The 72,089-nt window shown below is 31.2% G+C and overlaps 2 protein-coding genes and 1 long non-coding RNA gene across 5 annotated transcripts in view; 2 read left to right on the forward strand and 1 right to left on the reverse strand.

Moving 5' to 3' along the window:
* The first annotated feature begins 2,220 nt into the window (after positions 1-2,220).
* LOC128185034 (uncharacterized) lies at positions 2,221-16,627 on the forward strand. 2 transcript variants are annotated; one of them, XR_008243808.1, is made up of 4 exons: positions 2,221-2,619; positions 5,570-5,687; positions 7,046-7,101; positions 15,040-16,627. It is a non-coding gene; the product is annotated as an uncharacterized LOC128185034 (long non-coding RNA). The 2 variants fall into 2 exon arrangements; XR_008243809.1 differs by lacking the exons at positions 2,221-2,619; positions 5,570-5,687; positions 7,046-7,101 and adding exons at positions 11,373-11,486; positions 14,241-14,302 and having other exon boundaries at positions 15,040-16,626.
* Positions 16,628-30,799: 14,172 nt separating this feature from the next.
* On the reverse strand, positions 30,800-51,283 carry LOC128185013 (uncharacterized). Its single transcript, XM_052854683.1, has 6 exons — positions 51,212-51,283; positions 47,591-47,819; positions 44,434-44,553; positions 37,943-38,057; positions 37,258-37,408; positions 30,800-31,792 (listed from the first exon to the last, which is right to left on the reverse strand). The coding sequence occupies exons 1-6, from the start codon at positions 51,272-51,274 to the stop codon at positions 31,691-31,693; spliced, it is 780 nt and encodes a 259-aa protein (XP_052710643.1). The 5' UTR covers positions 51,275-51,283; the 3' UTR covers positions 30,800-31,690.
* A 13,464-nt stretch (positions 51,284-64,747) lies between these two features.
* Positions 64,748-72,089, forward strand: part of LOC128185023 (uncharacterized) — an 8,204-nt gene continuing 862 nt past the window's right edge. Inside the window, exons 1-4 of one of the 2 annotated variants that reach the window (XM_052854693.1) lie at positions 64,748-64,804; positions 65,505-65,611; positions 66,033-66,128; positions 71,451-72,089. The exon at positions 71,451-72,089 is cut by the window's right edge and continues 862 nt beyond it. In XM_052854693.1, the coding sequence (XP_052710653.1) occupies positions 65,534-65,611; positions 66,033-66,128; positions 71,451-71,648 (372 nt within the window). In that variant the 5' untranslated portion in view covers positions 64,748-64,804; positions 65,505-65,533 and the 3' untranslated portion in view covers positions 71,649-72,089. Of the gene's footprint in view, positions 64,805-65,336; positions 65,403-65,504; positions 65,612-66,032; positions 66,129-71,450 lie in introns of those variants that run through there. The other variant, XM_052854691.1, reaches the window with a different exon arrangement.

The raw sequence follows: 72,089 nt of genomic DNA on the forward strand, positions 1-72,089 counted from the left end.
TACCAGAGCATTGATTGTAATATTTTTTTGAAAAGTGTTTCGACAAATCTTGCCATCCAATGTACTCTACTTATAACTTTTTTGTATGCAATAAATATCTGCATGCAGTTAAGCATAAATAGTGCTTTCGTCCATATATAGGAGGTGTTTAGCGATAAGCGTAACAATAAAACTCGACCACTAATATGACTGTAATTGGAAATTGAAGGTAAAATACGCAGATTTATAAATTCATACAAGCTTCAATAAACAATGTTTACCCTAGTAACACGTTCAGTTTTTTCTCCCATCATCACCGGTCTGAGGTTTGACCAGTGTGAGACAGTCATGTGAGAATATTGTGTGTTACTATGCCGCTGTTAATCGTAATAAACGTATCTGCTGTAAGGAAGTTTTGAATAATAGGAAGAGCTTTTCCATTAAGAAAATCATTTTGATTAATTTATTACAATCTATCTCATTTTGTCATGAAAAAAAAATGTCGTACATGTATGCTCTCTTCTGGACTTGCAGGCAGAGGCATAAACTGATGAAAATAATTTAAATATAGTAAAAGAAAGTTGTCCGCGTTTGTTTTTAAATGCAAAACAATGCGATAAAAATAATCATTCATTTAATACTTATGTGGGATGGTTGGATTACACCGAGGGGCCAAAAATTTATGGTCTAGACAGTGAATCTTTAGCCCTCGGTGGAATTTCACCTTCCCACACTCGTAATGATGATTCTATTCTAAATGCAAGTAAAATGAATGAGCACCCCCACCCAATATTTTGACATACAGTTCTAATTCCAAACGTTGCTACCGGGGCCATATTGCATAAACGAGCAACAATGAACCTTAAATAACAAGAACAAAATAAGATTTTTACATTCTTTACCTGGGTATCATGACTTTTTTAGATTTGAATTTTGAAAAGATTCAAGTTTCAGTTGCGGATATTTTTTTTTAAAATATAGCTCTTTGGTTTCTAGCAGAACTTTTACATTGTCAATCGATGCCTAATATGGTATTTTAAGTAAATCAGTAAAAGGGTATAACAACATCATTATAAATTATCCGTTCTAAATGCTCATTTAGGTTCAAATGCCTTACTTTTTTCACGAATTTACTAGTGTAATCTATAATCTTAAATGAACTTTCGCATAGCGATCGTTTTTCTGCCCTTTATATCATCGGGTTTTTGTTTCTTTTATAATTATTTAAGTTCAATTGAACAAAATTTACAAATCAATAATTATTACACAGCAAACAAAGAATACATCAACCACATCATGATTAAATAATGAAAAGAAAGTATAATCACTGCACGTTAACTAAATTTAACATGGTAATTAGAATTGTTTCCCTTTGTTTATAAATTTGTAAGACCTACAATAATGTTTTCATGTAATTTATATCATATTACTTAATTTCAGAAGCAACTGACTACTGTCAGATAGATTGATCCATAAGAAACAAGATCACAAATTAAGGAAATAATTGTTTAATATACATGAATATGACTCACACTACCCTGATACATTCAACATTTAACAAATACGACAATTACATTTTACGAAAAAAAGTTGGGCGCGTTATCATTTAGTCTTATCTATAAGGTGGCAGGGGATAGTTTTTTTGGTCGAGGAAATGTGAGGCAGATAGTGCTCATATATGTGATTTAATTTTTCAGTGGATTTTTAAATTTGCTAAAATTGGTTTGCATGCAGGGGACACATGGTCCCGACTCTTGAGAATTTTTAAACATTTCAGAATAAAATAAATACAACTTACCTATAGCACTATATAGAATATCCGGGGACGGTCTCAAAATTTTCTGAAAAACTGCTATAAACTACCATAGGATTGGTAGCTCAATGTATACCCATGCAAATAATCACCAATTGATGGGGGGTCAATCACCTTCTTTTCGAGTGACATTTCGTGTTCTGAACCCACCCTACTTTTCAAGCACAAAACCGAAAGTGAAAATTTTGGCCACAGTTTCGCATTTTCATTCCATATCTGATGAAAAGTGCTACCAGTATTAAAGTGTCATATATCAATGAAATTGACATGAGCTCCTCTATCCACAAAATGCAAGCAATAAATATTCTAGCAATTTATACCCCTCAAATAACCAGCCAAACCTCAGGTTTTCCCTTGATTTCAAAATTTTGTCTTTCCTTCGAAACTATCCCCTGCCACCATAATTTAATAGGGTTCTTAACAATTGGTCTCAATTGCTTGTAACATCGTTATTGTGGAGTCCTTTATATGTAGCGTTTGAGACAGTCATACATTCAAAAACCAAGTAAAAAAAGATTGGCGTCAAAATTTTTAGTGATACCTGTGGCATTCTGAAGGAAGGGTAGTATATTTTATACCGCGAAATTTAGTTTTGATATATGTAAACAATTAGATTTAACTATGAATCATAGCTATTAAACTTTCGGAACTTTATATAGGAAACAGTCAGATAAAAGACATAAAAAGTGTTTTTTATATCGAGTGAGAAGTGTTTTGTGATGTGTCTAAGTACAAGCTAACTATGTGTTAAACGCATTTCCGCCAGCATGGGTACATGTGTTTGGTGGATATTGAAGTAAATTTCATGCATAACAGGCAATCAAAATGTAAGTTTTAAATTTTTATTCAGTATATATTATGCGGTATTGTATTGTCCATCGGCCTTTTCGATATGTACTTTTTAAACTGTGATTCGATACAATTCTGTTATAAAATGCAAACCTCTCTTATTTAGAAATCTTTTCACATACGTTGTATACATGTAGCTTGCAATATTATAGATCAACTATTGAAACGAGGCTATATTCAGTTTAGTCTGTTGTCTCTATTAACGTTAACTACATTAATACTAATACAATATTAATTCATTAATACAGGGACGTTACCAAAATTAGCACCTTTAGCCTGCATGCTACACTACGTGTTTATGAATGAAATATATAACAGGAAGTTTTTAGTATATTTTTAGAATGATATTTTTTATTCATAAACTACAAGTATATCAATTTTGATTAAAAGTTTTCATTCAAATTATTTATCGTTAAACAAGTACATTGCATTTACAAAATACAAATGATAAGTTACAGATTTCTTTTGAGTTGGCAATAAACTTACAACGACAAATTTTGATTTAACGTAAAGTATGAAAAGATCGTTTACAATAACTTGTTAATCCTATATACATTTTTTGAGACAAGCCATATAATTTATGGAGTCGGCGAAATCATGAAAACTAGGAGAGGGCAGTTTATGTTTTTGAACTTGGGCTCAATCCCAGTTATAATTTTGTACAATACAAATATGTTCAAATCAAATCATGACAACATAGTTCATATTTACTACGCCTTTATACGATTGTATTTAAACATGGAAATGCTTCCGCGATAGTGGGTTATGTATTTTATTTTTCTTTTCTTCAGCGCTAGCTACCTACATAGCCAAAAGGAACACGAAAGAAAAGCATATTTCAGAGAAATAATGATGATAATTTTATTTTATGTATGAAAATATATATCTTTGGTTCTGAATAGATTTTAACATTTAAGTGTGTGTACTTATGAATGGCAACATAAAACGCTTTGGATGATATCAATTAGACTGTAATTTTTTTCGTAAGTTAGATAGAACTTGTTGAGACATTCCAAATTGATATGATAGTAAAAATAACACTGACATGTTTAATATTTGATAAATTATTACTTGGCAATTGCTAAAATTGCATCTTATTCAAAGTAACATCAATAGAAAGAATAAAATATAGCTTTATCTTTCAGTGACAATTGGCAATGGTACTGTGTTATTTATGTAGCATTATGTTAATACATGTAGGTAAAATTACTAAGACTATCATAAAGAGCAATTTGTTTAAGACTTTGCAGTCTTTTTCACGCTTGAAATATGCATCAATCTTCTAAGGATAAGTGAGAAACAAATAAACAGCTCCTCAGGCATTTTAATTGGCATTCTATAAATTATGTCATTAGTTTTAATGAAGTATCCTATTACGGCTAGTCGTTAAATCTAGATTTATACAAAATAGTCTTTTCAGAAAATATGGAACTGTGTCTTATCCGTTTACGAGGATATATGTAAATAGATTGATTCTAGATATCAACAACTGCAATATAACACTAGTCTCCCTACTAGTGTCCAAAAGAAAAGTCAGAGGGGAATTTAATCAAATACATAAATATTTGGTGCGACTCAAATTCAGTGAAAATGTTCTAAAGAATATCTGTTAAATGGAAGGATATGTATTTCAAGTTTCATTGAATTGATGTAAAGTATCGACATTTCCGTCAATAAATGACGGTGTAAAATTACTTCCTTGTACATTACATGCATGTGAGAGTTTCTATATATTTTAACAGAATGTTATAAATTGTATTGATATCTCAGTTAGTATTGAAAGAAGGATGTGAATGCTTTGTTAGAGGAAGTATTTGATTAACAGATCAAATTTAAGACAAATGCTTCAACTGTCTGCTCTTTCGAACATACTATGAAAAGAACTGTTTTAAAACTGCCTTGTAACTTTTATTTATATCAATTGATATAATTATGTATACTGATTTTCAATTGTAATGCATTGTGTGGCTCACATAATCGATATAAGAAAAATGGAATCTGGTTTATTGCATAAAAATCATAAAGCCAAGAAAGAGATTATTGGAAATAAATGTTCATATTATATATGTTCACAGTTCAGCACTGCTTTTATTTTTTATGTAAATGATACAGATTTGTACTTATGTGAAGAATATATTGTACAAATCTAAAAAACAGGTAGAAATATGGTCGTCACAAAAACTGTTCACGTAATACACGAAGAATTAAGGTTATAAAATAATAGGAAACAATGATCCATACATTTGTCAATCTGTTTTTTATTGTCGAGGAAGTTCTGTGTACACTGGTATACTGACTTTGTGTCTGTCAATTAGTATACAACGTAAAGTAAGTATATCCTTATTGTCATTTGACAAATTGACTATATGTTCCTGTAATATGCAAGCAAGATTAAATTCACTTTCGAAATCAAGCAGATGAGACAATCTTAGAGTGGATTTATAACATACGCATGATCGTAAAAAACAAACTATTGTCCGTTATAAAAATAGTGCTTGTTTGGGAGGAAATCAGTTGAAGTCGACACCCCTCGAAAACCATTGTTAACCGACGCGAAGCGGGTGTCGACTTCAACTGTTATCCTCCCAAACAGGCACTATTTATTTTGTCATACTGAATGTCTTAATTTTTAAGACAATTTTACTGCTTTTATATAGGAATAATGTGAATTCTACAGCGAACCGTACGCGCATAATTTTCGCGCATGTAACAATTTTTAATGTTTCCCGTTGCTAAGTGTGTTGCTAACGCTGAGGGTAATAGAACGGATTATGAACTGCGTCTTAACCAATCAGATTTCAGTATTTAACATGAAAGTATAACAAAACATTTTATAAACCGTAGTTTTCATTGGGTCTCAACTCAGTTGCAAGTAGATTAATTATAGCAATTTCTTTTGAATGCGTTAATCAAGTTGTTTTATTTTAGATAAGAGTTGGTTAACATCTTCTTCACATCAGTTGAGTAACCTGAGTACATAAGACACATTTAAAAAAGGAACCAGTCTAGCTAGAGCGCTCGCCCTGTCACTGTGATGACCACAAGGGTGAAGTATCTCATTTGCTGTTGATGAATGCAAACGAAAAAGATTGAATAAAGATTTTAAAATGTATTATATAAAAACAGAATGTTATTGATTTTCTATAACAAATAACAATAAACGTAATAGAATGGCCCTATTAGTTCATTTCGTATGCATGAAGTATCACACATTGCTGCGTTTCTTTATTAAGTTTTTCATCGGTCTGTTAGAGTATAATTAAATCATTCTTATAGAGAAGTGGGTAAACTTCAAACTTTTAAGACAGTTTACTTATCATATGCATTGTTACTTAATCTTAAAGAATGTGTGTGCTACTACATGTAAATCATGAATATACAACATACTAGCTAGTAATAAAAATACTTTTCGTAATGATTTACAAAATACTATAGATAATAAGACTTCTTCTCCAATGTTGTTTACACCCTAAACACATTCATCAAGTTTCTAAAACATTTCTAGTATGGTATGCTCCTTAAGAATTATTTTATATGCATAACTGAACAGTAATCTGTAGCAATTAAGGCATAAAACATGTTTCACTAAAAACCTTAAGTATAGAAATTTAATTATATTCTCATGGAAAAATCGTGATTCATTATCAATCCCGGAAATAAATTAAACGTCATTGTTGACAAAGTGGAAATTTTTGAACAAGTTTACGAATTAAGGATCGTGTTTTAGTCAACATTGGTACGAACACTTCAAGCTACTCATAATTTTTTTTTTCTACTTTCATTTACTTGAATATTGTTAGGTCTTGAACCTAGCTTTATCTTTGTGAAACAAACTAATTACTTTTATGAACATGCTTTAAACGCATTTGCATTGACATCACACAATTTTTTGTACTTGCATATAGTACGCTGGATTTGCGTGCACTTTTGAACAATCAGTTGATACGTTGAGCGCGCACACTTAAAAACCCCCGACCTAAGGCGAAGTGTCGTAAGAAATTATAAATGAATTAGATATGGAATAACTAAAACCTTTTAAAGCTATGTTCAAAACATACATTTTTGAAAAAGACATATGGTTTGATCATGATCATACATGTGCAGATATATATATATATAAAAAAAGAATTGATGTACTTATTGAATAATAAAACTATGTAAATATATTTAAATGCTTCTTGTAAGATAGGTGCAATATTCATAACGCATAATATCAAAAGCATAATGGTCAGCATATGACGTTGTTTTCTATAAAAAAGAAGTTATTTTAACTATGCTGAATCTGTAACCGTTTTTACAGATTAAACTCATCTAAATATATGAATGAAACTAAAATGAAAAAAGGAATATATAATGAGTATCGAAACAACTTAATAAATTAAAGATTATGACGTATATTTTCAGATGGTTTGCAAGGCTGCGATAAGTTTGATGTTTGTGTTATCGATTATCTCCAAAAAGTGAGCAACACATTAAATTTACGTTTTTGGTAACAGATATAACAAAGGTTCATTACTTTACTCTCTACTAACGAAATGGTCCATGATTAAAATTGGATCTAGATGTTGGCTCCTTTTATTAATACAAGTTAGAGTAGACGGGGGGTTTGTTTCTTCAAAAGTATGTTACTATAATTTCCTCTGCTCGCATTCAGCATCTATACCTGTGTTTTACTCCTTGTAAGCCTAATTCAAATTTCAGTTTTCAATTACTAGTCAACATGTTCAGAAAATAATTTAGTGTGGGTTTAAGGAGATCTTGACTTTTTCATAGTTCCACTATTTTATAATAGGCTTGGCATAGTTCAGTGTCATTCTTTAATTTATAATAATTCATTCTATTAGAAATTCATATTTTCTCATTTTTCGTCTGTACACAGAGCCAATGGTATCATTTGTAAAGGTCTGATGTTTCCAGGGGTACAAAAATGTCCTAAGGAAACGGAAACAACCAAGGAATCTTCTTCATTGTCTACGAATCCTTCTCTTCCTCGGCAATTTGTAAACTGGTCGGAAACAACGCCACAGCAGACATATTCACAAGATCCTGTCACTAGCGTGTCATCTTCATTCAGTGTCAATGAAGTGTCTGTATTGATGATTGGACTGATAATTTGTAATCTGTGACGTGAATGCTAGTCATCGAGTTAATAAGAAGAACAGTTAACATCTGAATTTATCTTTTTATTCTTGAACATTCTTTTATTTCGAAAATATCACTATGTCCCACACAGACAAAATTATACAAGATAGATATTAAGTAGTTTTTTTTTCAGCAAATTCATGTTTGTTTATTCTACTTATAAACCCTGAATCAAATTAGCTTTAAGATCATATCATATACACTGTTTTTAGAATATCTAAAACAAAATTTAGTTCGTCTGTCATTTACATTTCATTGCTATACATAACACGCTTAGTAATTGTCATTCTCCAGACGGATTCGAACTCATGATATGCGGTTCAGAAGCCAAATACTTTAACCACTAAAATATGACGATCTACAATCTAATGAATGATATACATAGTTTAACAATACATTTCAATCCCCATCTTGTGACATAGTGTCTTAAAAATTATAAGTCTATGTGTAGTGAGGTACCTTGATTTAAGTATTAGAATGATACTTATCAGAATTTTGGGAATTAAAAAGGAATTGACGTAACATGCAATTCGGCGCTATCGTTATAGTTATGATTGATTGTTTGATCACCTAATATGCCGATGGTCTTGATGTAGACATGTATATTAAATTAAAAAAAACTCATGTGTTCTTTTATTTGTAACATATACGTAAATATGCACATGTAAGAGTTATCTTTCTTACAATTTGGGTTATCAAGTTATTACATTTGATACATACTTGGTTAATTTTCTTATTGTTCAACCAATAAGTTTGTTCTTAATTTTCTAATTGTTCAACCAATATGATTGTGAAGTTCATAAAATAAAAGATATAAATAAAGCTTCGATTCATAAATTATGATGCATAAGGCATATCGGCTCTTTTGTAAAAATCGGCTACGTGTATCTTGTGTATTAAATGCAAACCTCCTTTGAAAAAACCACAACCTAAAAAATAATTTAAAAGTGAATTTATAACTTTTGTCATTGTAAAGCATGATTTTGCATGACTGCATGTGAAACGAGAATGCCTTTACTGAAAATCCCTTACGGTGTGGTTGATCTTTCAGATTGATCTGAATGGTAAAGGTGCATCACTTGTTTCAGAGGAAAATTGTCTTAAAATATTTCTCTTTACCGTGCAAAATATTTATAACAATGTCCAAGACGAAACGGGCAGTACACATAAACAGTCAAAAGGTTTTGTCACGTGTAATTGATTTCATTAAGAATTGCCTTTGTCAATTTGAATTTCGATTTAAAAGATGATTTATTTATTATGTTATTTACATATTTATATATTTATAATTTCATAATTGTGATCATAATGAGGTTTTGTTAGATATCTGTATCTGAATAAAGAATAAAAATCGTCACCGGTTTTATTCCTCTCAAAGTTTTCCGATATCATGTATGATTCATTGATGTTATCTTTTTGAGATTCGAACGTAGTTTGCTCTATGTTGTAGCGAATTATTTATCATTTGAAGTGATGTGACGTTTTTAAATATGTAATTCGACAGATTGTAAACAATATGGGCTAGTGAAGTGTGACTTCCTGTTGTAGCTTTTATACGAAAGACGTTAGGAAAATAAAAACTCATATTCATGTTACTCCAATATGATTTCGCATTTACTTAATGAATTAAATGCAAACTGAATGATGTTTACTATTAAAGGTGTTCAAATATTGAAATTATTTAACGTTTGTATTTTCTTTTTTAATGTATGACATACACATGAATTGAAATCATACAATATTTAATTCGGAAATCACAAAAATTCACAAGGAGTTTATCCTAACAGCACAATGAAAACAGAACGTTTTGGCTGTGTTTCTTTAGCTTACACAGGAAATGAAGGAAATCATGCCGCCTCAGTGAGTATTAAAAGAAGGATGTGAATGCTTGGTTAGAGGAAGCATTTGATTAACAGATCAAATTTAAGACAAATGGTTCAACTGTCCGCTATTTCTAACATACGATGAAAGTAACTGTTTTAAAACTGCCTTGCAATTTTTATCTATATCAATTGATTTAAACAATAATATGGTTTCTTTGGTGATTCATTCGGGATATGAAGGTAGCGACATTACAGAAAAAATACATAACCCGGGTTAGCGGGTTATGTTATTTTTTTCTGCAATGATCGCTACCTTCATAACTCGAATGAATCACCAAATTAAGCATTTTATTGTGTATATTAACATCTTTCGTTTAGCTTATTGATAAATTGATTATGAAAAGTAAGTAAAATTTACTAAATTACTTTTAATGTACGTAAGTACGTTAACTAAAAGAAACAGCCAAATCGTCTCCTGTGAGACTTTGATTCTGAAATCGTCATGATTATTTCGTGCAGTCCGTGAATTTTCCTAGGTCGTTGTAGGGTTGGACCAATCGATAAACAGGGCGTGTCAATATCTATCCTGTCATTTTCTTGTCAGTTTCAGCCACTGAAGATTTCGACCAATCGATAAACGGAGCGTGTCGATTTCAGTCTGGCTGTTTCTATAGAGCTATGAATTAACTATAAGTTTCCGTAAGAAATAGAAGGTATAATACTTGTTGGATGTAATATATAATTATGTATACTGATTTTCAATTGTAATGCATTGTGTGGCTCACATAATCGATATCAGAAAAATGGTATCTGGTTTATTCCATTAAAAAACGTAAAACAAAGAATAAAATGATTTAAAATAAATGTCCATATAATGTATGTTCACAGTTCACCACTGCTTTTATTTTTGTTTTAAATGATACAGATTTGTACTTATGTAAAGACGACATTGTACAAGTTAACAAAACATGTAGAAACATGGTCGTCACAAAAACTCTCGACGTAATACACGAAGAATTAAGGTTATAAAATAGTAGGAAACAATTATTCATACATTTGTCATTTTTTTTATATTCGAGCAAGTTCTGTGTACACCGTTATACTGACTTTGTGTCTGTTAATTAGTATACAACGTAAAGTAAGTATATCTTTATTGTCATTTGACAAATTGACTATATGTTCCTGTAATATGCAAGCAAGATTAAATTCACTTTCGAAATCAAGCAGAGGAGACCATCTTAGAGTGGATATATAACATAATGCATGATCGTAAAAAAAAACAACTATTGTCCATTATATAAATAGTGCCTGTTTGGGACTGTAATAGTTGAAATTGACACCCCGAGAAAACCATTGTCAACCGACGCAAAGCGGAGGTTGACAATGGTTTTCGAGGGGTGTCGACTTCAAATGTTATCCTCCCAAACAGGCACTATTTATTTTGTTACACTGAATGTCTTAACTTTTAAGACAATTTTACTGCTTTTATATAGGAATAATGTGAATTCTACAGCGAACCGTACGCGCATAATTTTCGCACATGTAACAATTTTTAATGTTACCCGTTGCTAAGTGTGTTGCTAACGCTGAGGGTAATAAAACGGATTATAAACTGCGTCTTAACCAATCAGATTTCAGTATTTAACATGAGAGTATAATAAAACATTTCATAAACCGTAGTTTTCATTGGGTCTCAACTCAGTTGCAAGTAGATTAATTATAGCAATGTCTTTTGAATGCGTTAATCAAGTTGATTTTTTTTTCAGATAAGAGTTGGTTAACTTCTTCTTCACATCAGTTGAGTAACCTGAGTACATGAGACACCGTTCAAAAAGGAACCAGTCTAGAGCGCTCGCCCTGTCACTGTGATGACCACAAGGGTGAAGTATCTCATTTGCTGTTGATGAATGCAAACGAAAAAGATTGAATAAAGATTTTAAAATATATTATATAAAAACAGAATGTTATTGATTTTCTATAACAAATAACAATAAACGTAATAGAATGACCCTATCGGTTCATTTCGTATGCATGAAATATCACACATTGCTGTGTTTACTTATTACGTTTTCCATCGGTCTGTTAGAGTATAATTAAATCATTCTTATAGAGAAGTAAAACTTCAAACTTTAAGACAGATTACTTATCATATGCATTGGTACTTAATCTTAAAGAATGTGTGTACTACTGAATGAAAATCATGAATATACAACATACTAGATAGTAATCAAAATACTTCCCGTAATGATTCATTTACAAAATACTATATATAAAAGGACTTTCACTCCACTGTTGTTTACATTCTAAAGACATAATCAAGTTTCTCTAACATTTTTAGTATTGTATGCTTCTTAACAATTGTTTTATATCCATTACTGAATAGCAACTGAATAGCATATGTTAGCAATTAAGGCATAAACATGTTTCACTAAAAACCGAAAGTATAGAAATTAAATCATATTCTCATGGAAAAATCGTAAATCATTATCATCGAGGAATTAAACATCATTGTCAACAGAATGGAAATTTATTAACACGTTTATGAATTAAGGGTGGTGTTTTAGTCAACATTGGTACGAATACTTCAAGCTACTCTTATCTTTTTCCTACCTTTCATTTACTTAAGTTTTGAACATCTATACTTATAAATTAAGACATTTTGCAAATAAACCACTACATGCCTACACCAGAGTAACTGCTTACACCTTTATTGGTATTTCAACACGTGTGAGGTGATGTCCGTAAGCTATGATTGAATTTTAACTGATAAGTAATTATTGTGAAATTAATCAAAAACCTACTTTCATTTTCGATAAACAAGCCCAAAATAGCAAAAATGAGAGTAAGGTGATGGACACGCTTTGGCGATCCAAGTCAGGGGTAGTTTGCATCAAAATATTTACTTGCAATGAAATAATATTGAATGATTACGTAAAGAACAAATATATTTACTGGTAACTTATTTAACGTATAGAAAGAAGTTATGATTTGACAAATGCTGAACAAATGAAATGAGCCAATTCGTTTCTTGAATGCGCGATTTTAGTTCTGATGGATAGAACGCTTGCGAAGCACAACCTCTGGTGATAGAATGGGATAGAACATTCCAAAACGGGGTAACCAAGAACGCGGGTTGACTAATCCACGTCATGGCGAAAAGTGTAGGACGAGTTCACTATGCAACGCGGACATCTCTGGTTATACAAAAAAGTAAATAAAGAAAATTGAATAATTTAAAGCGGTTTTAGTTTTGATAGGAACAAACTTTTCAGAACGGGATGCCAAAGGAACGTGGGTTGACTAATGAAAGTCATGGCAGAAAGTGTAGGACGAGTTAACCATCGGGTAGTTACTTTGGATCTGACAACTTTGGTTTGAAATATGCAAATAAATATGCCTACACTAGCGGTTTTTTTTTAATTTCATACGTTTTAATACCACGTCAGATTGGGAGTAAACCTCAGACATTAATTTCAAATTTGCTATGCTTAAAACAGATTTGTTATGCTTAAAACGGAAAAGTTGAATGATGGGGGATAGGAACCTTTCCCTCCCCATTTTTTAGAAATCATCGCCTATCTGAAATTCGTACTCGGGACAGTGATAAAAATTATTATGTAATTTGATCTAAAGAACAAAATTTAGAGATACGACGCACTAAATACCTATTCAATAGTTTGAAATAAAAAAAAATTCAATCCTGCAACAAAAAAAAAATGAAGGTCACGTACACACATACAACATCAGTTTAAATTTTTCATCCCTGTCCGCTCCTCTGAATATCCAGCCACGCAGTTAGTTTTGTATTTCAATTTTTAAACAATAGGTTCGGAAAGCAATAAAGACAAATTTCGGAAACAGTATATACAACAATGAACAAAACATATGGTTGAACATTTTTACATTGTATCATATAAATGTGTAAAGTGTAAATTCCCGCACTTGCGCGGGATATCATCTAGTAATTCTAAAAAAGAAAATATTGTTAACTCTTGCACGTAGCTTCATCTTTGTCATACAAATTATTCACTCTTATGAACATGCTTTAAACGCATTTGCATTGACATCCCACAGTTTTTTGTGCTTGCATGAAGTACGCTTGATTTGCGTGCACTTTTGAACAATCAGTGGACACTGGTTGTCCGGTGATTATAAAGAAAGCACAAAGATGATATGATTATGATAAGTTGAGCGCGCATATACAAAAAAAAAACCCATACTAAGACCAAGTGTCTTTAGAAATTCAAAAAAGTAAATATAGAAGTAGTAAACACTTTTTAAGTTGTGTTCCAATTTTATTCAAAACATAATTTTTTTAAAACGTCATAGTTTGATCATGATGATTCATTTGCAGATACATATAAAATGAATTGGTGTACTAATTAAATAATAAAACTATGCAAATATTTTTAAATGCTTCTTGTAAGATATGTGCAATATTCATAACGCATAATATCGAAAGCATAATGATAAGCATGTGACGTTGTTTTCTATAAAAGAGGTAATTTTAACTACACCGAATCTTAAACAGTTTTTTCAACTAATCAAAATTTATGAATGAGACTTGACTGAAGTTAGACATATAAAATGAATATCGAAACATTATAAATTAAAGATTATAATGTATTTTTCAGATGGTTTGCGATGCTGCGATCATGACAAGATTGATTTTTGTGTTGTTGATATTCTCCAAAAAGTGAGTAACACATTAAATTAACGTTTTAGTAAGATATATAACAAACGTTCATTACTCGACTCTCTACCAACGAAATTATCAAATGATTAAATGACCAAATGACTAATATTTGATCTATACTTTTGGGCCACACTAATATAATTTCTGTTCGTCTGACATTCAGTGAAAAGGGGTGCGAGCAGAATAGAATTATGTTTTGTAGTTTTAGGCGGTACATATATTTTGAGCGGACGGTTATTCTTCTACTTGTCTCTGATATATAAATTAAAACTATTGAAAATACAAGAATAAAGCGGAAATAGAACAGAAAACAGCGCAGAATTTCCTGGATGCGGGTAATTAATGATATTATTTGTATAGTTTTATTTAAATAATAGCAAGCGGGGTCTTACGAACAAAAAATTATACTGGTGTAGCATTGGCATCTTTTATTAATACAAGTTAGAGTAGACAGGGGGTTTGTTTCTTAAAAGTATGTAACAGTAACTGTAATTTCCTCTGCTCGCATTTAGCATACATACATCTGTTTTACTCCTAGTCAGCCTAATTCAAATTTCAGGAAAAATCACTTGTCAACATGTTCAGAAAATCATTTAGTGTGGGTTTAAGGAGATCTTGACCTTTTCATAGTTCCACTTTTTTTATAATAGGCTTGGCCTAGTTCAGTGTCATTCTTTAATTCATAATTAATCATTCTATTAGATATTCATATTTTCACATTTTTCGTCTGTACACAGAGCCAATGGTATCATTTGTAAAGGTCTGATGCTTCCAGGGGTACAAGAATGTCCCAAGGAAACGGAAACCACCAAGGAATCTTCTTCATTGTCGACGAATCCTTCTCTTCCTCGGCAATTCGTAAACTGGTCGGAAACAACGCCACAGCAGACATATTCACAAGATCCTGTCACTAGCGTGTCATCTTCAATCAGTGTCAATGAAGTGTCTGTATTGATGATTGGACTGATAATTTGTAATCTGTGACGTGAATGTTAGTCATCGAGTTTATAAGAAGAACAGTTAACATCTGAATTTATCTTTATATACTTGAACATTTTTTTTTCGAAAATATCTCTATGTCACACACAGACAAAATTATACAAGATAGATATTAAGTATGTTTTTTTTCAGCAAATTCATGTGTGTTTATTCTACTTATAAACCCTAAATCAAATTAGCTTTAAAATCATATCATATACACTTTTTTCCAGGATATCTAAAACAAAATTTAGTTCGTCTGTCATTTACATTTCATTGCTATACATAACATTTTCAGTAATTGTCATTCTCCAGACGGATTCGAACTCATAATATGCGGTTCAGAAGCCAAATACTTTAACCACTAAAATATGACGATCTACAACCTAATGAATGATATACATGAGTTAATCCCGACAACACAATAAAAACAGAACGTGTTGGTTATGTTTACACAGGAAATAATATAATTATAGAAGCATGCATCATAATCTATGAATCGAGGCTTTATCTATATCTTTTATTTTATATACTTCACAAACTTATTGTTGAACAATTAGAAAATTAAAAACAAACTAATTGGTTGAACAATGTTAAATTTGGAAATCACAAAAATTCTCAAGGAGTTAAACCTGACAACACAATAAAACAGAACGTTTTGGTTGTAATTACACAGTAAATGAAGGAAATAATGCCGCCTGATACATGTACGTCTATTTTACAACCATTAAGCATTCTCATTCAATATCTTAAACCTTGATCCATAATTATTTGTTTTTTAAAACACTAAATGGTATGAAAATCAACAATTGTTAAACTTTATCTAATTTGTATCATGCTGTGAATGTAAAATTTGACTTGTTTGTTGCTGTTGTTGAACCTTGATATATACACGGAAGTGAACAGCTAATTATTTAAGCCTTGAAGGAAATGCTTTAATAAACAGGAAGACCAATGACTGAAAAGTCTGCAAACAAAGGTTAATACTTTCTGATTTTTTTTTTTAATTTTGTATGCTACATAAATAACTTAATAATCATCAAGTTTATTTCTTGGATATTTCAAAATTCAGTGCATCTTATCTTGTTAAAAAATTGAACGCTAGAATTAACTTTTTATCAAAATACTATGTTTAACAGCTTTCTTTTAAAAGGCCAAAGGTTGTACATGTACATTTTGTACATGTAAATGTATCCATTAGATGACAAATGAGTTCAGTTCGTATATAGTGAGTACAAAATATACATTTTCTTTTTGTTATGACTATCAGAAAAGCTGCTTGAGGCATAAAACTTAAAACGAGGATAGAGACTTCAGTGTCTGTATGGTGTGTTATGAATAAATATATTGTTGATGACTTTGTCATCTACGCAAACAATATTCTATTTCCGTAAAGTAGATGTAATATGGTTCCTTATGTAAGTAGACAGTACTAGTGCTAAAGAATTGTTTAAGATGATATTTGGAGATCAATCGCTTTATTGAAAAAAATTTGCATAGCCGTGGTTTCAAAAACAAGATCACTCTAGATGTAGTTATTAAGTGTGTATGTGTACAAAAAGGCAGCCTTTTGGCTACTATTCCCAATATTTCAACTCTACGGCTACATACGGCATATTGTAATGTAATATCATTCAGTCTTAGAATAGAATGATCATGGTAAAAATTAAACCTCACATGCCAATACGCATCATTTGAATAAATCGTGTTTGTTCCTGTATTTTAGAAGTAATAAATGAGGGCGTTGTTACGCACTTCAATAACTCATCAATTTGGAATAAAACCCGAAATGCATTAATCTGGGGACCAAGTCGACACACTTTAAGCATAGTACATGTATATATGGTATCGTAGATTTTAACACACTTGATATGCTGTAATACATTTTAACACACTTTGAAAGAATAGATGTGCAGGTTTGGTCGAAATACTTCATACCTTGAAATCGACAATTAACTAATTTAGCTTTGTTTAGCTCTATGAGATGCATTAAAGATGAACCTACAGAAATCTCAGCTAACTTGAGAAATGGTTTTCTCGATTTAAAATCCTTCTAATAAGCTCACGTTGTTTTCAACTCGCAAAATTTGTAGCATCCAAATACTTTCCTTTTTTTATTTTCGTGAATATGTACGCAGAACGTTTACCCCTTTACAATGGATAATTATTTGAAACCAAAAAAAATGGCCTTGCCAAATACATTTATTTAATGGAGATCAGTTGAAGACTTATTTCAAATGGCTATTATTCTATGTGCTTATGAAAATATCTTATGGGAAAAAATATGCGTTAAGTATGTATATGAAACACAATATGATTTTTAAGATTATTAGAACGAGAAAAAAATTCCATTATCCTTGTATTTATTGATAAAATCTAAATGTTTTTAAAAGGCAACTCTCTCATATTCATATTATTAGTGACTGTAAAGTTAAAATTTCGAGAGAGTTTATGTTTAAACAGCTAAAAAAATTACATACCATGGGAGAAACCTTTGTTAGTGTAGCTCGGTTTTTTCATGATATTTCTGACTATAAACATCAACGCTTATCACCTATTTCTTTTTTTTTTTGTTTACTCTACTTGTTGTTTGGCGACGGGTAGATTACGGGTGGAATAGATGTTCTTGTAATTGAACTGTAATGTTTGTTATCTCCTCTCTGTTTTCAAAGACAGTTAAGAACGTTGTTTACTATGGGTTTGAGTCTTCAAATCCGTATTGTTAAAAAGTTCAAGGTCAGGAGTAAAATTTGTTCTAAACACCAAAAGTATTTGTGAAATCAATTATTATTGACATAATATTCGGTATTTTTACTTAATGTATATTATGGAATTAATGAGGCCGAGTACAGAACGAGTACGCACGCTTTCGCGCAGCGTTTCATTTGTATTGTGGCGTCATCTTTTTGCTTTGTTGACGCCATGGCGTGATGGTTTCAACTGCAGATGTTCAGCGAAATTTGTTGAAAATAGCTCGTTTGATGCGTAAAATGGATATTGTATTGTGGAATAAACATAAATGTATCTAAGTATAAGCTATATTTGGGCTCGGGTAGAAAACGTGAAGCGGGTTCAGCAAGCCTAGCTCTCTTTCAGGTTTTCTTAACCCGCCTAAATATAGCTTAATTCATATATTGTAAGACAGTAAGCATGTATTTTATATCAATGACCCATATGTGATGTTATATATTTATTTATTACTTAAATATGTCTGAATGATTTAATAATCATTAAAAGATCACCATTTCCGTCTTTGTCAAATAAAAAAAGCCATAATCCGACAAATCTTGGAAATTGGGCATACAAAAAGACAACTTTGATAAGATCCCAGGGGGTAAAAGGTTTTTTTTTTAATTCGACCGTTGGATGCCTTTTAGCAATAACTTTAATATATAGAACAGAAAAAGAAATATCTAGGGCAAAAATTAACAAAAATGTGCAAGATTGATACATTTCAAACAAAATCCCATAGGGTCCTATGTTAAACAAACTTTGAGATGACCCCCCCCCCCAAAAAAAAAAAACAAAAAAACAAAAAAAAAAAACGGTGTGGTAAATGTCTTATTTTTTTTATCTTAAAATAATAATTATATCAGTAGGAATTCATGTAAAAATTTTCATTCAAAAATCTAGGACAGAACAAATAAGACCCGGCCTCGTTAAGCTCAAACAAAATGTGACTTTTAGCAAAACAGAGGAAATTCAAACTAAATTTTCAGGTTTTGTTTTTCACTGAAATATTTTTAATAGAACTATAATATTTAAAGTTAAGAATTTATTTGTTAGTCAATATAATTATTTTTCCTATTTTCTGTTGGTTTTATCTCGCTTTTTCATTTAATGAAAACTTAACACTTTGCATTTATTTAATGTTACTGCCATTCAGAAACTGTATTTCAGTTGTTAAGCAATTTTTATTATTTTCACATTTAAAAAAAATTCAATCACAGTGTAAAACCTTTCCTAAATTTTCAAAAAATATTCAATGGCCATATAAAAGGTCATTGACCTACTTCTTTAAAATTGACCTAGTTTTTTGAAAGTGAAGAATAACACTACCATGTAAGTTCTATAACACACAATAGATGGTTTTTTTTATCATCATCAGTCGAATTTTCTTTTCATTCTGAGTAAACGTCATCATTAATCATGATAATTTCACCAGTAGTGTTTAAAAAGCATCAGAACAGACTATGATTTTTTTTATAAGTGTTTTAACTTGGTCCCAAATAATGTAACGCTTTTTGTTTTATTTTTCGAGGTGAGTTGGTTTTTTTTTTACCTTTAATGCACTTTTCTATTTTTTGTTCACAGTAAGTAATATTTTTTTAAGTTCGATGACACAAACAGTTTTTATTTTCGCCAGTTTAAAAAAAACAAAAAAATTGGATTGATAAATGCAAAATGCCAAAACCTGAATAGTGTACTACATTGTTACTTGCATTTATAACAAACAATTTTGTCTTTAGTAAAATCGGTGTAAAAAAGAGGACACAAAGAAAGAAGTTTCATTTTCACCATCACAAAGTGTCGCTAGGGGTGTAGTCGATACGTTGTATTCTATTAGTATCCTTTGGATTCAGGAATGATGCATTGGAGATTTAAGTGTAACATTCTGTTACTATTGTATTTATTTTTCAATTACATCGAAAGTGATGAAGACATCCCGACATATATTGAGTTAGCACATTAATTAGTCAAATTATCTAAATAATTTTTTTAATACATGTTATTATGAGGATGCTCATTTCTAGATTATTTAATGTATATATCATCACTATATTTTTAAACGTAAATGTGATACTTTCTTTATTTTTAGGGAGTACAAAAATTGCTGTTTTGGTTATTTTTGGAACTCTGCAATCAATATGTGCGAAAGTAAGTCTTACAACATCTACGTATTCAAGTTAAAATTAAATGCAATACAAATATTTGTAGCATTATGACTTTGAAAAAAACTTGGAAACGGAAATTTTCTTTTGATATGTATTTTTCAAGCATTTTAACACTGACTATGAATATTTGTTTATTTGATAATGTAGATTGTTTCCCTGGATATATAGGAATGAACTGTTCATCTAAATGTCCTTTTCCAACATATGGAATAAAGTGTCAAGCAATTTGTAACTGTAGTAACGAACAATGCGATGTAACTACAGGTTGCAATATTGTAACAACAGGTAATGTCCATTTATATATAGTGGTTTTTATCATCTATCATCAGTTCAGTAAACTTTGAATGATGTACTTTAATCAAATAAAAAGGAATTAAAGATGAAAAAGTATGAGCACATAATATTAGATTTTTACATGCACGATACATGTATTAAAAGTTCTCTAAAGTTAAAATCTTCTAATATTCGTAATTAATAATACGTCGACTTGGTTATTGTTTAGTTTCTTGCAATATCTGAAACATTATAAATCGTATGAAAATAGAAAACTTGCAATACAATGTGTTCAAACTTAAACTTCAATAATGATGAAAAAATTTAATTAAGTAAAAAGGAGAATAAAGAATATTTGTAGCTTAATCTCAAAACATTATGGAATCGCATTTTACTTTTAACTTATATGTTTAAATTTAAACGTCAATGCAGAATGTATACCAGGATATAGAGGACAAGATTGTTCTTCTGAATGTCCTTATCCTTCATATGGAAGAAAATGTGATGGGATTTGTAATTGTAGTAAGATTCATTGTGATGTCTCTACAGGATGCAATACTGTAACTACAGGAATGAGGGTCTAGAGATACAGTAGTTACGCTGATCTATTTATTGTTTCAACCAATTATTCTGTGCTGTACCTTATTGAACTAGAAATATCGTAAACGTACATCAATCAAAGTTGAACATTACCGAGAACGGATAAATCATATTGTCGTTGAAGTTCTTATGTTAACTATTGCACATAACGAAAACAGGCATAAATGGATAACATATTTTTGTGAAGGAAAGAGTAATCTACAAAAGACATACCCAATGTTCTTAGAATTATTATTTCAATAATAAATAGTAGGGATGTCAAATCGGTCAATTTTTAGTACTCGGTTACTCGGACGTTTTTCCGATCGAGTACCCGGGTACTCGGTAAAAGTGTAAATAAATATGAACAAGTACATTGATAACTCACTGTAAAAAATATTTCCAGACCTTTGAAGTCGGTGGCGGCATTTTAGGTCTGTTTAATTTCTCTACTGTGTGCTATCTAATTTATATAATAGACTATATAAACGATGTTCTGTGAAAACAAATCATTAAAGTAAGTCAAACATAAGGGTAGAAGACAGCCAAAGGTCACGATAATTACTATATAAACACTCCCACAGGCGATAACAGTCATTTAGCATATTTAGAGGCGTAGGAAATCCTAATTACTGTATGTATAAGTGCACTGGACATTTTGAATTTTAAAACCGATGTTTTAATGCATTATTAAATAAACTTAGAAATATTAAAAAATATTCATCCGAGTAACCGAGTACCGATTTTATTATTCGATACTCGGACGTTCGATCGAGTACCCGGTTAACCGGGTACTCGTTGACATCCCTAATAAATAGTCATTTGCTGAATGAAAAAAAATCGGTACTACTTATTCTAAAATTAAACTAAAATAAAATCGACTGACAAATCATTTCGGCGCGTGTAGCTGTGTTCAAATAAATATGCTTCACAAGGGTCGAAAATCAAATGATCAAACTACCATTTTAAGGTATTTTTCATCTGACATGTTTAAAATTTACTTAATTTATATTTAACTAGAATTGTAAGGTTTGAATATTGTTTTAAGAAATGAAGACAATAATTTTTTCTATTCATCCACGTATCAAAGAAAAAATTGTCCGGAAAACTTAATCAATGCGCGTAGCGCATTGATGAAAAAGTTTTCCGGTCAATTTTTTCTTTGATACGTCGATCAATAGAAAAATGTTTATCTTCATTTCTTATTATTTGATACAACATTTTCAAATCAAAAAATGTAAAGTGTCATTGATCAAAAATGTAAATTATGTAAATGAAGCGGCGCGTATGAATACAAAACAACAACAGCAACAATATTTAAAATGGATGCGCCTTCTGCTGATGCAGAGGTACATGTATTGAGCTGAATTTAATAGATTAAACACAAATAATGAGTTAAATTCTGAACCGGCTGAATTGAAAACGAAACAAAAAATACACACAATAGCTTGTGATATTATTCACTGTGCAGAAAAATTCGTAATGAATCTAGTTTTCATGTAAGATCGCTGGAATATGCAACTGGACATAACTATCCAATGAGAGGCGATCGTGGACGAAAATAGTTGATATGGCGACAAAGAATAGCATGTATAAGGAACTTTTGTAAACGTTGTGGTAACTAGATAGCCAGTGATGTACTTAAATTGTATATCTGCCGTTTGGAATGCGCCGAAGGAGTTGATGTATACGTCTTACTCATAGCTTTGTTTTACGATGCTTATATTCTGATGACCGATCATGTACGTGTGTAAATTTAAAAATCATCCTTACCAAATTTGAACAGCAGTGTTACCGTGAAAATACATGTATATATGTTCGTTATAATTATTCAGGAAAAGGAACAGCCAGCAATGTTAATTGATCTCAAGCAGAGGAAATCGTTAGAAGACGCTTAATTTTCTATTTCGTGAATCAAATAATGTGTTTTGTTTCCTTTTGAAGGTTAAACTTTCAGGTTTTTATGTTTATAAAGTCGTATTTTGTTTGCTGACAATAAAACAGACACAACTTTACTCTTTGTTGACAGTGTTTATTTTGGAAATTCCCGCTCTATAAATAGTGTTAAATCAGAACAGTTTAGAAAAGTAGATCCGGCTAAATTTTATTGATGCAGGTATCATAGAAATTTTTCGACCAATCAGAAGCGTCAATATCTCATCAAACGAATAAATATTGTTGATAAATGATAAAATGATTACACACTATTAATCAATTTCTATCAATTTCACTTATATTACTAAGTTTATTGTAACTTGCCTCTAGCTATAGGCTGTTTTTAAAATTATATAAGCTATTAAAATTAGCTATTTAACTGTTCGTAAGTTTTACATATTATTAAGACTTTATACCAGAATATGAACGGACTGAAAAGCTCATATACTGGCCATTTTGTAAAAGAACAATCCGGTATTAGCTTTGAAAGCTCATCAAAATGTAATTTGATTGAAAAATCATATTTTAAAAACACACTCTGAAGTGTCTTATTATTAAATCACATCAGTGAAAAAATACAGTATTTATGTTATCGTTTTAATAATGCTAAATAAGCTCATAAAACATCAATTCTACACCAGTGTTCCGTCAAAAAATAGCCCTTGTTAGATTCTTAACTTTGATTATTATTTTTATGCTAAATTGTATAATAGTAAAAAAAAATTGAAAATATGATCTTTATTTTCCTTTCATAATGATTTAATGAACATTTAATAAAATGTACTTTTGATTTTTTGTCAAGTCGGAAACCGGACACAACTCCTTCCTTCAGAATGATAAAAAATATATATATAGAGAGAGAGAGAGAGAGAGAGGAGAGAGAGAGAGAGAGAGAGAGAGAGAGAGAGAGAGAGAGAGAGAGAGAGAGAGAGCGCCTTGGTACAGCAAAAATACTTAAACAAATGAAACAGAATGCGACAGCGATCCTAATTAAATAAATTGTTTATACTGTTAGCGCTTTCAGCCATGTTGGCTCTTAAGAAAGTTATACAAAATTTATAAAAATTAAAATCGTTGTTTGTAACGTTGTCAATGACGTCGTGTTTCTAAAGTTCATTATGACGTCACAATGTACATCAAGGTAGCGATGGTGTGAATTTTATCAATGCAGTTAGGCAAAAAATGTAAGTAATGCATAGACATATGATTAAACACATATATATGATAAATATATTTTCCGTTAAGTTTTGGGTTAAATATTTTAATGAAATAGTCCTCTTTTGTAGTTATTTTAATAAAATATTCCTCTTTTGTGCAACTTGTCCAACCTGTGGGGAAAATTATATTGGTCAGACTAACTAGCTCAACGCCCTAGTGGGAGCCCACAAACAACAATTAAAGGACGAAAAAGTAAGATACACTCCATGTTCGGAACATTTTGCGAAGTGTGGAAAGGGAACATTTAAAATATTTCCATTTTACAAAATGAAATCGCCCGAACTACAAAAGAGGACTGTTTATTTTGTTTTTAACCGTGTAATTTATTTCTTTTGTCATGAAGAAGGGACTTGTGTTTGACAATATCAATGGTTTGTGTCGTTAGCCATTTTTAGTGCTTTATATATTCAGTTTACTGGCTCACTATCTACATTTATACATTAGATCCGACACTTTAGAGATGCATAGTGGTTTTGATTTTAATCTGTGATATATATATATACATATATAAATATATGATGTTAAAGATAGAACATAATGTTTCAAACAACCTAGGAGTTCATATTGAAGATAAAGTCAAACAACTTTTAATTAAGAATCATAAAAAATACGACTCTCAGTAAACTAGCAAGAGAATATATTTCGAAACTTTCGTTTTGCGTGTATTAAAGCTTTGATATTATATACTTGGATCCCTTTCTTACCCAAGGAAAAAATGGGAGATATAAATCAACATTTGTGGTAGAGGTACACTTTTAAAGTTAATCTCCGTAGAATCTTAGCTCCAACCATTATTTGAAATTGAAATACACAAGCACGTTGTAGGTACATTTTCCTCCTTCTTCTGGTCACTGAATTTTGCCACAATCTATCTTATGTGAAAAGAGAAAAAAATACCACACTGTGTTCATAGCTTCGAAATAGAATACAAACGGCCAGTGAGTCTTCCTAATTATAAACTTATGTTGTTTACCTGATGTGAACTGGTGTGATCTCGCTTATTCATTCATAGTGTTATTCGTCTGTGTCACGCGTGTCATGTGACATAGATTTCGGTTAGCGTGTTCGAACTTCGACGTGCCTTTATCTACCGTTTACTTTCATTTTTGAGAATAATTTATTTGTTATTTTTTTACTATCAACGGATTTCTGATCGCAAAGTTTCCACCCAAGTGGGGAGAATTTGGTAATAAATAAAGTCAGATGATATGACTGCGATTCCTGTCTGATCTGCTCAATTGCATCATATAGATATCGTCTGTTGTAGCAAGGTCCACCATTTTATCTATATATTTTTAACGAAAATCACCGAAAAAGAATCAATTAATACAATTAAAAAAGATTCAAGCTACGAATTCTAATCGGGACGTGTCATTTTTATTCACTCTTGTTTTTAAATCAAAAACATAGATAATTTCTATAATTCGTTTTATAAAAAGGGCCAGTTTTTATATATTGAGGAATATCATCCATTTATCCACTTTGTATCAAGCCGTATTTCTGAAATTAATTTATTTATTGCTATTATTGAATTTTGAAACTGACACGAAAGTGTACAGCAAAACTTAATAGGAAGTGTTTCAATAAACAGGAAGATCGATGACTGAATGAAATATGTTCAAAGGTTAATAGTACATAGTCTATGATTATATAATGTTTTGGATCAGAGAGATTCAACAAAAGTGTATGTAAAAACAGCAAAATTATCCCTTTTCTTACTTGGATTTTGTTTCTTATAATCTGAACTTTGAGCAAGGAAAAGAAATCATCTTGAATAAAATACACATATAATGGAGTTCAACTTAGGTTAAAATAGACTTCATGAAAATAATTTAAGATAGTTCTAAATATGTAGACAAACGTAAGAGAAACTTATCGTGGAAGGCGAAAAAACATGTACATTTTCACAATTTAGTAAAAGCAAAAATATCACGATCAGTACTTATCAACGATTGTCCATACTTCTATAAGTTTCTCAGTACCTTCAGTAAAATGTGTCAGTTAATGTCTAAGTTTATCAAAAATGTCATATATTGTCAGTATTTTTCTAAGTTTTTCGGAACCGTGAACATATCAGTATTTTTCTGAGTTTATCAGTAATATCAGTATATTGCCAGTAAAACTAATGTTTAAGTTCATTACTACGAAATGGGAATATCAGCAATTACCTGGCGCAGTAGTGCATACATGTAATGCCATCTGATTGTTAATGGAAATACTTTCAATTTTACATCAAATAATGAATAGAATCGAAATAATATTAACTATTCTATTCAAGTTTAAAATTGCAACAACATAGTTTTGTCAGTAACAATATCTGAAAATAACTTTTTTTATTTCAAACTCAAATTTTCATTAAAATAATAAACACCATTCTCCGTTTCAATTTTTTAATCATTAAAAAACTTTCTGGGTAAATGAAGGTGTCTTAATGTTGCAAATTGGAATAAAGGGCTGGGAGCGTCCTCTCGTAATGTTTACATAACTCTCAAACAGTCTTGCCAGTGTACTGTAATGTTATAAATGCAAGGTAAAAATGTCCAAATCTCTCTCTCCCTCCTCCTCTCTCTTTCTCTTTCTCTCTCTCTCCCTCTTCTCTCTCCCTCCCCCCCTCTCTCTCTCTCTCTCTTTTATATAGGATTTTTCATAAAACTCAAAGGAATCGGTATGGAATTGGAACTCCGAGGATAATCATTAAAAAAGAAAGTTATTTATCTTAAAACGATTGATTAACAAGTTCATATTTCTGGTTGGCACGGATGTTAGCGCTAAGGGGTAATTGGTGTTGGAAGAAGCCGGAGTACCCGGAGAGAACCAACGTGTCCAAGCAGGCGATCGCCATACCATATAACATAGAACCACTGTCGATCACGGAAATCGAACTCGGGTCGCAGCGATGAGAAGCGAGTGCATTATTCACTACGCTACTTCGACACCTTTTACTAGGATATTTTGAGTTGTGTGTGTAAATATGAAGGGATTCAAGGAAATCATTAATTCTGACAGTGTTTTATGAAACTATTGTCAGCCAATAAAACATTACTTAAGTCATTGTTCGTAAAAACTGGTATTTGTGTTGTCTTGACCACAAACAGAAACAAGAAATAGCATGTATTTATAAACGTTTAATCCTAAATAACTAATGACTATATTTTGCCATCTATATTCATAACAAACAGTTCTGGCTGTACTAAAAGTTGCTTTAAAAAGAGGAAACAAAGAAGGAAGTTTCGTTTTCACCACCACATTCAATGTGCCGCTAGGGGTGTAGTTGATACGTTGTATTTTAAAAGTATATTTCGGATACAGCAATGATGTATCGCAGATTTGTGTCTAATATTCTTTTACTATCATATTTGTATTTCGATTACATAACAAATTATGAAGACATACCGAAATGTATTGGGAAAGCATTTTAATTATGCAAACGTTATATTTTAATTACATGTAATAAAGTGGATGATCAATTTTATATATAGAATTATTCCATTTCTATATACTCTAAACAGTTTTTTTACTGTATTTTTATTGTTCGTATGTTATTTTCTTTTAAGGGAGTACAAAAATTGTTGCTCTGGTTATTTTTGGAATTCTGAAATTAATCTCTGCGAGAGTAAGTCTTACAACATCTCTTATGAAAGTATAAAAATTAAACATCATCATAATTTCAGTTGATTAAAAAAAGTACAGTGAAGTCGCCAATTAAGCGTGAATAATGAAAGTAGCATGTCAAAAATGAACTAAAATCATCATCCTGGAAATGTTCGGTTCCATTTCTCGGTGGTTTGTAAATGTTACCTTCAAATATTTCTTACTGATCAAATAAAGAAAGACACAGAGTCTGTGTTCGTTGTATTTATAAAGTTTTTTCAGCTTCATTTTGAACAATATGACATGAAACTGTTGGTGGTGACCGGGAATTCGAGACGACCCGAAATTGGCGACTTTACTTTATTAGAGAGAAACGTATTTCTTTAAGCATTTTAACTTTCATTGACATTGACTATTAACATTTTTTTATTTAACAATATAGACTGTGTGCCTGGATACATAGGGATGAACTGTTCATCTAAATGTCCCTTTCCAACATATGGTATAAATTGTCAAGGACTTTGTAACTGTAGTAACGAAGTATGCGATATATCTACAGGTTGCAGTGCTGCAATATCAGGTAATGTTTGTTATTGTGTAGTAATATTTCTTATCTAATCAACATGGGTAATAAAATCATATGAACTTGAAAAACAGACGATCACGTATAGCATGGAGAGAAATGTACACTAAACAGACACAAATAAAGTGAAGTTTTTACTATTATTTGAATTTAGATAAATACAGCATTTTGGCATTTTTTTTACGCAAACTTACAAAATGTTTTGTTGATAACTAACAGAGATTTAAAGTGTTATGCTTCATTGCTGCTGGAGATAATTCACAATTCATTAAAGTAATTTTCTAATGGAATAGTTTTGAGGCATTGTCAATTTTTTTAAAATGCTGAATCATTTAAAAATTAACCAAGTTTTAAAAAAATGATTGAGAAAATATTATGATTATTTCATTATTTGTCAGATGCAGTAATAATGATTATTTATGTTGATTGGAAAGTAACCCAGCTTAAACCCTGCTTTAACGTTTTACTTATTATGTTGAAAATTATGTTGATTTTTTACTTATTCAAATTTTTTAAAACATACCAGTTCTAAATTTTCTGCTTTTTCGTTTAAAAAGGCACATTAACAGCCCAGGAATTCAGCCCATTGAATAAGTCTGCCACAGTATTCAATAAGAAGACTACATTTTCGTCGAACATCACTCCACACTTGTCGAAAAACAATGACCGCATTTTCATTTTCTTGTCAACTTTTGGCTGCATTGGCATCGTTTTATTAACCGCTCATCTAATTGTTTATATTATTCACAGAAGAAGGCAAGCCGTATTAATGACTATAACTTGTGGAGAACGGGGTGTAGTGTATGATAAAAATGTTTCCTGTCCAATAATCCAATGAAGTTTATCAATGTTTCATGATTAAGTGACATTAGATACGTGTTTTCTTTCCCTTACATTGTCATACTTAATTGATTTTTATTTTTTTCAGTTTTTCGGTGTTAATATGCTCCTTTTTTACACACTCTCTTCTTATTTTTTTTTTTTTTAGAAATTTCTCTTAATTTGATCACATACACTGACATGGTTAGAAAAGGATGATATGACAGATGATTATTTACAAAATTGAAATACTTTTTTTTTTATTGAAGCTATGTTGTAAAATGTTAACCCCGCCACCTCGTATGACGATTGACGTCTTGTTGAATATAATTAAGTCAAACTACAGACCTGAAGAATTAAAGAATCAAATTTAAAACGTATACAACGAAAACAACGACGACTGCCGACGGGGAAATATTAAGTAGAAAAAATTCACTGCACCCGTTAATTCTCCGGATCTAAAACCGATCTCGGTTGAATCCTATATGTAATAAATAAATAAAAGCATGGTTGATAGCATAACAACTCAGGATCAATAAACGAATGTTAAAACTGATATATATTTGAAAAATACAGTGAATACATGTATATTACATATGATATCGTAAATGTCTTGATTAGATAAATTGTTTACAGTAAACACTATTCAAAATCTCATAGATATGCAATCATTTAAGTTAATATAATTGTTAATGTATAATAAGACGGAAACTATAGGAAACAAAATTAGTCAATTAATTTATTTTTTTGGGGGGGGGGGGGGTTTGCTGTTTTTTTGTTGTTGTTTTTTTTTTTTTTTTTTATTATTTTTTTTTTATAGAAAGCAAGAAAAATAAACAATCATGAAATGTATACTTATTTTTTTGTAGTTAAAGTAGATCCAGTGTTCTGTGATGTCACACTTTTTTGTAAAACTTTCAATTCTTTAAAAATTGTGCAAGATAGTTTTATTTATTTTATGTGAATTTTATCACATGGATGTAATTAGAATTATTGGTAGGTTCAAGATATTTTTGCACTTAATTTTATCCTAAATTTCCAAATTTTTATATATCTTATGTATGCAAAGGGGAAATAACACTTTTTCTGACTTTTCTCTCAGTTGTATGTCTAAATGCTATTTTTTTCTTATTTCATCGATTGATTTTAAAATGTTTTTGTAATTTTAGTTTTCTGATAATGTTGACGTTAAAATTAAAAAAGAAAAACAAATTTCTGCCTACAAGATTTTACTTTTACAAAAAAAAATACGGTTTTCTAATGCTAAAATATGCTTTAGTTTATGTTTATCTGGCATCTCAAAAAGTGTGATGACATGTATATTTTTTCAAACAATTAATGACATTTAAGTCTATTACGTCGAAATCAGTTCGGTTTTTCAACTTTCCTTAGATAATTTTACGAGTAGGGAGCTACCTTAACATTGTAAATTATACTCATTTATTGAGTGTAATGAAAAACATTAATAAATTTCACTCTGTATAATAATGGTACTAGTACAATAGTCTGTATACTATACACACACACGAGACAATCAACATCTTAATTAAATTATCCAAAAACATTAAAATTTGATAAATTATAAAAACAACTTTAAAAAAAAACACATTTTCTAGGTATCATAAATAAGTAAAAAAAAATATGCATAACATACATGCAGCGATAAATTCATAGAACTTTTGCTTAAGATATTTCGTGTGATAAAAATAGTATGTATGCATTAAATAAGCACAATTATGGAAATAAAACCATTTTTGCCCGTTGTAAAAAAAAAAAACGAATCTTCAAGATAAGTGAACAATTCAAACGTTGAAAATTGTAAAAAAAAAAAAATTACAAAACAGTTTATATGTAATAGCTATTTACTTACAATGGATGTGTAAGTAAAAGCTTTTGCTAAGATATTTAATTTGGTGTATGATAGTAAATTGATTAGCATATAATAGAATATGAACACAACGTCATCAATGGAAAACGTGAGTAGTAAAAATAAAACGACTTATATTAAATAACCGACAAATATCACTTTAAAAATATTATAACTGTAAACATGCCTAGGTTAAATGTTTATAAGATATCAGTAAAATGTCAAACATTGATCAAAACAACTGGACTAAGAAGAAGAAGCGGTAACGTAAATACATGATTTTAATTTTGTCAGATTTATAATCTTTCAAAAGGCAAAATACTTACTTTAAATATAATTTGCATACCCAACTCTTGCTACAAAATTCCTTTATACAAAAGAGAGAGCACCTACAACAAATTGCAAATGTTCTAACTATGCTTTCTAATAAAAAATAAAAAAAATAAAAAAAAATCATCATTAACAGCTGTAAACATGTTATATTTGCGAAGAAAAACTGATATTGAGATTTTGATTCAGCTGTCATCTCTTTAATGATGGCCTTTCATTGAAACAGCTATCACCATATGAATCACATGCACTCAAAAAAATCCTGCACGTGTGTTTTTCAAGAACATTTGTTTTTTTATTACACCAGACATGTACTTGTGTTAAATTCTGCTGACAGTGGTGGGAAATTCATATTTGTAACTTGATCCAGGACATGAATTTCTTGAAAAAGTGAGATATGTTTCTTTTCTTGATAATGGTCTCTACAAAATCGAAATAGACAACATCGGTTAAATTGCATTTTAATCAATTTAATATGACACTTTATATGATTTATATTTTCATGAAACGATCTTTTAACTAATTCAGAATCTGTAAGATCTTTATACAGAAACTCATCAATCAAGAAGATCAATGTTTCGATTTTCATCGTACATAAAATGTTTGCAACTCCTTTGAAATATCAAAAATGAATCAGGTCTGTATATTTTTTTTTTGGATTTTAATCACCTTAGTAACCTTAATATCTCTCAGAACTGTTCATATCATTGATTACCGACGCTGCATACCGTTTGAAAGCTCATGACATTGCGCAACTTTCTAATTCTAATGCAATCGTATGAGAAATGTTAAACCAATTTTTTTGTATTTTGTTTAAATCATCGTTGTCTGTTACTTAAATGAGTTAAAAAAATGTTTTGACTTTAAATGATTAAATAGCGCTTATGACTGCAAATTTTACGGTATTATAAACTATGATAAAGCCGAAGAAAAAAGTAAAATTCACTCAACAATTTAAAGGCGTTATGAAATTTTCATTTTAAAATGCATTAAGAAGATATGAAAAGGAACATATTTAAACAGTTTAAATGGTTTTATTGTTTTCTTTAAAACTGATGTCTATCACTTTATGTATGCCAAATTACGAGTTAATGCGCAAAGAAAATAATCAACTACGATATCATTTCAGAAACAATTCCGGAGGTCATGGTTTTTTTTTTATTAGATTTCAACAGTTGGTGCCTTTTTACTACAATTTTCAAATAAATGGGAAAAAGAGAAATTATAACGGCGGAAATGTAATTTTGAAAAGAAATAAACTTAATTATAAGTGAAATGGATGCCATTCTGGGTTTTTTTTTTGTTTTTTTTTTTATAAATTTTGCATTTGATTCATTAAAAAAGAAGAATTTAATTTAAAGGGTAATCATTGTTTAGGTTTCTTATGAAGTATATAAAAAATTTGCATTTTAGATAATCTTATAATCGTTGTTGTTACACATAATTAACACAGTGTTATATTTCTTGTGTTTTGAACTTTATTATACAATAATTTTCAATTTATCTTTTTTATTTCTCGAGAAATTTAGCTGTATGATCCTCTAACATTAACAATAAGTATCATTTTACACTGTAGAGCTAAACTTTATTAAACTATAATAATTGTTATAAAGCTGGTGCACATAACTTCGTCTATCAGTCTGTGAGAGGATTTCTCATTTGATGCGAAAACTCATTTTTTTTTAATTTCAAAGATATCTTTTCAGAAAAACAAATAGTTTGTGACCAGTCTTTTGACGCCTTCAAATTTGATTATTATTCAGTCTCAAAAGGGTTTTATAACTAATATGATATATATACTCTTGGTGAAAAGTTTACAGAAGAAATCCAATTTACCTAGTATTTATTTCTTCTCTAACGTAGATACATTCCTTTTGGTGACTGGGTCAATGTTTATATAATGTTGATGGAACTTATTAAGGAACATTATGACTGGGTGTGAAGCAAACTTTTCAACTGTCAAGAGACAATGATTCAATATATTTCTACTGACCCTTATGTGACTATTTATATTGTATCAAAAATTTGACCACAAAATATAGATTAACAGTTACTCTTGAAAAGGCATCATTCAGAGAAACGAAATCTTCCTCAATAAATTCTGTCAAAATGATAACGTTTTGATTCCATTTCATGTTTCAGTTCACATTTTAATGATTACATTTTAATGTAACTAAGCGTCTGTACAAATATCATGTGTCTCATTAACATCAGCGTCAGTGCTGCCCTCTCTTGGATAGTAATACGGATAACCAAGGTTTGTAATGATTTTAACAATATGACAGACGGTGCTAATGGTTTGCAAGAATTAGTTATTCTTAATGAAGTATCTTCTTACAAACTCATGATTTGAACCCATGATTTTTTTAATGTTCACTTTCTTTTCACGTTAGATGGGAATAAAGCATGGTTTTGTTTGAAAACAATGTTTATTTCAAATAACTCAACGAGTACTCGACTATCACTTAACTTAAGCTTCCCTTTTTTCGAATAAGCTATGGTGGCAGGGGATATTTTTTTGGTCGAGGAAATGTAAGACAGATAGTGCTCAGATGTGTGATTTAATTTTTCAGTGGATTTTTAAATTTACTAAAAATTGGTGTGCATGCAGGGGATACATGGTCCCGACTCTTGAGAATTTGTAAACATTTCAGAATAAAACAAGTACAACTTACATATACCACTCTATAGAATAGCCAGGGACGGTGTAAAACATTTCTGAAAAATTGCCCTTTTTCACATTTTCACGGGTCCAGCACCACGCTCCAGACCCGAGCAACTGCCATAAACTACCATAGGATTGGTAGCTTACTGTATACCCATCAAAATAATCACCAATTGATGGGGCGTCAATCAGTTTCTTTCCGAGTGACATTTCGTGTTCTGAACCCACCCTACTTTTCAAGCACAAGTGCGAAAGTGAAAATTTCGGCCACAGTTTCTTATTTTCATTTCATATCTGATGAAATGTGCTACCAGTATTAAAGTGTCATCTATTATCAGTAAAATTCACATGAGCTCCTCTGTCCACAAAATGAATGCAATAAATATTCTAGCAATTTATACCCCTCAAATAACCAGCCAAACCTTAAGTCCTCCCTTTATTTCAAAATTTTGACCAGGTCTTTCGTCCACTGCTACCTATACCAGCAAAATGTACACCATAGTTATTACATGTGCCAAGCTAACAAGTTGTATTTAGTGCGTTGTGAACTCAAATTAACTATGACTACGGTTAATGGCTCCCCCTCTGATTTTTTGTGATTTATTTTAAATTATTGCACATTGTATCAAGTCAGAGAAAAATGCATTTTATAAACATCTATCAAGTCAAATTGATTACTGTCTTAATCTCTCAAGTAAACAGTTTTGTAACTGTCAATGTACACCTAATAGTTATAACTCACTATAGTATACAACTACATATATTGCTATTTGTGAGTTCAGTACGATGAATAAGCCACCCACGAAGTACAATATTCACCGAGCTAAATTGATCGAAAAAATAGCAATAATTGATTTTTTATATCATTATTATTAATATAGAAAAAACCGATTTCAGTGTTATTAAGCGAAAAAAACTTCATCACCATCAAATTTTGAAGGCACAGCCGATCACATTAGAAACGCGATGATTCAAAAGACACCACGAATGAAGATATCATTTTGGAAATTCCCGATTTATTATTAGTCAAGTGTAGAAAAAATCAAATGTTATATTGACCTCCTAGATAACGTCCAGGTGAATATTATATACCGATTTTCTTGTCCCTAAAGACAGAGGCGAAGTTAAGGGAACTAGTTGCTGTCGGAAGGGACAATAAACTTGTTCCGAATAGTCAGTAAATAGGTATTTTATTTTACCGAAGAAAACTTTATTTGTCGGCGATGCAGATTTTCATAGTATAGTTATCGGAATTAAATGTAGCGACTTGGATGACACAAGAGATGTTGCGAGTTTAAAACGAGGCAAATCAAATGCCGCCGGTGAACAGTTTCGATGACTTTTCAATCATTATGGGCAGATAACACTAAAACTATTTCACGGTTAGATAGAATAGCATATCTATCCGCTTTAATACATAGAGAATATTCACATAGGTATAATAAAACGTGTTTTTTTTCTAGATTCTTGGATATCAAAAAATTTGAGTGCTAGGAATTAATTGATCATAAAATAACGTTGTGTATTTAAAGTAATACTCAAATCTACTCTGTCAATAGCATAATAAATAGGTCAAATTTGTTTGCATTATGTACTGAGCGGCAAAAGAAACGTCGCATCTATTAACGCATACAGCATAGCAATAGGCAATATTTAAAGTTTAGAACCATGTCATGGTCAGAAAGTTGAAGCAAGGTGCACAAAATTATTTATTTGCATACTAACTTTAATAAATACATCGAGTAAGATCTGATAAAATATTAAGTATTAAGCTTTCAGTAGCAAGTGTGACCTCTATCAACGTTAATTACAGCAGCAAATCTTCTGTTCATGAAGTGAATCAGACGATTGACGAGTGTTATTGGGATGTCGTTCCGTGTCCAGAAAAAGGATGCCTTAAGTTCATTAGCAGTTGTCGGCCTTGGTTAAAAATAATTAAGCGTCTTTGAATCTCATCCCATTAACGTCAACTATGTTTAAAAGCTTGATTCAAAGCCGGCCAAGGCATGACTCTAAAGTTATTCTGCTCCAAAATGTCTTTAGTAGCTCTAGTCATGTGTACACGGGCATTGCTATGCTGGAACAGTTTCTGATATCGAGCAATATGTTGCACAATATGAGGTTGAAGAACTTGATTGATATATCGGGCAGCTGTCAAACTATTGTCTCTGGTCTGTCTGGACCAATATTTTGAAGAAAAAAAAACAACTGGACAGGTCAAAACCTTCTGAATAAATCAAAACCACCCCATTATATGATTCTTGGCCCTCCCCAGGAGTCTTCTTCTACAACACAATCGTCATAATACCGTTCTCCTCGCGTGCGCCATACTCTATTTCTACTATCAGCGGTCTAAATGAAATAACTGATTTCGTCAGAGAAGGAGATGCTCCCTCTTTATTGATGACGCCAATTCCGTCGATCTGTAGCCCACTGTAAGCGTTCCTGACAGTGTCTAGGTTTGTCTAGGTTTGAGGTTTAGACATTTTGCTGGACGGCGACATGCTGGTTATAAGCTAATTACCTACCACGAATCTTATTATCGCTAACTGGTCTCTAATAAACTCCTATTGTCTGTCGGGATGTCTATGCTGTGGTACGATTCGATCTTGCAAATGATGAAGAAGAATGTTCATGTACCTATCCTGAGGCTGCCTTGCAACTCTTAAGCGACCGATTTGTTTGTTGCATTGTAACGTCGACTGTGTTCATACGCCTTGTTTTTCGTGTTTCATGAAGGTGCATTCAACCGTAAAAATAGCGATTATAGCAAGTCATAGAATAGAGATATTTGTTTCAACAAATATCCGAAATATTAACAAATTTGGTATACTATTTTGAAATTTTATTTTATATATCAAGCTCAATGTTTCGACATTTCTTTTGTGGTTCATTATATGTGACTTTTCTAAATGCTATGCACTGTGTGCATGAACTGTAACTCTCTTAGAACTAAGGATATCGTTTTTAGGGAATTATAGATACATATGTAATTTGGAAAAGTGTTACAACTGTTTTGGTACATGTAGTATTGTTATGAATGTTTTGTTTTACTTGTAGCTTTTTACACCTTTTATCTTCTCACTTACACCTATAAAAGTCAGTTATCTTCAACAGATCGTCCTTTTTTCTAGAAAGAATACAGGTTATATGATAAATGAAATTAATAAGTAGGAATGATTTGTACTGTTTAAACTATAAAACAGTAAAAAATTACATTACCATTTTCAGACTGCTTTCCTCTGTAAGGTCATTCTTCTTTTCCCATTGGCAACACACCAAGATGAGTAATACTCCATTGAATAAAGTTGACATTATGGCAATAACAAGTAAAACTGAACGCTCAATAGCTGTTTTTTCTTTCTTTGCTGAACTGAAACATAAATGTATTTGAAAAAAAAGTTAAAACCATAAAGCCATTGGATTCGCATATCACAATACTTTTGCCATATCATTTTTCTTATAGATAAGTAGAAAAATACATTGATCAAAGACTACAGATCCCAGCATTTATGTATGGGACATGTACACTTTTTAAAAATATTATGCATATATTTTTGGATCAAAACTTTTAACAAAGAGTTAATAAAGAGTTGCTGAAACGAAAGTGAATCGTAATAGAACACGTTTGAATTATTTCATTTTAAGTATATTTGACGGTTTTGTTAAGAAGTACAATCCTTGATTGTAAAATTTCCATCGTTTAAACAGCTAAGACATCTTAACCTGAAAGATTTCAGGAAGATTTCAGAAAGATGAATTGATTAAAAGCATTTCTGAAAGATATGTTATTGCATCTTTTGACGAGGTTTTTCTAGAGTTGTATGCAATTAAAAATACCCCGGTAACTTCATTACTCTTGGACTAAAACGAGATATATTAGGCAATTGCAATTACTTACACTTACCAGTCTGTATTGCATGGCACAATTGCAGTGTTTGGTATATCATCTGTCTTGTTTATTAATAATCTGGTATCCATAAGTGAATTTCCTTTCTTTGTCTGTTCATAGCAGCCTGGATCTGTAAAATTATTTTTGTCCATTTATTTTTTGTCCCCATTTACTGTTTTCTCTTTCTGTGAAAAAGTAACCGAGTTTTCACTACGAACATAAAAAAGGTGCGATGATCATGTTTGCAAAATAATGTTACAATTAAAACATTACTGTTCCTTATATACTTGCTTTGAATGATGAAACTTCTAAAGAAACAAAATAAACATTTGACCTTGAGCAAAAATATAAAAAAAAAATACCAATGTTTCCCTAACGCAATCGACTGAATTGATTTTTTTTTACCACATTGAATAGAGATTTTTTTTAAGAAACTTAATTTTATCCAAATTCGTTTTCAGAAGACCAACAATTTGTTCATTTTACAATCATTTTGTTAGCCATGATCATCAACATGGGCGAAATACTCGTTTTTTAATCGGAACTTCCGCCGGAAAATCCTCCGAAAGGAATTTTTAAGTTTCCCTGTATTCTGAGTGTACAACCGTGTAAACTAACCCCAGGAACATTAGAATGATAATCGGCTAATCTTAAAGACGTTTACACAGCCTCAATTAACCATTATTGTGACTAATTGATTAATAATTCGGGATTGTAAAACATTTGTTGGGTATGAACACGGGTGATGCAACTTAAAGCCTACTGTGCATTGAAAATTACAAATAATGTACATTACCTTTGATGTTATTAGAAATAGTTGTTAACTTAAAAATAGATTAATAACTCTGCTAAATTAATGCTAAATAATCATAAAATCATATGTCTACCGTTATCTTAAAAATTAAAATGGTCTTCTACACAACGGTTGTAATTGGGTCAAGTATTTGGACTTATGCCTCTAAAATACACAGAAGTACAGAGACTGATGTTATTTGTCATTTGGCCAACACAAATTTATAGACGTGTTATCTATAAAATGTATGAATGCATCAAATAAACTAGATTTAATGGATTGGAGAAGTTTTTAAAAGTTTTAGAAGTTGTTTTATTTTTTATTAACTTGCTTAAGTTTTAATCCAATTTTAATTAAGGTTGAATGTTAGCGAGTAATAAATCTCCCAAAAATTAGGTTGATACCTGTAAAATGAAAGATTCTTTATGATGTGAAAAATTTAAGCAGTTCTCTTAAATTCGTCAAAATTCAAAAGAGTTAGTTTGGGAATTAATTTAATTAAAGTGAAATTGGGTAAATTTACAAAATTCTTAATTATCTATATAGTTATTTTCCCCCAGGCATTAAATTTCAAATTTGGGTTAATATATCTTTGTATAGACACCATTCCCTCGGCAAAGAAGGCTGTTCTCCGCAAGTGTAGTGATTTTGTGTAAACTAAATATTATAGAATCATTAAATATGATTCCACATATATTTTACATTTATTTTATTACCTTAAGATTATCAAATATCATTTATTGTTTTAATATACTTTAAGACATTTTATAAACCAAATTTTGAAAAACTAATTGATTTGAAGTATGCACATTATCATTAAAATGATATTTAAAAATATAGGTTAACATGTACAGCAACATACGAATGATAATAAATCTATTCATGCGCATCTAGTCATTGATACAATTATGGTTAAATTTAAGATAAACAATATAAATTTGTGAATTTAATTTTAAATTTGTTTTACATTCCATGAAAACAGGTATAAGAATTTGTTTACCAATGGTCATATTTTGTTTATTTTTTTTTTTTAAATTAAAGAATGAATTGGGTTTTTTATTTCAAATTTATAATGTATTTTATGTTACATGTATGCCCTGGCAGAAAAAAAAATGATTTACCTACCTACCAACCAAATTTCAAAATTTAGAGTCGGTTTAGGGGAAACAAAGATATTCTTAATGATGGTCTCTGTGATAATCTTACTATGATACACAAATAATAGTATTCAATTACTTTTCTTGCATTACTGATTTCATCACAGTTAAAAAAAAAAAGATTTGACAAAAACCGTTACGCTATATCTATATATTTATTTTTACATTTTTTAAATGTTTAGTTTACTCGTGGTTTGAGGTTTCAAAACATTATTTAAAAAAAAATCAATATCTAAAGTTAAAAAATGTTTTAAGAACACAAAAACAATGATATAATTATAAATTAATATCTATGTTAATATCTATGTTTTGGGTTGGCTTTTTTTTTCTACGAAGATATGCCATAACAAAGGTAGATTTACATTGAAAAAGAGGAAATTTTAATTAAAAATAAGGAAAAGAATCATATTCAATTTCTCAATTAAACTTGGTAGCAATATATTTGGAAAAGTTAAATTTGTGTGTGTTTTGTCGTATTATATGGGTTTTTTTAACAAAGATTTAGGCTCTATTATCTCATATTTTATTTCAAATAAATGGCTGAAACGCATTAAGAAAAGTTAAAAAATACACAAAGTGTCCAGATAGCAGCTCTAAAAACTTTGAATATTGGTCCTGTATATTTTTAATACCTTATAGACATTATATGAAGTTTTAAACCAATCAATGGTTTAGAGCTCCTATTGGTCTGTTTCTTGTAATACTTGGTTAAAATTTGAACTTGAATAATTTAAAACTTTGGTCTTCTATGAAGAAATTGGTACATATCATTAGTAACGCTATCACTATTTCCCTGCTTTCTATTTTCTAAAACGTTAAATTTTTTGAAATGATATTGGAATTAAAAAAAAAATCCTCGGCAAATATGGACATTTCTAAATGATTTTTCTATAAAAATTCAGAGGTAACCAGCGCTAGGTCATTGATCTACTTATTCAAAAGTAAAAGATAGAAAACGTGGAAGAGATACTTGGACGACTGCTTTATTATCTGGAATCAGGAAATCCTTGATTTAGAAGCATTCCATGAACTTTTAAATAATATTGACCCTGACATCAAATTTACAGTTAAAGAGAGTCAACATGATTTTTCATTTTTGGACATATGTATAACTCACGAGAGAGCTTATCAACAGATATCTACTACAAACCAACGGATACGCACCAATACCTCCATTTCAATTCATGCCACCAAGGCACAGAAAAGGCACAGAAAACGTGCGATTCCATACAATTTAGCCCGGAGGATATGCATCATAGTAAGCGACAAACAGAAAAGGAATCAACGTCTGGAAGAAATGAAAAAATATCTTCGCAAGCAGGGATACCCTATAAAATTAATCGAAGATGGAATTGAAAAATCTAAAAATCTCGACCGGAAACAATTAATAAATACTCCGTCCCCTGATGTAACAACACAAGAAATCATTCCATTTGTTACCACCTACAATCCGAAAACTAAGAATATTACACCGTTTGTTAAACACCTAAACGAAGGACTCAAAACAGATGAAAGGATGTCCAAAGTTCTCGAAAATTTCCGCGTAATCGAAAGTAAAAGACAACCTAAAAATCTGAAACGCATTCTTTGCAAATCTAACTTCCGCGATAACAATTTGCATACAGTTCGAAAATGTCCAGATCAACGATGTGGAACCTGTCCATATTTAAAGGAAGGAAATATTTTCAAAATAGGAGACCGGGAATTTAAAGTAAACTCCAGCATGACGTGCGGAACTAAAAACCTTATATATTGTATAATGTGCGGGGGATGTGGACAATACTGCATCGGCGAAACCGGAACTACACTCCGTACTAGGATCCGAGTTCATAAACAGCAAATTCTACATCCAGAATACCGTAAAATAAAAGTTAGCGAACATTTAGATATTTGCGGGAAAGGCCATTTTACCGTGATTCCGCTTTACAAGTTTTATAGCGACAACGTAGTGGAAAGGAGAGAAAAAGAAAAACATTTTATACAAATTCCCAAATCATCTTTGAACAGTGATTTAGCCAAAAATTATAATGTATCTGTATTTACTTTGCATTACTATGCAATAACATGAACGGCATTTAAGAAATGAAGATAATGATTTTTCTATTGATCGACGTATCAAAGAAAAAATTGACCGGAAAACTTCATCAATGCGCGTAGCGTAGCGCATTGATGAAAAAGTTTTCCGGTCAATTTTTTCTTTGAAAACGTTGTAAACGTTGTGGTAACCAGTGATGTACTTTAAATGGTATATCAGCCGCTTGGAATGCACAGAAGGAGTTGATGCACCACTCATAGATTTTCTTTACGACGCTTTTTCTGGTGACCGATCACGTACGTGTGTAAATTTGAAAATTATCGTTACCAAATTTGAACAGCAGTGTTACCGTGAAAGTTTATAGGCATATATGTTCGTTATAATATTCCTGGAAAAGGAACAGCCAGCCTCGCTGTAAATGTTGATTGATCTCAAGCAGACGAAATCGTGAGAAGACGCTTAATTTTCTATTTCGTGAATCAAATAATGTGTTTTGTTTATTTTTGAAGGTTAAACTTTCAATTTTTTATATTCACAAGGTTGCATTTTGTTTGCTGACAATAAAACAGACACAACTTTACATATTCTTGACAGTGTTTATCTTGGAAATTCCCGTTCTATAAATAGTGTTAGATAAGAACAGTTGAAAAAAGTAGATCCGGCAAAAATTTTATTGATGCAGGTATCATAGAAATTTTTCGACCAATCAGAAGCGCCGATATCTCATCAAATGAATTAATATTAACGTAGCTCGCGGGTTTGCTGACGTCACAATAAGAATCGACGTAAAGAGTTGACCGTCATAGCAAACTCATAATTTTATTTTAAAATAACAAATGAGATATTTAGAAGTATAAAAGAAAATATTTTAAAAAGCTTATATGCGGTTTATGACTGTTTATACAAAGATTTATAATATCAAGTGCTGAAAATTTAAAGATGTCACATACATTGTCACATTTTATTCTATAAAGATAAAGAATGAGTGTGCGTTAGACCTCTTCCATTTAAAGTCATGTTTTAAAATAGAATGTATGCATTAACTTCGCTTTTTTTTTTTAAATTATAACTTCCCTAATCTCTACTTCCGATTAAATTCTTAAATTTCTTTTGGTTTGAGATAACTGTTTTATTCGATTACTTACTTATAATGTCAGTAGTTGCCTGGCATTTTATTTTTGCATTGATTGACTCAGAGTTTAATAAAAACAAAAATAGCAATTCTCTGTATCTTTACCGCCTTACATTAATTGCATTTAATAACATTCAAAATAATGTCTAATAAGCATTAACATGTTCTAAAATGTGTTAAACAGCTAGTCTTGTTAATAAATGCATTTCAATTTTGGTGTTCTAAGAAGTAAGGAAATGATGACGTCAGGCTAACGTAGTAATGAAAATATTAGGTTTTGAGAAATCTTTGAAATCTTTAAAGTTTTTTTGCCAAAAATTGGCAGAGAACACATACTGATATTTTTTATGAATTGATTCATAATTATCTCCTCTGTTTTTGTGTTGAGTATGATTAATTTCGTCTGAATCGTTTAAAAGTTTGGAGCATAGTTTAGTTATGAATTTCTCGGTTAAAATGTGCATTTTATTATATATTTCATTGAAATGGCGTTGCTTGATTTTATTAATGACACTGTATTTGAAACACAATAACATTATTACCGCGCGGACGAATCTTAAATAAATTTTAGAAATAAATCTATATACCCTATGGATCACGTGGACAAATATTCAAAGTAGGTTTTCTCACAAGCAGGTAAACCCGCAAGCTACCTTAAATGATAAACTGTTTCCTTATACTATATTGTGACGTGATAGTATTGTTTGTATAATGTCATTGATTTTAACGTCACTTGTTGAAACGTCTGAGGAAGAAATGAAAGCGCTTACGTTTTGCGATTAGTGTTGTTATTTTTTTCATTTTAATATACATGTATATTACCGGACACTGTGACTTTATATATATATATATATATATATATATATATATATATATATATATATATATATATATATATATATATATATATATATATAAAGTTATATATATATATATATATATATATATATATATATATATATATATATATATATATATATATATATAAAGTTATATATATATATATATATATATATATATATATATATATATATATATATATATATATATATATATATATATATATATATATATATATATATATATATATATATATATATATATATATATATATATATATATATATATATATATATATATATATATGAATGATATCAAAAATTAATTAATTATTAGTTAATCTATGCATTATGCTTATATCCTTTGAGGAAAGGTCGACTAATGTGTTTGGGTAAATTGGATCACTGATCCTTATGTCAGATGTCTGTGAGACCTGATCTTACTTCTGTCGTATTTCACCGAGTAGATCCGATCTTACATTTTCATTTTTATATGAGGTTGGTTTAGTGTATGATACTGAGACTTAAGAGTAACAACTTGTCAACTCACACTTGTATGCCTCTGTTGAAAGATAAAAAACTGGACAGGGGCTGTTTTTGAACATTGAGCATTTAGCTCTGCTGTTCCGTTGAACCATGTTTCCACTGATACTATATTCCGAGCAATGACCTGTGAATAAAGTTATCAAAACACATTTCATAATTATAGACGATGTACGCATATCATTATTCAAGGCCGTCGTTTAACATGTTGATCTCCCGAGTAGTCAAATATTAATGGATATTACTTAATAAAGCTATAATTGAATTAGAAAAGATTTAGACACGCTTTATAAGTTTTTTTACTAACTCAACGATGACTGTATGAAATACTATTTCTGAATCGTGATATAAATTAAAATATGCTACTGATGTGTTTTTCATTAATACAATTAATATTTACTCTTACAATTTACGTTGTATGATTTAACAATACCAAAAACAAGTTCATTCTAATATGTTAACTTTATCTAAAGTTTTTGATGGGTATTTTCTTCCTTGATACATGTTTCGGACCATTATTATCTTAAGTGATATTCATTAATCATCAAAGAGGATTTAATGGATGTCTTTGAAAAAAATATTTTATTTTCGTTCGTTTAAATCCTACTAAGATTAATAAAAAATATGATTTATATTGTCATGTATTTTTTGCAATCAGTTCTAAACACAGGACGAAAAACCACCTTTAAGCAAGTCCTTAAAGGTGGCTTAAAGGTGACTTAAAGGAGCTTAAAGGCTATACGACCTTTAAGCCGCCTTTAAGTCACCTTTAAGCAAGTGCTTATAGGTCCTTAATGTCCAAACTTCTTTAAGCCACCTTTAAGCCACCTTTAAGCATCTTTAAGTGGCATTTACGCTCTCTTTACACTGCCTTTACACTGTCTTTAAGTGGCCTTTAAGTCAATATTGATCAAGCTGAACAATAAAGTTAAATGCAAAAGCTCTTTTATAGAGATGGAAGGGGGTCATCCGAGTGATAATATAATTTCCAAGGAAGGGGGGGGGGGTGTTCCAGGCGGTTTTAATCGTCGCTCCATTAAACACAGATCGCTATCATCAGCACCGCTCCGATGGACACAGATTGCCGTTATAAAATTCTTTATAATTTTTTGGGGGTTTCAAAATTATTGTAGGGATGAGCGCAGTCTCTGTATCTTAATATGTGCATAAAACTAATTAAAGTATGTTTGTTTCCTATTATAAATTAATCGGTGAAAAAAATCTCTCTCTCTCTCTCTCTCTCTCTCTCTCAGTTCATCCGGTTATTAAACAAAATAAAGATAATGAACCAAAAATGCATGATTTAATTTGTTAATCGGTTTAAGGTTTGTATTTTTTTTTTTCAATTTTCATTATTTCTAACTCTAGATCTGCTAGATACTTGTTAAAGATGAAAAGACTCTCAACTGCCTTTGTTATATCGGGCAGGATATTACTGCTGTGTTTGTCTAGACATAGTTTTGTTCGTTTGTGTATATCTAATTAGAGTCTATTGTTTGTCCAACTTAAGAAAACCCCTGGAACTAACACAGAATATACAAGATATACACAACAATTGTGTCGTGTGCCCAGGTGCATGTTTGTGTATATCTAATTAAAGTCTATTGTTTGTCCAACTTAAGAAAACCCCTGGAACTAACACAGAATATACAAGATATACACAACAGGTGTGTCGTGTGCCCAGGTGCACGTCAGGGTTTCTAAAGGCGTTGAATTTTAGTCTGTACGAGTATACGATAAGTCTAGTGAATAAAAGTTAATTTACATTTGTAATTCATTTTCAAAGTATTATTTCCTAGCTCTGGGTATCAAAGATGTTACGTCTACAAATTAACGATACATGTATGTAAGAGTAAAATCTTGAGGCTAATTAATTAATGTACCGGTGATCATAAATAGGGGTTGATTATTTAAATATATGTATAAGGGTAAATATGTCAAATATACCCGGCCTGGCACATCATACAATTGTATGTACAAGTCATTTGCAATTGCCACATGCAGTAAATACGTCACCGGTAATTGGTAATTTTGTTTGTTATAGAATTGATAGTTTATAAATCATGTACATACAATTACATGTAAATATTTAAACATATTGAAACGGCGCCGCGATCATGAAAACCTGGAAATTGCGGGAAATTGAACAAATACCCTAATAGTATCAATGCATTTAATAAAAGAAATGATTTCATTTTCTTTTTAATTTTTATAGCTATAAATAAGATGAACGTATATCTACTCGGTTTAAATTTATTAACTAACGTTACATGTCAGAAAGCCTACTATAGTGAACCTAACGGTTTCCATTTAGGTATAATATATTTTTGTTCACTGAAGACCAAGTTCCGTATTTCATTCTAAATACATGCATGCATGTAATTTATAAATTAGATATAATTGATTGTTACAAACTGAATGGTTTGTCAAAATCTTTTCAAGTGATTCAATATCCACTGATATATAGGATATAAAAAAGCTCATATATATGTAAGTTGCCGTGGCGCAGAGGATGTGTGGTGATGCTAGTAAACTAAAGGTCCCGGGTTCAATTCTCGCCGTGGCCGGTTTTTTTTGTTTGTTTTTTTCATTTTTCTTTCTAGAACAAAAACCGTTTTAATACCTTTTCTTTCATAAAGTTAATACATTTTGTTGGAAATTAAGCACAACATTGAATTAAATTTTTTTTTAATGGCTTAAAGGTGGCTTAAAGGTAGCTTAAAGGTGGCTTAAAGGTGGCTTAAAGAAGTTTGGACATTAAGGACCTATAAGTTGTCCTTAAAGGTGGCTTAAAGGTGACTTAAAGATAGTCTTTAAGCTGCCTTTAAGCCATCTTTACGCTTTCTTTAAGCCACCTTTAAGCAATACATATAGCTTAAAGGTAGCTTAAAGGTGGCTTAAAGATCGTCTTTAAGCTACCTTTAAACACCTTTAAGCTATCTTTAAGGAGGACTTAAAGATGGTCATTCATCCTGTGAAAGTAAATATCTTTCAAACCATTACAGTTACAATAAATATTATAAAATCAAAAAAATAAATAATAAAAGACGTTTTATGATGAAATATGTAAGATGTAGATTATTAGTAATTTGGTTGATGTTTAAAAAACATCAACAACAATGTTTTCCATATAACAAATATTCATTGAATTCACAATTCCTTACCATGAACAATATTTTGTGCATATGCACATACTTCTATTGTTTCATTTACAAATGTATTAATGACACAATGATATTGTAATTTCTTAGGTTCGTCGCACTGGGTGGCAAAAGCCGTGCAGTTTTTCCTCTCGGCAGCTCTATTCCACTTCTCTAAACTGTCTGGACAATCTTCAACAACCTGTACTGTTTTTGTCGATATTGGACACGATTCACCATTGGCCTTCGACATCTTTTGAGTAAATAATGAATGGTTATGAGTTGGTGTCCTTTAAAAAAGACTGCAATACGTGTACAAAATGCAGGTGTTTTTGACGGAAATATAAACATAAACATAAAATCATTAAGGTTATCCGATATTCCTTTAACTCGTAAAATCATTAAGGTTATCCGAGATTCCCTTAACTCTAACCCTCTAATTATATCATCAGATGCGCTGGAGAGACCTCCCCCCACATTTCAAAGCGGGGGGTTAGAGTCGGAGAATTAGCTTTAAGGCTTTAAAAACTGATGAATGAAAAACATATTGATTTTTTAAAGATAAAAATGAAAATCTATCATAACGATTTTTCGATTTTTAAATATAGAAATTATTTACTATACATGTATTTTAAAACGACGTAAAATCAACAAATGGGATTGGTCCATTAGAAATCATTTTACGTTGGCAGCCGCTGAACGCATATATTGCCTGTTGCCTTGTTTTCACTTTCATGACATCAACCTTTGCTCGAAATATAACGTTACTCACGAGCGAAGCGAGCTTAAAGAACCAATGCTGTGGAATAATATTGTATATTTAAAATCTTAAGACAGCTGGGTGTTCAACAAAATTAACCATCAGATCTGTTTTATTTTTAATTAATTAATTGTTAAGCGCTATAACTTATAAGCTGTAAAAACACTGTGCCGGATAAATATACCAGTGCCAAGGTGGCATTTTTGAGTATATAACCACTTTTATTTTTAATGTGTTTCACCTGACAGGTGAGATATTTACCTTTAAAAATTAATACCCCATAGGAAAATGATAATTCCCATAGGAGAATTGAATCTCCTACAGGAAATATTGACAATACTATAGAATTTTTAAAAGTCCTATAGGAATTATATTTCCTATAGGAGAATGGTATTTCCTGTAGGAATTTGAATCAGACATGTAGTTTTCCTACAGGATATTAAGTTTTCCTATCCGGCACAGTGGTTGTTATTAAGTAAACCAAATGTTCAAATATCTAGCATTCAAATTTGTTTATTTTCCTATATCTCTTTACAGAGCTCTTCATTTTAAGGAGATCAATAAAGTCTAAAACTGGCATCAACTATCCAGCTCTCTTAAATATATTATGGCTTAGATAAGGAGATAATATACACACAAGCTTATATGCTTTTATATATATTGATCCGAGCTAATATTGCATAATGTAGGTTAAGAATGGATATGTCTATGGGATGTATAGTGGTTTGTGTTCATTGCTCAGCTCGCCCCTACGGTAATGCCATAAAACATATTTTATCATACTTAAAAGTTACGTGAATGGCTCAAAAGTCAGTAGGGACCGTTTTCCCGTTATGTTAGCCGTTTTTTTACAATCCCACCGTCTTTAAACTTGAGCATGTACTTACGGAGTGGATTCCCGATCCCACTTCAAATAAAACGCGTACTTGATATTGCTAGGCTGGTTCCTTGGTCTGCCCATAATCCTTTGCAAGAACCAGTCTAGCTCATTTGCAAGCTGATTTTTCCCACCTCATCCAGTTTAACCTCGCTCACATAATTTCTGCATTGCCTTAATGTTCCACGTTATAGTGCTAAGCGGTGTCATTTTGCGATTCAGTTGCATATATTTACCACAGTCCCTTCTTTGCGATTCATAAAAGCATGACCGTGTGGTCAATTATGAATTATACTTATCATTTCACATGACTTTGTAATAAATATCAAATTAATATTTCAAAGAAAAGAAAAACAATATTGAAACCATTATCTAGTATTATTTTTAACAATCAGCTCTATGTAATATCCTGATCCACGTTCTAAGAAATCAGCCAATATGATAATTTAACTACATATGTAAAAGAAATAAACCAATTGAATTGTTTGTCCTGCCGTTGGGGGTGACTGATTTTTATTTATAAGTAGTTCAGAGCAAAGTAGCGATTGTCGTCGACCTTTGGTTGCGACCCGATACCTTGTCCTTTGATGGCTATCACAAACACTTAAAGTCTTCTAGTTTGATTAAAATTCGCCCAGAACTTTTGAATTTATTTTTGGTTGCCGATGCAAATGACAATCCACTTATGGAAGAGAAAAAATATCATAACGCAAAAATAACGTTTAATGTTTTTCGAATTGTTCAAACTTTAAAACAATGTCGAGGACTTAATAAAAACAGATTTGAAGTGAGTAAAACCTGTCTTAGAAATAATCCAGACACCAACATTCCAGCATCCTTGGTTCTTTCATCAACTGTCATTCTGTCCAATTTAAGAGTTTTACTTAACCATTCATACTCAGCACTCGAAAAAATACCTGTTTTCTCTTTTTATGTTTCATCACAGGCAATTGATTTTAATCAGTATTGGTCCATTCTGTTCGCGCAAAAAAGACATACAGGTTACAAAACATTGTAAATTTCACATTATTTAAGGACGTTGTTCACTCAGGGTTTGAGTTCTCAAATTTGGATTGTTACAAAGTTCAATGTCATGAGTAAAATTTGTTCTAAAAACTAAAGGTAGTCATGAATTGAATTATTACTGACAGACCATTCGATATTTTTACAATATTATGGAATTATGTTTGACTTTTGGCAAAACAGAAGAAATTCTAACTAAAACTTTCAGATTTCTGTAATATTCAAAATTAAGATTTTATCTGTTATACATCATAATTTTGCATATTTTCTATTGGTCTTGTCTCACTTTTTCGTTTAGATTTGTAGCGTGTGCCATTCGAATATTGAAAATGCTTAAAAACAATAAAATACACCATATCTCAAAATTTTGATAATTGACCTCGTATAACTTTTATGCCTGTAGAGTAAGGTCAATATACAGGTTTAATATTAATGCTATAAATGGTTTAGTATGACCATCATTCAGTTTTTTGTTTGAATCAATAATGGAAGGTAGGAATTTGAAAACTGATAGAGAAAATTCGTATTGGAATATTCATGAAAATTGTAAATGAAAACTTAATGCTTTGTGTCTGTTTAGTGTATCTGCCTTTCATTAACTGTATTTTATTTTTAAAAGAGTTAAGCAATTTTTATTATTTTCACAATTAAGAAAACTATAATCATACTGTAAAATATTCAGGGACTTTTCTGAAATTCTCAAAAAATATTCAATAGCCATTATCTCAAAAAGTAGGTCATTGACCTACTTTTTAGAAAGTAAAAAATGCCAGGGGTAGCACTGCCATGAAGGGTTTTTAACACAAAATAGATGGGGTTTTTATTATCATAAGTGGATTTTTTTTTCATGATGGTGAACACTCTTAAGTTCTGTTAGATATTGATTAGAGCGTGTTGCCTTTGTTGTTAACATGTAAGTTAATACACAAACTAACATTGAATTGTACGAGTCATAACAAAAATGAGACAGAAACAATGACCTTACCTCTATTTTAAGAAAAATTAGTATCATATATGCTAATGTGAGTTTGAGATTGATGATGGGCATATTTTTAAAAGTCCACTCTTTTATCATGTGTACCCTGGAAAAAAAGAATATAAAACGTATATGAATGTTAACACCTTAATTTCATTTTTAATTTGAAATTGGTATCCGTCTGGCCTCAATAGTAATGTTAACATAAAGCAAGCGTTGGACATCAAAACTTTAAAGTGTTAGTTACTGCAAAACCAATGCAATTTCAAAGTAAAATCGGATAGTACATTACTGCCACTTCGGTGCATTATCACGTGTTGACTATAAAAAGCTGACATATTTCTTTGTACAAAATGAAATACAACAATATTTGCCCGCGGTTTCCACAAAGCAGAAACATATCAGAGGAAAAATCTATGTTTTGTAAAATCCACTGTTAGAATCCTGTATTATCATCAAAGTATTCGTTTAGTTCTCTATTTGTACACAGTTTGCACGGAAATGGCATGCTTCATCAAAGGAACATCTAACACGGAATTCTAGCAGCACTTTTCGAGCAAAAATGTATTCAACTGTTAACACGTGCTCATTATGAACTTCAAAATATACGGGTAGTGTTCAATTCTCACACAATCACACCAAAATACTTTATAAGAGTTCTTAGTTTATCTTATACTTTGAATCTGTTAACAATGCCTTTCCATCGAAACACACCATTCCACTTTCAGAAATGACGTTTTAAATGTGTTAATCTACGTAATACAATCTAATTTCTAAAAAAAATGCCTCTTGTATTTCTTATTTGATTTTGGCCTTAAGTGTACTTTATCAAACGGTTTATGCTAGATACTTTGTGGACAATCAAAATTTTATAAATGCATATGAAAATATTTTAAAACGTTGGTAAATGACCTTTTTCTGTTAATATGGACCAATCCATAGAAATGTCAGATTGATAATATTGATTAAAATGTGTTATTAATTTATATTACACCTATTCATTTATTTATTATTTCATTTCTTTTTCGAATTAGAATTTATCATTTTTAAGGATCCTACAAATAGTGATACTGCCTACATAGTAAGGGGAGGAGAATGAAGATTGAAACACAACATTTTTATGATATATAAGGATTGAACAAAATTAATAAATTGATATAAATAGAATAAAAAGATTGTTATCGCCATATGTACATGTACGCGATTATCAATTGAATAAAGTCTTACCTACAACCTTGTGATTCACCATCGGTGTCATTTCATTTAGTCGATAATCTACTCTATATATGCAAGAGATAACGATACTCTATGTCATGTCAGTCAAAACCAACTGTTTACACAAGTAATAAATGATTGCAATGGATTTTTAATGACTGTTATTAAAAATATTTTCTGTATATATTTCATGAACTCGTTTTATGATTTTTGTGACAGGTAATAGTGAACATGTTTATACATTGAAACTATGTGCCTCATTTTACACTATGAATCATTACGAGTTTCTTTAACAACCTGTTAGCACGCAAGCACTTTCCTTTGGTTTTAATAATTTCTTGACTCAACGAGGTCAACGAAGTTGCAAAGAAATATGTCAGATAGCGTTGAAATTAATTCATTTACATCCTTTTTACTTTCTTTTATACTCTCTTTTTTCTCATAACAATGTCTAAAAAGTGTAGCTTGGGACTTATTAGTCTCAAAAGCAGGCTTTTGGTCATTTTGAAATTGTATCAAATTTTAATTACGCAATTAAAAAAAACAACTAAATAATGTGCATTAATAAAAATTCGTTGGCGCAAATTTTAGTGGATTGCTTGAAATTGTCAGGTTTGTGGGAACGTAATTTTGTGTATTATCTTATACCGATAAGAGGAAATAGACTTTATAACACTAATTTTATATTCGGGGAGGACGTTAATTCGTGGATGAGAGGTATCCACGAATTCCATGAAAATTAAGCCACCATAAAATCTAATGGTTTCACAGTATATTAATATATTAAGAAGGTGTTATGTCACATATATGGTTTTAAGTACATTGTGATTTGATAACGCAATAAGATTAAAAGGTAATCTACTATGAAGTGCAATATAAATATCGATAAACGTCGCATGCAGTATTCATGATTTGTTTTGGTTGCCATTGGGTTAATTATTGTTAACAAAATCTTTAAGTTGAAGATAATCTTTTGTTGTCGAAATTCTTAATAAATTTTATTATCAACATGACAATGAACGTCCTGCTTATTTGTCAAATCAAATGTATATGGAAATATCTACATTGCAGGCGTGTTAAACCTATTTAAAACATGTTTCGTTCCACTTTTTTTTTTTATCAAGTAATCCTTGTGCATACGTACGGTAGATTTCATAGTCCTTGGTCACACTAAAGTCCAATGGCCACAGTTCGATTTTGTATGAGTACATTAGTAAGTTTGGACACGTTTTAACGATCAATTATCTATTAAAAAAAACAACCAAAAATGGACTATGCACAGGGGTGTTACGGAAGCATGTGGTCCCTGCTGATGAGGCAAGTAACAACATTGTCTTCGTTTGTAAAGCACATTTTATGTAGGTGAAAAGTATCACTCGCTGTGGCCTTCAACTCAACATTCAGGTATATCGACGACGTATTATCAATTAACAATTGTTATTTCCATTCTTACGTCGACCCGATATATCCCAGTGAACTTAAAATAAAGAATACCACAGAGTCTGCGTCATCTGTTTCATATTTTGATATTTTACTGGGAATGGACAGTGATGGTAACCTAAAAACAAAACTTTACGATATACGCGATGACTTCAATTTTTCTAAAGTCGACTTTCCTTACTTATGTAGCAATATACCTTCATCACCTGCATATGGTGTTTTTTGTCTCTCAGTTAATCTGATACGCAAGACTCTTCGTATGAACATTTTCTAAGGCGAGACAAGCTTCTCACAAACAAGTTGACAAAACAGGACTATCAACAGTCTCGTTTGCAGGCATCTTTACGTAAATTCTATAGACGACCTTGTCAGCAAATACAATCTTCCCCTTGGTTGCATGATGACTGATGTTTTTCATACTAATTGTTCGACTATAATTAATCATCTTATTGTCTACGACTTTTCCGGTTTTTCCTGATTACGACAAAGAGCACACGGCGGATGTGATCGGTCAGCAGAGGATGCTCACTCCTAGGCACCTGATTCTACTTCTATCTTTTAGGATGTTCATGTTGCTCTCTTTTGAATTTGTATTTCGTTTTATGGCTTTTTGAGATGGTTAACAGTTTGTTATTGTCATTTTGTCATGTACTTCCGCAAAAAACCCAAATCTTAGTTAACAAAAATTTAATCAAATATCAACCATCAAAACGTATGCCAAAATCAGATGAAAAATACCAAAGAAATTTTCTAAGAGATTAGATTGTATTACGATGATTAACACATTGATGACGTCATTACTATAAGTTGAATGTCGGGTTTTGATCGTTTATCATAATATTTTCAGTGCATAATGAATTAATTTTTCATGGTTCAAACCCACTCAAATTTGGTATATTCGTAATTCTTGATGTATGCTATCATGATCTTTAAAGAAACGCTTACTATGCTAGCCAAAACACATGTTGACATATTATGTATGAATATGACAGCTAAAGTAAATAAGTTTTTTATTAAATTATGTGATTAAAACTAATTCGATTGTTGAATATAATTGTCATTTCACTTTACTTGACTTAAAATGCGTTAAAACATGATTTTAAATCAAGAAATATTGGCAAACCATCAATCAAACTACACTAATATAAAAGCTGATAACGCAAAATATTCAAGAATGTTGCCTATGACGCCATGCAGCAATTGATAGACCTTAAAGTGTAAATTGATAGACTATGTGAGCTGATAAGGAAAATTTTTAATCCAGAAACTATTTTTCATATAAGCAGCTGAAAGTTAAGGGTCTCCGTTTATTACCGGTATATCCAACTGTGATAAAAATCATTTACTGTATTTTAAAGAGCCAAACACTGCGTTCAAAGTGCGTTATTATTGAAGATTCTATTGCACATAAATATTTGTTTCCAAAGTGCCTTCATTTGGTACACACAATTTGAAATTTTTTAATGCGCTTTTAAAGTGCATTATAACATTCATATCCCTCAGCCCAAGAACAACTTTTTAATAATCAAGATACCGTCGAAGCCTTTATCGCCAGATTTTGCTAGAATGTATTTTAAACAAGGAAATGTGTCGGGTGTCACCATTTTAATCGAACCAATAAAACCATTTTTTAAATGATAATAAACAATAGTGGGATAGTAATCAGTACTGATACTACAACAATCATTTTAGTAACTCGTTTATCTTTCACTCTAACCCGTGTTCCAGTCACGCTGTTGATTGACATTGAAACGTCTGCAAATGTTTGCATTGTTGATTAAAGTATCAATCACTATTGAAGATAAACTTAATCAGATATTGATTCTGATAACCGTTTGTTATTGACGGTGAACGTTCAGTATGTATGTTGAATACAAGCCATCTGTATGTAACAATGCAGTTTTCTTACTGACCGATGAACTCATCAGATACTTATTTTATAATACACGTACATTGTCCTTGCTTTATTGTTATATATTAAAAACATCACTATACATTTGTTGCTTAAATAGATAAAGAAAATATTAATAAAATCAAATAATCACTTGGCTACAGTATACAGTATGAACTTTTTAAAAGTGAAAAAATGTAATTCTAAATTAATCAAAATTTGTATTCTACAATTTATAGATTATGTTACTATGCAAGAAAACTGTACGACCAATTTATGTAATGATTTTTTAGTCTAATAAAAGTAATGATATTGAAATCTATGCATGACATTTTGGTTAACATCTGGTATGTCTATGTATGAAGAATGGTACATTGCAAGCATAATTTGAATAGTAAGAACACCAGTGATCATAACGATTAATATTACACACACATATGACCAAACAGAGGTTGCAGTACAATTGATAATTTCATAAAACGTCGTTATCTGTTTGGTTTATTGAGGATCGTTTTATTTTTACAATTTCTTGTTCATTTACAAGAAGCACTAACGGGGGCTAATACGAACTATTACTCAGACCAGAAATTAATGCAAAAACCAATATAACCTTAAAAATATATGAAATACAGTTATATAACAAATATTGATAAAGTGACTTAAAATCGAGTAGGATACGGATATCTATGTAGCAGGTTAAAACAAAGACTCTAGGTGAATGTGGGACATACTTTGAAATCAAGACATATACCACCAATGCTTTTTTAATGATGTTGCTGTCTTTTTTTTATCAAGAGCATTTTAGTCCAATACTATTTTAGATGTATCGACCTTTACGAGGGAAGATGTACCCAATAGAACGAACCCAGTCTCAACTGATCATGAGTGATACACCTACCAATTTTGGCGGTAGGCGCCTAGGTTAGACAACAATATAACATAATTTAAGGGTTACTTATTGCCTTAGCTCGGATAATCTGACGCAGGTTCTGCATTTTTTCTACAATTTCGTCCCCTTCATATCCCGCATGAATCACCAAAAAAGCAATTTATTGTTTTAATGAAACATATCAATGTTATCATATTTTCTCTTATTGAGGATATTTCTTTAACTAGTACTTCATTTTACGTGAAAGAATGCAGCATGTTAAACTCCAGTCACATTTTCCTGGAATAATGTATATCAAAGTCAATTAATGAATGTACCAATATAAATTTTTGAAGAAAAAAAACCCAAATTTATACGAAAAAACAAACAGCTGAATAAAAAATAGTTGAGACAGGATTCTAATAGATAGGTTATCCTCCATGGTCCACTTCCTCAGTTTAGGGCTGATTAACACCGCACGGTGGTGTTATGGAAGCATATATAATCTGAGTTACATGTAATTCTGTGAAATTACAAATCTTAGCTATTATGTACATATTCAAATATCTAAGCAACAAAACGTAGACCAAAAACAAATAAAAAATACTGAAGACAATTTTTTTTTCAGAAATAAGTTTGTATTACGTAGATTTACACATTGATGACGTCATGACTAAACGTTGAATGTCGTACGCATTTGATCGTAAAGCATTGTTAACATATTCAAAATATAACTAATTTAAGAACTCTAATAAATTATTGTGGTGTGATTTATTGAGAAGTGAACATAAGAATACTGGGAGAGATGTTAGTTTTATCAATCATTCACAAAAAGGTATGTGAAAAGTGCTGCTAGAATCGCATGTTGTGTGTTGTTTTGATGCAACATACCGTTTTCCGTGCAAACTTTCTAAACGTTGGGAAGGTTTTACGAGAGCCGGATGAAGAACATAGAATTCTAGCAGCGGTTTTGATTAAACTGAGATGTTTTTCCTTCACTTGGTATGTTTCGTTTTATTTTGGAAACCGCGGGGTAGTGTTGTTCTATCTCATTTTATATTTAGGAATATACGTAAGTTATATATAGTTGTCACGTGATAATGCATCAAATTTTTTTGCACTGACATCTGTAAGGATAATATTAAGTTTTTTATTTTATTCAAAATAGTTATTTAATTTCACGATTTTGAATATAACAGTCAAAATAAGACGCTAAATTGTCCATATGCTTCCTGAACACCCCGTGCGATCTTTGGCACAAAAACGTAAGTCACTCTTATATCCATTATACAGTGGGTCAAAACTAGGTGCTTAGCGCCCAAACTTTCCTGGTGAGATAGGATTATAAAGTGTAACGGTTTCCACGCGGTTTCTATTCAAGATCCTCGGCTCCAACTTGGTATAATCAACATCGATTGTCGGTGCCAATGCGATAAGTACCTTTATATTTCGTCACATAACAGTCTAAACTAGGCACCAAGGGCACAAAATAGGAGGGAGGCCACACTTGTGAGATTGGATTATGAAGGGTACGGTTTCGATGCAGTTTCCATTCAAGATCCCCGGCTCAAAAGTTCGCAAAATTAAATCCGATTTTCGGCGCCAATTCAACATAATGATATTAACTAGGCATCAAGCGTCGAAACTTGGTGGTGTGCCACTCAGGTGTGAACATATTCTAGGAAATATATTTTGATATCATGAAGGCTAGGTCCAGTGTGTGGCTGATCAACACAGATTTTCAGCGAGGCTCTATGTAACCCTAACATTCTGTTATTTATCGGTGTTACATAGGCGCCTTCCGCCAAAACTTGGAGGTGTGCTACTTAGTTGAGACTGGGTACAACGTGGTGGGCTTTCTCTCTTTAGGTCCCGGGCCCCAAAGTTTAAAGCATCTGTGATTAACACACTGTAGCAAGTTACTGGAAAAAAAAACTACGACGGACAATTGTGTATCCAAGATACTCTGGTATTAGTAAATTATCTGAATCAACTTTTGGTAAGGGTAATTAGATATGTGATAAATACAGAAAAACTTTATCAATTTCAATTTTATGAAAAAAAAACATCAAATTTTATTAATGTTATCAAACAATTAAATGTATTTTGCAAAAGGTATGTAAAATATTTGAACGTTGAACAAACAAACTTGATAAATCAAAATGTGTGTAAAACACAATAAAAATATATCAATATGTTTATGTGACACAAAAAAAAATGTTTATAAATAGTATAATTTCCATAAAATTTCAAAACCATGATTTTTTTTTGGACATCCTTTAAGTCAGAGCAAATCAATTCATGGTACATTGCTTTTAATACGATTGGCAAAGCTGCTTGATTCGAACTTAAGGATAGACGAGTTTACATTGAATTTGAAGTTTTTAAATTCATTACAGTGAACACAGTTAATTTTACTGTTGTTTAATTTTTTTTCAGACAGAAGATTTACTGATTCTGGAGGTTCTTTCCAAAATAAATGATGCTTACTTATCTCAGACTTATATCTCTGAAATACCATACCATAACTTAAGTAAACTTTGACTTAAGACAACTTACATGCACAACTGCAGAGTTCAAACCAACTTTGTCTATTAAGAATTTGCTTAACTTGACATTTGCTGGAGAGAAGGTAAAAAAGGAAAGATTATGTACCATTGACTTTGTTCCATGCTCACATTGAAATATACTGTTGTTTTAGTTGAACAATTGTTGCTTTAAAAAATGATCAGTATCAAACGACTGACAAACATACGCATACAAGTACAAAAAGATTTTGATAAGAAAAACTGCACAATTGTGTTTTGGTGACTCTATCATTGTGCACTAGAAATAAATACAGGTATATTTACATCTTTAACATACGTGAATAGCCACGGTAGTAGAAATGCACAAATATACAAACGCAGAAGCGCAAGCTATGCAGCATATAGTATTTTGTCCGTTAAGCATTCTGAAGAAAATATCAACCCGCATTCTACTAATGTTGTCCCAAATTTGGGGTATCACGTAAAAAACGGTACTCACTGCTTTTAATTCAATAGGACGTACCTCTCTTTTAAGAATTGACAATGTGGTATTTAAAAAGGTTGATACAAGTCATCATATGCAATGTTTATTAAATGTGAGCATAGAAATTGAAGTTCAGACACAATTGTCCATATTAATTTCATAAATTCTGAAAAATAATTCAAGAAGAGTTTCCAAAGGACAATTCAATATATATTGTCAGTACGCTTTGTATACACTGAAACTTGTAGCAGCCCACAATGCCTTGCAACTCATTCAACTGATGGTTTGTCGACAAAAATACAGATGGCTAATTTAGTATGGAACTTTAAGCCGACGTCACAATATATAGTGGTCTCGACCTGTTAAACTCGAACTGGATCTTGTTACCCTTCGATTTCAGCCTATTCCTAATATTTTCTTTCACCTTCTTCTGCAACTCGGAATTCTGAGACTGCTCCGTTTGTAGTTTTTTTGTTAACTCTTCAAACTGTTTTTATAACAGTAGTAAATAAATTTACTACGTCGGTCAGGTCAGGCGCAGATTCACTCTGTTCATTCTCATGATCATTCAATCACGATATCCTTGGCATTATCTGGTCGAGACATATTACATGTACGTATAAATGCGGTAAAGAAAAGCCTTCGAATGAGTGGAAAACGTGCTTAACTTGAATACATGTTCTACAGGTTATACACTATTAATATGTTCTACAGGTTATACACTTTTAATATTAGCCAATGGCTACAGGTTTAAATATATTAAACCAAAACATATAACATGTCTTCTAGTACCTATGATAAATTAATTTATATATTGTTTAATCGATTTTACGCACAATCACACAGTCACCTGGTATAAAAATCCTTCGATTTCGATACACCCGATTGCACACCTGTTACTCGTGGCTGACATCTACACCCCTGCGAATGTTGTTGTCATTTAAATTTTAGACCACGTGGTTTTATGTGATCCTTCCAGTTTCGCAGATAAAATTGTGCCTTGTGTTTATAGTCTATTTTATAGAATCTAGGTACATGTGGTCAATTATGAAATCTAGACCTTTATTGATTTTAAACTTTATCTTCATTAATTGGTGGATAAAATTAGTTCTAAGAATAAATGTGATGTGACTGAAGAAAAAATAGGGGTTTTTTGCTGTTAGAACAATTAACATGCTTATTAGCGATCCCCCAAAGGATTATCGATCCGCGCCTGATCTAGTAAAAGTGAAATAGACTAAACTATTTTATGCCGAATGTTCTTTGAAAATGTATCGATATACTAAGTTTTAATACAAACAAGCACCTGTTCTTTTTTTAAAAAGCATGGTGTTGCACACCAAAAGCATCCAACATGGCTATGATTTTATTAAGCACCCCAATGTTTATATTTTCAACCACGTGTAGAGTGGTTGAACACGAACAAAAACTCTGTTCTGAGTATCATCGTTTAATTCAAATAATCGCTAGCAATATATATTGTAAAATAAAACATATATCTTAATAGATTTTCATGTTTAAACATAAATCAAAGTAGGATATCATATAAAAAACGACAATCATCTTGAGAATATTGTCCGAACACTTATAGTTGCAATGTTTCCTTTTGTTAAAAAAAACCCTTTTCTTATTTCAACATTACAAGAAAACACGCGTTGCACTTAGTTTAAAAGTTCCACATCTTTCCATTCTAAATCTTATCATTTACTGCATATGGTTATTGTATTCCATTTTGAAATATAGCGTAAGATGTAGTAAAGCATAATATCTAAATAGATGGCATTTTGGACCCAAAAATTGTTTTAAAGTGCTCTGAGACCCTATGGGTTTTAAGTATTTTTATTGAAATGACGTTACGATCTTTTGCAAAAAAACACCATATAGAATATGGATTTACACATAAAAGCGGGATGAAAACAGGTGGTTATCAGACAAAATAAACTTACATTTAGTTGGATTAACAATATACTTATACCCTAATATACCATCACGAATTATGGAAAATACTATATATTATCTTTAGAATACTTAGAAATGAGTATTAGTAGCATGATATTAAACATCTATAATTTTATTGCAAAAGTTCAAGTTTTGTGTACATGATGTATTAAAAATATCATATAGTCGAAGGAAAGTCGTAGACATATATAAATGTGCACTCAAAAGTGAGTTTTTCAAATCAGACGACAAAACAAAAATAAGACAGACTTTATAGAGTTATTTGGTCATAAATATATAGCTTCCGCATTTTTTATATCTTGAGCTCGAGTGTGCTCCCCAAACTGAACCCCCTTGCTCGTAACACACTTTACAGAGGACAATGTCGCATTCAAGGCACTTAGATATCCAACCTGGAGCTTCCTGTACTCCCATTTTGCATGCAGAACTTTCTGAAAAAAAACATTTTATCTTATTTGCATAGATGTTTATATTTAAACAAGGAATTTATTTTACTTTATCATTAATTTTGTTTAATTAATATAAGGTACCTGTTGTTATTTGATTATTGTTCATCTAAATGAAATACTGTGGATAAGGTAAAAATGTTGGGCCCCGTATATTCGTTATGGACAATCAACAATTCAGAACATAAGAAAAGAGTATTAAAATAGATTTTTTTTAAAACCTAGTATAACATAAGTTAAATACTTCCAAATTTCCAATCCTATCTCATATTTGTGTAAGTGACATACATCATATTTGTTTCATAAATCGTTGACAACACACAGAACATATATTTTGGTATTTCTATCTTTATTTTTACTTTTCTAGATGCATATATAAGATATTTTTTATCTTACTAGCTTACTAGTATTGATTGATCGACATTAATCGAAATAGGATGAAAAAGGGGGTTGGTGTGGGATACCCCAACTGGCCATATGGAATTTGTACAGCAAAATACTTCGACCAGCTAATTTTGAAATCGTCCATATTTTCTGTATTATTTTGTTTAGATGTTGACAAAAGTGTTGTATAAAACTGTACAGTTGTTTTTTGCGGAAAAGTTTTTTTATGTTCTGACCTACTTTTTTAAGAATTTTCATTTTGAAGGAATAACCGTAACATGATCGCGAATAAGATTTCATGGAATTCCAAAAAAGAATTTCTCAACAGAAATATCCATACACCTTTCTGTTTTCCATTGATAAATCTATATCACAAATATTGCGATCAATAAGGTCTAAATGCGTAATCGAAAAAAATAAAATAAAAAATACATAATTAACTTACCTGTTCTCATTTTCTGTACTCCTTTAAAGCAGTTTATTATGTACACTACCCCAACCATAGTGAGTTGTTTCCTTCTATTTAACATGGTACAGTTTCCCGTATTTATACTTTTTTCACGAAAAGCTTCGATTTAAGGAAATATAAAACCAATATCCCTAGGTCTCATGCACCCTCGATGACAATAAAATATCTTAATGCACTTCCTTTATAACCTACATTTATGAATACCATTTATTCGAACACCTCAGTAAATACTCTTTTGCAATTGATGCAGTTTCAATTTGGACACTGTATTGCGGCAACACACTTAAAATCACACTTAAAAAAATATTTTGAGAGAGGGCGGTCTAGTTTTTAAAACCAAAGCGCAATCTCAATTGTACGAGGGTTGTCCCAAAATAGCGTAGACAGGACAAATAATTTATAATCTGTTCACTGCAATTTCATTAGACTTCTATGTTTTCTTCAATGACTCTTTGGCAAACGAAACTGAAAAATTCAAATCTGTACTTTATTTATTTCTCTAGAAAATGAATAGTTAGTAACAACAAGTTTTGTCAGGCGGCGCAATGTGCGACGTCGAAAATTTCCACTTTACGTTGTTGCTAAACCCTCCACATCGTTTACGCTAACATTTACGTTTTATTTCCGAAAAAGTTTTATATATATATTATCTTTGAACAAGTAACCTGAGTGCACATTCAACATGTATTTCTAGTTTTTTTAATATTTTCTTAATACAAACGATCTGTCGGCTCCAAACTTGCCCTGTATTACTTGTTGTCTAACATCCGTCTTGCCGAAATGTGTCGTTCAGCATTTTGACGTCCATTGATATCGTTCGGGGTTTCTTTTTTCCACTTATTGTCATCATACTTATTCAAATAATTTCAATGTTGTTTAACTATTTATTCACAAAACGCATTTTTAATCGATTTTGTTAATTTCGTTTACTTCCAAAGCCACTTAAGATTTATTTCATGGTATTTACAAAATTGTATCAGTTACTACTGCGCCACCTTAAACGCTGACATCGTCATTTTATTACGAGTTAACTTTTCAACTTGTCACAAAACGTGCTATAAAATATTTAAAAGTTTTGTTATAGCCAAAACATTTTCTAAGTAAATAATAGAATTATTATCAAATATCAATGTATGTTTCATTTGAATTTTTTCATTCGAAAAGTACTTTTCCTCGCAATTTTCATTTCATTATGTTGATTTTAACTTTTTGTTTTTGACATTGCGCCGCATGCCGAATTTCTGATCTAACATGCTTTCATTTCACTAATTTAATCTCAAACAATATTTGATTTTAAAACATTATTTGAATGCAAATTTCTTGAACCCTTTGTGGCACAAATTTCATATTCCTTTGTCTTCGATTAACTGAATAACGCCACTTGTCTACGCTATTTTGGGACAACCCTCGTATATATGTACAAAATATATGTTTAAAGCAAAAATTAATTAAGAATTGTTTTCCCCATCAATTTTTATGACAATGAAATAATTTTCAAACTTTAACATATCACTATAACACTTGTTTTTTAAAATGTGAATGTCACTTGCTGTTTTCTTAGGAGGAGTTTTCATAACGTGCGCAGGATGTGCTAGTGCAACAATCTCTTGTTTATTTCGTGCAGACGACAATCCACGACATGACAAATAATCTCTCAAAGCTGGAACTTTCCAATGTGTAAATTTTTTTAAAGTTAATATTTGGTCTTCTATATTCATAATGTAAATACGGTATATCAAAATATGAGTAAAAAAATATTGAAATAACACAATTCTATATATGTCAGCGATCAGCGTCCATATTGTTTACATGTACGTTGGTTTTTCTCTATGACCTTTGACACGCATTTTTAATAAGGCAAATTATTATGGCGGAGCTTAATGTGCAATAGAACTATAAACATCGTTAGAACCTTGAGGTATTTATGAATATCAAATAATTTATGAAAATGTCGGTGCTGTATAGATATTTTGTTACTAAGTTTAAAAATATTGGTTTGTTTTGCTTTAATATTGACAAAAACATTTGTGTTTCTGTGCGTCGGGTTAAAACAAAATGGTAGATCAGGTCTCTTTATGACAAATTTGGTTGAAAAGCTGGGGCATATCGTCTCAAACGTTTGATTAATTTGAGTAACATTTTTATGAAATGTAAATATTGATTTTTTTTACTAATAATTCTCTTTGGTCTATCTATAGATAAAAAATGGTAGAAATAAGGTTATCGAAACATTACACATCTGATCAACACAGCAAACCCACTAAAGACATGCATAAACATTTACGGCTATTATCTGTTTTATTTTTCTTTAAAGTCATAACGTAAGCAAACATAGTGCAGGTACCCTTTTGCAATGACTTTACGAATCTTTTTTTTAAAATTCAGTTCATAATTATGCTTGACCATGACCCTTTTGATCAATATAGTTTTCGGCGAGCAGTCGATTAAAGTATCAGCTTACAAAATATTTGTGGAAATACGACGGAGAATCAAGTCATCCATGCAACAAAGCCAAGGTTCCCTTTTTTCTCTCTCATTTACTGGTCGGTGAATTGTAATATATAGTAAACATTAAAACGAAACTAGGTTTTGTGTAACACATTTTATATAAATTCCAGAGAATACAAAGAAAATAACCGTGTTCGCCATGTTAAAAACTAGCGATGCAAGATTGCGTAAATCCCTTATTCTGCTGTGCATTGTGCTATTAAACGGATTGGTCATGGTAAGTTCTTTAGAAACATGTGTTCTGTGTTACATTTGAGTACATGTAGCATTAAGTTATAAGTCATCTTTCGTTATTTAAAACTCGTCTTTTTAAAATAAACGAATAACTAATGATTTACATAACTGACCGAGAGCCTAGAGCTATCTAAGACCCCCCAAAAAACAATTAAAAAACTGGTACCTTCAAGTCCCCGACAACCTTTGTGTCAGGAACTTGCTTTTTATACCATAGATATCAATATTGAAAAACAAATAGCTTGCAGTCAGACAGACGTATTAATATAGTGGTACGCAGATAAATATTATTTTCAATTTTAGATTTTACCCAACATTTGAATTTTAGATAAGAATATACAAGTAAGTAACACATTTCTGTAAAATTAAATTTTATTGGTTTAAATATATTTGCACCTTTTAAGGTGTCATCAGGAAATGCTCTGAAGAACTTAGGATCGTTCATTTCCTCTGCAGAATCCCTTGCAAATGCAATTGGAGGAACATCTGGATCAGGGCAGGTTAAAAATATCTCTCTGTCTCTGTCTCTCTCTGTCTCTCTTTCATCGCAATATCTTAATTCTTCTTTCCCTTAAGGTGGCTGGGGGGGGGGGGGGGGGTTAACAAAATGGACCATTAGATCTACCTTAAATTTTTACAAAGGACTTGTTTAGCTTTAGCTTTAACTTATTAAGTACAGAAAGAAACTATAAATTTTTACTTTAAAGTTCGAATTTTTCTTAAGGCCACGACCATCTAGCTCTCCTAACATAAAAATCTGTTAATGAGTATCAGCTGACTGACTGGCTTTAAAACCTCTGTCTATTTCTGAATTAGAAGCGAATTGTTGCTTGTGATAAATCATTATATGTTTTAAAATCCTTTGTGAAGTATTTTAAGTAAATTAGCTCTTATTCCTTTTACTTTAGAAACTGGTATCGTCAAATTATTTCAATCAATAAATAATGAAAATAAGAATCATTTCTAACCTACCTATTTTATACCTGAAAAATAATTACCTCTATAAAATGATCATAGTCGAACCAAATTTATATCATATGTCATTTGTCAACATATGGGTAATAAAATCACATATCATTTTATTGGTTATTTCTTATGTGACATCGGTACATTCTTATAACTCGAACTGCAATGATACATTGAGATATTTGAGATGGTTGATGGTTGACAGTTTGTTATTTTACATACATAAATACAGTGTAACTATTATTGATAATGCAAGAATACACAATGATATAATAGGATACACTTACAAGTTAAAATTTACACCGTATATTAATGTATCGCATCATGAATAAACACAGTTATGTGCTCTTAAATCCTGGTAAACCCTACATTACTATTACTGTTGAATATGACCTGAAGCACATTTGCCGCTCTGTTCTGCTGCTACCTTGATAAAGAAAAACTATGGCTTGTGTGAAGAGCATTTATTGAAAATGCCAGATTTTTTTTTATTTAAACAATATTTTATTATGTAAAAAATATTACATAATAGGATTGGGCAGCAGGCAATATGCCTATTTGAGCCCTCTCCTTTAACAGTCAATTTGACAAACATTGATGGTGCAATGTAACAATAGAATATAGTAGAGAAAAATAAAGGAAAAAATAAGTGGAATCAAAATGCTTGGTACCGGGTATTATTTATGTACAAAATGAAAAATAGTTGTAGAAAGGTATCAGTTCAGCTGTTTGAGTGACACTGTGAATAATGCATTAAAACTTAAATCTTTTGGTAGCTAATATATAATCATGTACAATCTTAAATATAGCAACATTTTCGTTATAAGGCAAACTACTGTCCCCATATAACAATAAGTCCAGAGAGATGGGGATATCTAAGTGTAAATTACTTATTGACTGTATAAAAGCTTGCCTCTGTGCATCATAATGTGGACAGACAAAAAAATAATGATAAGCATTTTCAGATACATAACCACACATATCACAAAAAGAATTTTCACACAAAAAATGATTGAATAGGTCAGCATTTAAATTGCTTGCATTATTTCTTATCTGACAATGTATAATATTTGCATATTGCGTGTCTGTTTCCAAAGTCATAAAGTTTGTTTGGCTTTCTAAAGAATATGTTTTGTTTGGCTGTTTTGAATGAAGACTCAGTTGGTAAAATTCTAATGTGAAGAGGTAATTCATTCCATAATTTTATAGATGAAGGTAGAAAACTGTTCATAAAGGCAGTTGTTTTTATCTGGGGTATAACAAATTTAAAATCATCTTGGTGTCTTAGTGAGTAATTATTTTGCGGTGTACATGGCATAAGTATATCCTGAAGATATTTGGGAGCAAGACCATGGACCATTTTATAAAATAATATGAGTTTATGAACCTTTCTTCTATCTGATAGTAGATCAATACCCAAATCATCATATAGATCTGACCTGGATGAGTTACTTCTAAGACCTGATATAATCCTTGCAGCAGTTACTTGAATATCTTCTAGAAGTTTAACTTCTCTATCATAACAAATATCCCAAACTATATCAGCATATTCTAAAACTGGTCTTATAAATGAAAAATATATATTTTTAGAGAGCATCTACATAGCTTATATTTAACAAGTTTCAATAGGTTTAACCTTATACAAACTTTTTCATGAATAGAATTAATATGTTGTTTCCAACCTCCATCATATTGGAGATTTACACCAAGATGGATGTGACTATCAACTTTTTGTATAAATGGACCATGGACACCAAACTGCACAGGGGGATGAGATATATTTTTTCTACTGAAATCAAGGTTTTTGGTTTTACTGGGATTAAAATCAACTGCCCATACGTCAGACCATTTACATATTTTGTCAAGATCAGAAACAAGTGAATTTGTTACAGCCTATGTGTCATTGTCAACAATAACATATATAGAAGTGTCATCAGCAAAAAGACGAAGATTGTTTGATATATCATAAGACATGTCATTAATATATAATAAAATTAAAATGGACCAAGAACAGATCCTTGGGGAACACCTGAGGTAGTATGTCTGAGTGATGAGGAAAAACCTTGATCACTCAAGACATTGACATTGAAATCTCCTAAAAAACATATAAAAACACAGCTGGTAATTCACATTGTGCTACTTTTTCAAGATTTGAACAAAAAAGGTTCCAATAATCTGCCAGAGCACTTGGTGGTCGGTACAAAACACCAACAAGAATTTTTTTACAATTAACATTAAATTCAGCCCATAGAATTTCTAAACCAGGGGTTGATAAATCAGTTCGTTCAATAAAAGATAAATAACTTGAAATGTATATTGCAACACCTCCTCCTCGTCTATTTCTGTCTTTCCTAAGAGGAGGGTGAAAACCATTAATTACAATTGAGTCACTATGAATAGAGTTGTCAAGATGTGTTTCACTTATACATATAACATCAAAATTAGACATTTCAGCAGTAACAATGTCCACTTTTGGATATAAACTACATACATTGTTGTGTGCAATACGAATAGAACTAAGTTTAACATTTGGCAAATCTGAGCTAGGCCCAGGGTTTTTTTCAACACCTCCAAGAATTAATAATAATTCTACAATAACGCCGTTGCTTGCGTCGTATTTAGAACATATCAAGAAAAGCTGAACATACCTTGGAATAATTAATGTCCATGGCCTAGAATAAATTAAGTTTTTTTTTCAATCAAAAGTATCAAAAACAATGATGAACATATTATTCAGCATGGCCATGGACACAAGTAGTAGTCGGATGTATACAAAAGACAGAAAATATAGGAACCGGTACCAACAAAGAGCAACAAATTCCGGAATGGAAAAATTGTGAGAAAAAATTAAACAAAGAAAAATAAACATATATACATGACAAAAAAGCTATGATAGAAGCATGTAGGAATGTTTGCGTGTAATGGAAATGACATCATATCGTTTACCTATACAATGTGAAACGAAAGAGTTTGAGAATGGCCTTGACATTAGGATTTAAACAGCTGATAATCAGCTGACAAGGAATAGTGGTTACACTTCCGAAGTTTCCAGGATCTATGTACGCTGTTCACCAAGAAGTTCAATGGACAGCACATCATCATCACTTCTGATCAATGATTTGGGACCACCTTGCGGTTTTTTGACGAAGATAATTCCCTCATATGTCCAACACGAGTCAATTAGGCCATCTCTTTTGCACTTACGCAGACGCGAAAACATCCTGGCGCGAGTCTTGTCAGTGCCTCATTGACGAAAACCTTATATCCACTCGAGGGGTTGTTGTTGTAGTTCTTGAGATTTTTCTTATTGCCATACACGAGGGCACGGTCACGGTACCGCACGAACTTTACGATGATGTCTCTCGGTGGGTCGTTGCGGGAGCGTGGCTTTGGCCCAAGGTGATGTGAGTTACTGATGGTCCATGGGTTGAGGGTGGTGCCAGTGGACTTCAGGATTACTTTGTTACATAGGTTGAGGATCAATTGGTCTGTGTTTTCTGGGTCTCCTTTTGAGTTGTGTGGGCTTTCTGCAATGCCAGAAAATTTTAGACAATTTTTTCTGGAATACTGAGATAGATCGTCAATTTGGCGATGCAGGTCTTTTATTTCAGCTCTCATTCTGTCAATTTCAGGAACAAGCTCCATCGCCAGAGCGTTCTTGATAAGTGTATTTCCAAGTATAACACTGGTGACCCTGTGCAAACTTTCTTCACTGCTTGACGCATTCTCTAATATGTTGCTGAGGACAGAAATGTCACTGTCTGCATCAGATACAGATCCTAAGGAGTCATTCGGTTTCTTTTTTTTTAGCTGGGTTTGCTGGACCTGTTTTCGTTTTTGTGTTCCGGCATGTTGATACTGATCGTGAGTAGATGTCAATCTTTACAGACATACAATGTTCACAGAAAAAAAAGTCAAGAAAGGCTAATATTGACTCACGTTTTCGAACGAACACTTCAAAAACACTTAAAAGTCCATGGAACAATTATAAACACTCAATTCATGATATTTGATGCACTACACGCAAAAAGTAGAGAGCTCAGATTTCAGTGACCATAATGGTGTCGACCTTGACCTTTTTTTTTCAAAAATGCCAGATGAAGTTATACTGAATATAAAAATGAAAATGTGAGACTGCATACATTTAGTAAATTATCAACAATGCAGCAGAAGGTGGGGCCCAAAAAATAACCCACACCTTTTACAAAAAGAAGTTATCCATACCAATAAAACAAAAAAACAAATAATAATATTTAGTAAGGAGGATAGAAGGGGTGGAGGTGGGCAAAACTTCCGATACAAGCCAATTTGGAGCCAAAATTGCGGTTTGAGTTTAAAAAACTCCAAAAGACCCTTTAATCCTCATACTATACAAATATGACTAATTAATTGTAACGTAGTTAAAATATAATACATAAAACTATAAGCATTTAGATCACATAAATTCCTTTATATACATGTACATAAATACACTTATGAAATCAATATTTAAACATATTTTGTATATTTAAATACAATATCACCAGATATCATTACAGATCATTTAATCTTTACACATACTTTAAAGCAATATAATACAATACCAGTTGGAATAATCTTATGATGGAATATTTATCTAAAACACATAAATTACAAAACGTAAGCATATTTAAGTAAACTACAACCAATTAATCCTGGAAAATCAAAAGCGGGACTTGCATTCTATGCAAGTAAAGCCATATGTTATTATTCACATCATCATAAACCGTTTTTAAAAGTAATGAATATGGAAATTGTAGCATTGTTTTTCGACAACCTTGTTAATCGATATCAAGGCCCTCACTTGAAGCATCTTCAATGATTTTCATATTTTTCAGTTTGACCGCGGCAATGGGAAAATCGTGAGTTGGTCGTTTAAAGGAAAACTCATGGGCTTTAAATGGAAATACATCGGTATATGCGTGGACCAAGCCACAGGAACAACCACCACATCCGTTACGAAAGGCAGAGCTGGCGCAATTGAGCACTGTCTGAAAGACCTGTTTCAGAAGATAGGTGCCAGACAGGAGTTATGAACATCATCAGCATGGGATGCCTTATAAGATGACTTATAAGATGACTTACATGCCTTATTTTTGTGCTAGGTTTTTGTCCGCGTCGAATTATTCTGTAACCTGTGTATTTCTGCGGAACTATTATGAACTGGACTCATTCTGCTAGATAGATTTATGTAAGTAACGCTTTGAAGCTATGCTCTGATACAATTTGTAGTGCGTCAGACTGAACAACACAATGAAGGACATGCTATCCCTCAGTATTTTTTACAAACAAAGCAAAGGATGTAAGGATATGTATTATGTACTCATCGATAACAAAAAAAATCAATTCGTTCAGTAAAGAAGTGGACAGAAACTGGATTTGCTTATACAGAAATAGAATGGAATAATATTTTGAACTTCCATTTAAAACTCAAAAGAATCCAAATTTGAGTGGTTGCAATTCTAGATTTTACATAG

Source organism: Crassostrea angulata, chromosome 5 (genome assembly GCF_025612915.1).
Source record: "Crassostrea angulata isolate pt1a10 chromosome 5, ASM2561291v2, whole genome shotgun sequence".
NCBI lineage: Eukaryota > Metazoa > Mollusca > Bivalvia > Ostreida > Ostreidae > Magallana > Magallana angulata.

Coding starts and splice junctions, on each gene's coding strand:
- LOC128185013 (XM_052854683.1), bottom strand. CDS start 51,274: ATGCCCATCATCAATCTCAAACTCACATTAGCATATATGATACTAATT. Junction 47,820..51,211: donor TAATTTTTCTTAAAATAGAG/GTAAGGTCATTG, acceptor TTTACTCAAAAG/ATGTCGAAGGCCAATGGTGA. Junction 38,058..44,433: donor TTCAACAGAGGCATACAAGT/GTGAGTTGACAA, acceptor ATAATTTTACAG/ATCCAGGCTGCTATGAACAG.